A 72,089-nucleotide genomic window follows, 5' to 3' on the forward strand; every position below is an offset into this window, starting at 1 on the left:
GTTCCTCTCACACCAGTTGATGAGTAGCTGTACCTCCTCTCTGTATGCTGAGTCATCGTTGTCTTTGATGAGGCCCACCACTGTAGTGTCATCTGCAAATTTGATGAAGTGATTTGTTTCAAATTTGGCACAGCAGTCGTGGGTCATCAGCGTGAACAGCAGGGGGGATAGCACACATCCTTGCGGCACCCCCGTGTTTATGATGGTGGTCGCTGAGGAGTTGTTTCCGACTCTGACTGTCTGCGGTCTGTTTGTAAGAAAGTCCAGCAGCCAGTTGCACAGTGAAGTGCTGATCCCTATTTTACTCAGCTTGTCCACCAGATGTTGGGGGATGACGGTGTTGAACGCAGAGCTGAAGTCAATGAACAGCATCCGCGCGTGACTGTTTTTGTTCTCCAGATGAGCCAGGCAGAGGTGGAGTGCTGTTGCAATGGCGTCATCAGTGGAGCGCTTGGGGCGGTAGGCAAATTGGTATGGATCCAGAGTAGTGGGGAGGGTGGATGTTAGGTGGGCCTTTACCAGTCTCTCAAAGCACTTCATCATGATGGGAGTGAGTGCTATGGGTCTGTAGTCGTTCAGTGATGATGCCGGTGACTTCTTGGGTAGTGGTACGATGGTGGTAGATTTGAAACTTGCTGGTATGATGGCTTGGTTCAGAGAGGTGTTGTAGATGTCTGTGAGGACGTCGGTGAGTGAGTCTGCACAGTCTCTGAGCACACGCCCGGGTATGTTGTCTGGACCTGCAGCTTTCCTGGGGTTCACCTTGAGTAGGGTCGTCCTCACGTCCGCTGGGTCCAGTTGAAGTGTTGTGCTGTCGGGGTTTACGGGTTTTTTTGTGGGTGTTGTGGTGTTATTTTCTTCAAACCGGCTGAAGAAGGTGTTGAGTGAGTTGAGGAAGTCTGTGTTGTCCTCACACGGTGGGGGGGATGGTTTGTAGTCTGTGACTGACTGGATGCCTTGCCACAGGCATCTTGGGTCCTTTGTGTCAGTGAAGTGTGAGTTTATTTTTTGTCCATATGCACGCTTGGCTGCTCTCACGCCCCGGTGCAAGTTGGCCCTGGCAGACTTGAGGGCCTCCTTGTCCCCAGACTTGAAAGCAACATTTCGTGCCCTCAGGAGCTCACGTACCTCCCTGGTGAACCAGGGTTTTTCGTTTGCTCTCACTGTAATGTCCTTGATGACGGTTACATCCTCCATGCATTTTGTTATGTATCCAGTTACAGAGTCTGTGTATTCGGTGAGGTTGACGTCCTGGTTGGTGGTGGCCGCCTCCCTGAAAACCGACCAGTCTGTGCATTCAAAACAGTCCTGTAGAGCTGATGTGGAGCCCTCTGGCCAGGTCCTGATCTGTTTCACAGCTGGCTTGCTTCTCGTCAACAGAGGTCTGTAGGCTGGGATTAGCATAACAGAGAGATGGTCTGATGAACCCAGGTGGGGGTGGGGAACAGCTTTGAAGGCCTGTCTGATGTTGGTGTAGACCTGGTCAAGTGTGTTCTCTCCCCTTGTTGCAAAGTTCACACACTTGTGATAGTGTGGCATTACTGTTTTCAGTTTGGCCTGATTAAAATCGCCAGCGATTATGCAGACTGAGTCCGGGTGTGTGTTTTGTAGTGTACTCACAGAATTGTACAGAGTGGAGAGTGCCTCCTTTGTGTTGGCGCTGGGGGGAAGGTAAACAGCTGTAATGTTGACGGTATTGAATTCACGTGGCAGGTAGAATGGACGGCAGTTGAGGGTTAAAAACTCAATGTTCTCTGAGCAGTGACTTGTAATGACTGCAGCGTTTGTACACCAGTTGTTATTTATATAAATGCACACACCACCTCCTCGAGATTTACCCGTGCTGGCGTGGTTTCTGTCAGCGCGGAATGTTGTAAACCCATCCAGTTTAATTGCGCTGTCCGGAACGTTGTTGTGAAGCCACGTCTCGGTTAGGATGATAGCGTTGCATTCTCTCACGTTTCTTTGTGTGGTTAAATCCAGCTTGAGATAGTCCATTTTATTTTCTAACGAGCGGACGTTCGATAGGAGAATAGATGGTAGTGCTGTTTTGTGAGGGTTTCTTTTCAAGCGGTGTGTGATGCCGGCTCGGCAACCTCGCCTTATCCTCCACTGCCGCTTCTCGGAGGGTCTGTTGTCTCGGGACATTATTCCTAGACCGAGAAGAGTTTCTCGATCCGTGGCGAAGTTAACTCCGGACATATCCTTAGTGCTGTTGTTGTTTCTAAGTCCCAGTAGTGTACTCCTGTTGTACGCGATGCTTGAAGACGATTTTGACGGTACATTTAACATAAAACACACATTGTTATCGGGAGCCGGCTTGGCCGCAGCCTCACTGGGCGCCGCCATCTTGGATGAAGCAGCTCTCAATCCAGTCTACAACTGTCTACAACTGTACAGTGTTGGACAGTCTTTGTCCACTGCAGCCTCACGTCTGTTCTTGGCTCACAGAGTGGAACCTGATGTATAGACCATCCACCTCAAGGCTGGATGTGTTGTTCATCCTGAAATGCTTCTCTGCTCACCACAGTTGTAAAGAGTAGTTATCTGAGTTACTGCAGCCTTTTTGTCTTCTCCAACCAGTAAGACCATTCTCCTCTGACCTCTCTCTTTAACACTCTGTCTACAGAACAGAAGATCAGCAGTTACAGAAGAAGTCAAACCATGCTGAATACCATACCACAAGTCACTGTAATCACATATTTCATCATTCTGATGTAAAGGTCAAGCTGTATCTGCTTTCCCCAGGCTTTTGGTCTTTGTCCTTACCTGGGCTAAAAAATAGCCCCTAATTTCTTCACTGTACGAGACATGCAGAGATTAATTAATGTGAATTTTTCTTATCTCTGTGTAAGAAAAGATGTATTTCTACAACATCAGTGTGTTCTTTCAGTCATAACATTAACTTGTTTTAAACCTTAAGGAAAATCAAGTCTTGCTGTCACAAAATCATCTGTATGACCTACAGACAGATTATTTTATACTCACATGAAGAATTTGACTACATTCCCTTACAGTGTGCTCAGACAAGGATAGAGATTACTGAATTACAATTTCCCCTCACCATTACTGTCTCTGCCTGCACTTTCACATGTTGCTGGAAAACTGAACAGTGCAGATGATGGATGGATATTGACAATGTATACACCGGCTGTGAAGAACATCACAGCTATAGTTGTATGTTTTAGACAGTGAATGTTATTCTGTGAAGTTGTAGATGTCATTGTGAACTAAGGTTTATTTAGGATGTACAGGATGGTGTATACAAAGTGAAGTGAAGCCAGTGTAGGTGTTTAATGGCAGCTTTGGTGCTGAGTCAATGATGATACTGACCTCCTGTGGATTTTCTCCAGAATTACTATTGTACTTCAGTCAAGGGAACAAGTCCTTCCCTTGAAAATAGAACAACAAAAAGTGCTGCTATTAGATGCACTGTATGTATGAATGTGTGTGTGAATGTGTGAATGGCAACCTGTAGTGTAAAGCGCTTTGGGTGACCAAGTTACCATGACGTAAAAAAATATTTTGTCTTTGGGTTCAGGAGGCAGACACAGTCTCTACATTTATAGAAAGACTGCTTGCTCAGGTGAGCCCTGAACCATCCCCTAGTGATGCTGATATAGGCCTGAAGACTGCTTGGGGAACTCCATCATCATTTATATTCATATTTTCATTATGAGAAGTACAGTGTTTGTATTTTTTATTTCTATGTTTTGAATGAAATACAAAGGATTGCAATCCAATTCAGTATTATTTGTATAGCGCAAAACCATTATTTACATTATTTCAAGGTCAGGACCATACAAAATTATGGAGAAACCCAACAGTTCCCACAATGAGCAAGCACGTTGACAAATGTGGAGTGAAAAACTCCCCTTTAACAGAATGTAACCAATAGCAGAACCAGACTCAATGTGGGCGGCCATCTGCCTCATCCTTTTGGGTTGAGCAGAGAAAAAAATGGGGAAGAGTAAAGAAGTAGGTGGAAAAGAGGTGGGAGAAAAGAGAAAGGGAAGGAAGGGGAAAGAAAGGGGAAGAGAGAGGTGAGCAATACCAGGAATAGCTGTGCAACCATTATATTTAAGCTCTGTCATGGTTGTTATAATGGAAAATAATAAGAGTGATATTTATAGATGTAATTGTGTTATTAATAATAGCAGCACCAGTTTCACCAGTTGGAATTACACCACTCCTGTTAGACACATATTTAGTCACTCCTTATGTCTGGTTCAATCAGAGCAGAGAGACAAACACAGCCAGAGCCTACAGATTGTGTGAGCCAAAATCTGAGGAAATACGTCTCCCAAGGACTTTCCTGTTGTTAACTAACACAAACAACCGACTGACAGGAAACATGGAGTCTCTTTCAAATAATATCAACATCTAACCCAAACCTAATCAGCCCTCACCCTCTCTCCCTTGATGAAGTCCCCAAAGCAAACAGACAGCTACCCATCAAAATTGTATTGTCTTCATATTTTCATTATTATTACCCTGTGTAGAGTTGTTGTTGTTGTTTGTTGTTCAATGTACTGTTCTGCAACTGCTGTACCTTGGCCCAAGACAAATTTCCCTATGGGACAATATAGTATATTTGATTTGAAAATTGACTCTCATTAGACTACGAAATAATTTAGTACGCTCTACAACATCTATGCACACACAAACACACTACACACGACATGTAACCTCTTGGCCTTATTACATAAACTCCATATAAATGGTCTGTATTTATAGAGCTTATAGTCTTGATCACAAATACTTAAAGCAGTTAAGTGTACTGTTTTACATTTACCCATTCATACAATGTATCTATGTGAAGTTTTCTCTTCTTTCTCAATGAGAAGAGGGTTCAGTATTTTGCCCAAGGGAAGACTGGGATCAAACTGCCGACCTTCTGGTTAGAGGACGACTGCTCTAGCCCCTGAGCACAGCCACCCCTTAACTGGACAAAACTGCCTTCCTTGATTTACTACTCCACTAATTGAGAAAATTGTAATTAATAAGTGGTTGTATTTATATAACGCTTTCTAGTCTTGAAAACCACTCAAAGCGCTTTACACTACAGTTTTTGCCATTCACCCATTCACACACACATTCATACAGTGCATCTATTAGCAGTACTTTTTGTTATTCTATGGGGCAATTTGGGGTTCAGCATCTTGCTCAAGGACACTTTGGCATGCAGATTGGGAAGATTGGGGATTGAATTGCTGACCCCCTGGTTGGAGAATGACCACTCTACCCCTCAGCCACAGCCGCCCTAGTATTAGAGACTTTGTAAAATGGCTACAACCTTTCACAGGCTGGGTGAACTAAATACTTGTTAATGATGGGGATTTTTGGTGCGTAGGGAGATTAATACATAAACTATATGACTCAGCCAGGAGCAATCAGGAGACCAACTGCAATTTCAAAATGTCCCAGTTTGTATAATCAGAGAAGAATTTTCCTGACAACTTTTTACTTTTACTTCCTATATTTAAACACAAATATCTGCACTTTATAGTCCTTAAATTCTCAAAACTGGCTTGTTACTTGTTTCAACCTCCACGGATGATGACACGACGTAAAAGACATAACAAGACAGAGAGGACCTCAGACGACCTCACTAAACCATCCAATCTATGGTAGTGACAGGGGGTGTCTACAAAGGGCAGGGACTAAATCAACACAAATACATTCCCCATCCATTTAATCCCTGTACAAAATGATCCAGGTGCTCATGCAGGACCATGGTTCACTCCAGTCTTTATTACTCTGTCTGAAATTTGGCAGCAAAGCTAGATTGTGTCCAGTTCTGTGCAGGTTGTTACCAAAAGAGGAAAACTATCCCATTTTATGTGCCTAGCATTTTTTTTTGGTTTTGCAGGGTTATCAAAATAAAGCATTGTGTATCGTTGAAGTAAAAAATTCATTTTTACTTTTTACTTATGTACTTGAGTACATTTCAGAGCCTGTACTTCCTTACTTTTACTAGAGTAAAGTAGTTGTATCAGTACTTTTACTTTTACCAGAGTCTTTTTTTACTCAAATATCTGTACTTCTACTTAAGTAAAGAATTTGAGTAATTTTGCCACCTCTGCCTAAAACCCCAAAAGATCCTGTTAGTTACTTTACTCCTAGGCTAAAGGCTAAAATTGTCTTTTTTCTCCAATTTAGATTAAAGCTGGAAAAAAAAGTTGGAGACTAAATCTTCATCTTTATAGCCACCCAATAAATATGACATTTCTGGTCTTTCAGGTTTATATATAAAATGTCACATTCTTAGCTGAGCTTGGCCAAAACATTTTCCTCATGAGAGCCACCCTATGGAAATGACCCCCCAGATGAACTTGAGGAGATGAATTTTATGTTTATTCAGTGGAGACCTGTAGCTTGAAATCCTCTTCTCTTTTGTTTATTTCCTGTTAGGGCAGGGTGGGCTGCAAAAAACGAGGTTAAACAAATCCAGCAGGATTTGGACAACTCAACATAATGTCACATCCAGGATCAGACAAAACAGAGATGATTCTGAGATAGCCTTACAAAACACGTCGACATGAGACTAGAGACTGAGATTGGAACGTTGTAAAGCTTGTGTTCAGAGCCCCATCTGGATATTTTCAGTGAGGCACATAGATGTTTGAAATAGAGACATGAGAATGTCCATGATCTAAATGTCTAAACCTTATTTGGATCTGTTTCCACCCAAAACAGTCACAAAAGTATTAAATTGACCACTGAACACCCCAGATAAGGTTTGTTCTGCTCTCAGCCTCTCCTCCGTGTGAACTGTCATCTCACAACTCATTTAGTAATCAAACAGCTGGAACAACAGACCCTGCTATGCTAACTATACAAGATTGCAGGAAATACTTTGTCAAACTCTCTGAGGGAAAGGTTTGGGGTGCTGTGAAGCTCATGGTATCCTGCTGGTATGCTGCTGACACTTACAAATATACACGCAAATATTTGACATAGTTCAATGATTCCAGTCAGGAGCAGCCTGTGGACAAAAGGTCCTGAATGCTAATAAACATGAAGAAGCACTGAGCACTCTGTCTCTCTGCCCCCATATATTAATTAATTATGTTAATATACTATGATATAACAATAACAGGTGACAAGGCCTTACATCTATAAGTATCCGCACATACATATACAGATCAGAAAATACTGTGACTTGCATGCTGTGTCCAAAAACTTCTGAATTTAAGAAGATATCTCTCTATATATACAATAGTGATTTTTATTAATGATTTTTCTGTATATTGTGCTTTATATATACTGTATTTTTTCATTTACCAATACCAGTACACATTTTAGAGACATTACAGTAGTAACAGCTCTACACTGTGTTTGCTTGATAGTAGAGACATCAAGAGGAGTCTGTGCTTCAGAGAGACTCGCTGGGAAACAGTGAACCTCTCAGTTGGATTGATCTCTGCTGTCATCTACAGCCCTGGAGAAGCCAGAGATAACCAACACAGAACCTTATTTAAACTTGGACAGCATTTTTTTGTGTCCCAGATGAGTAGGCTGAGGTAGACATGGAGAGGGAGTTCTTAGTCTGAATGATTGATTTCATTTCAACATTACATTTCTATTGCTGTCTTAATTTCTACTTTGTTTTCATTTTTTGTTGTTTTTATTTTTTCAAATTTGAAATGTTCTATCTGTTACAGCGAAGACACAAATAGGACAGGATAGTAACACTTGTGCTAACTGAGCTGAGACTTGACTGGCTAGTTGCAGTCAACAATTATGTAATACTGAACACCCTATGTTACATTTCCTCAGTGATGGACTCTAATATCGGTGTATGTCTCAAACTGAGATCAGGTTGTTTTCTGGGAAAAACACTAATGGCATCTCTAGTATGTGCGTCTGTGACACTGTACCAAGTGTTTGGAGACTGAATATAATCGTATACAATGAAATAATGACTACTTCAACAAAAATTATTACCACATACTACCACACAAACACCGTTGCTTAAAATGTGAGCTCACAGTTCTCTTGTGTGTCAGAATATTGTTAAAATAATACTTTGTGTGGGGGTCGTGTCTTTTTCAAATGTGCCGGTCTCCATCTCTGAGCGATATTGATTGGAGCACTGGACCTAAAGGGACCAGACTAACGTCACACTGCCAGAATCACAGCCAGATATCTCAAGTTGTCACAATAACACAGACACAAATAACATGCCACTTCCACCATGAACTGTGGTGGCAGTCACACATGAGTGAGTGATGAGATGTCATGCGCCCATGGGATTTTTTTTAATGAGCTCCATGTAGGCCCAGAGTGAACCACAAGCAGGGTCATGTGAACAATCATCCACAGGATTTTGCATCTATATACAACAAGTAGGTTAATGACTGGACCAGTGAGGCTCTTATGGGTACCACACATTTAAGTGAAACATGGACTTATCCTCTGGGTCCATTAAGAATTTCATGTGTTTCATGTGTTTTACGCAGAATTTACAAGAAGTCATACGGCTTCTTGTGAAAAAAAAAGAAGTGATAGGGCTTCTTGTAAATTTTGCAAGGGCTCCATGTCAATGTCTAGGCATTCAAAGAAACCACAACATCCCTTAGTTCCACTTCCCATAAAGATAGATAGATTACTTTATTCATCCCCGGAGGGAAATTAAGTCGTGATAGCAGCTTGTGTATCAGAACACAACAAAACACAATACAATAGAACAAAACAAAACATTGAGGTAAAAAGAACAAAAACAGAAACACAAGATGAATAGGCAGACAAGTAGTGCAGTGGCAATATGATGGTAATAGTAATGATGATATGATGGTAATGTTATTGTTAGATAGTATATAAGAATAGTAGTACAGTATATATATATATATATATATATATATATATATATATATATATATATATATAGTATACAATATAACATAATATATATTTATATAGATAGTAATTATACAACAACAGTATATATAATAATAATAATAGTAATAGCAGTAGTAATAATATAATAATAATAACATGTACACATGTATAAATATGTGTATATAGACTTATATATACGAAGAATATACAGAGAATATACACAGTATGATATAATATGATATGATATATAGTATATAGTAGTGTATAAATATAAGTACTTGACTATACAATATACTATCAGTGTAAGAATATGTAGACTGGGTGTGCGAAAGACAATATTGTTGTATAAAATGGTCTGTAATATCAAAATGGTTTAAATTAACACATATCACAGAAGTAAATGTTCCAGTATATGGGGCGTAGTGTAGTACAGGGTACATGGTGCAAGGGTGATAGGTATATTAGTGCAGTTCTGTGATGGTGGCTCTGACAGAGGTAGATGAGTTATAGAGTCTTATTGCGGTTGGAATGAACGATTTCCTGTATCGCTCCTTAGAGCAGCGGGGTTGGATGAGCCTGTGGCTAAAGCTGCTCTTTAGCTTGTCCAGTGTTTTGTGGAGGGGGTGAGAGGGATTGTCCATGATTGCCAGCAGTTTTGCCAGCATCCTGTTCTCCACCACCTCCTCCAGGGTGACAAGCTTAGAGCCAACCACAGACTCTGCTTTCCTTATGATTTTGTTCAGTCTGTTGGCATCCTTTGTCCTGATGCCCGCACCCCAGGACACCACAGCAAAGAAGATGGTGCTCGCCACAACAGACTGATAGAACATCTGCAGCATCTTGTTGCAGACATTGAAGGACCCGAGCCTCCTCAGGAAGTAAAGCCGGCTCAGGCCCGTCTTGTAGACGGAATGAAGCAAGAGCTGGATTAGTGGAATTACTTTCACAGATACATTGGAATTTACATTACTGGTGGATTGTGCACATGGCACAGATGAAAAAAACACTTAAACGTGGTCAATGAAGATGCAAGTCATGTTTATTTATAGCTTGCTGGCTTCAGAAACTATCCAGTCTCAGCTCCGAAGATGACGAGAAACAGATGAAGTTGATTAAATATTTTGGAACGCTAAACAGTCATGACCATGAAAGACCCATTGGAAAATAAAAGACTTGTGTGGGATATAACAAATCAGCCTTTTCAGATCAGTGGCAGGTTATTTTTGGAGAGACGATGCTTCTGTTAAGTGTTGATTTCCACACACCAACTTCTTACTCACATCCGTTGTGCCATTAGCCCACAGTGGGTCCAAGCAGAAGTGATCTAAGATTCAAGGGTTTATTGTCATATGCACAACAATTACATTCAGCAGTTGCTGGCAATGAAATGCTCCCCTCTAGCCATGCTCAGAAATTACACAAGAAAAAAATACAACTAAAAATAGAATATAAAATATAAAAAATCGTCGGCCAGATGGCAGCAGGCAGGACAGTTAATGGTTTGGGTGCTGGGGTCTTTAACGATCTGGTTGCTCTTCTTCCTACACCGCTAAGTGTAGCGGTCCTCCATGGATGGCAGCTCTGTCCTGGCAATACACTGAGCAGACTTCACCACTCTCTGTAGAGCCTTGCAGTTCAGGGCGATGCAGCTGCCATACCAGGCGATGATGCAGCCAGTCAGAATACTCTCAATGGTGCACCTGTAAAAGTTGCAGAGAATCCTTGGGCCCATGTTGAGCCTCCGCAGCCTGCAGAGGAAGAAGAGCCGCTATCATTATTCAGCTGTTAAAGTGATGCCTTCCTGGCTGGCTGGGTTCTCATGTGTTTACTGCTCCAGCTTCCTGTCTGCACCTGAACACAGCCAGGAAGAACGTTGACAAACTTTGACAGATTCAGAAAAGACATATTGTAGAAAAGAACAGAGAACATCAATGGGGACAGTGTTGCTGATTTTGACCGAATGACAACTTGTTTTCACTGGGTTGTTTCTTCAAACACCTGAACTGACTCAGGTTTCTGTTTGCCTGTACTGATGATTCACTACAGTGTGAATATTTGCTCCTCTTTCAGGAGCAGAGGCAGAGAATTATGTCTGAGTTGAGGGTTGGCCATATCCTGGTCTGTAACCATCATACATGAGCAAATACCTTGATACCTCACAGTATCATAAGGTACTGTGCACTCAAACTGGTCTCAATCTTTTGTACCTTTTTATACCACATCAAGAATTAAATTTTTTTAAACAATGAAATTTAATTCTAAGCAAGTTGTATTAGCTCTCCCATGCATATTTTATAATTTGAGTCAACTTACTAGCTTCATGTGGAGCTAGTTATTGAAGTTCAAAAGCAAAAATGACAGCTAACTGGTTAATACTAGTAAAATGATATTTTTTCGTTATCGATAAGTTTAGCTAACGCTAAGAATGCATTTTTTTTTACAATATCCAATGTGCATGTGATTGTATTTGGTAGAAATATCCACCAAACATGCAGCTATTGTTTGCAAAATATCCACTTTAGACACTGAACAGCACTCCTTCAGCCTTTTCTACTTCCACCCTGTTATTTTCTACTATTTATCATACTTTCTGTGTGCTGTAGGTAGAATGCCAACAATTAAGTAGCACTAATGGGTTTTACACACACACACAGCCTATCCTGTAATATAAACATGTACTTGTACTATCCTGTTCCGGCCAATGCAGTATGAACGACAACAGATCACTGGAAGAGTCATTTCTAGAGTGAGACTACATTGTTCATGTACTGAATGTTCTGTGCTGAGGCCAAACAATTGCACATGATTTGTCCTTATGGTCAGAAATATACCTAAAAAAACAGGTTTGACACATGGTTTACTGCAACATACTGAAGACTGAGGTCGAGAGTGTAGGCAGTGAATTTCCACTTTAATAGACTGGGTTGGGACATGACGCCCTAGCTTGCCCAGGAATGTAGAGGAGGGATGTTTGGTGTGTTGGTGTTCACCTGTTGGAACATGACTGTGTGTGCACATTATTTCCAAAACCAGGTATGAAAGCATGAATTGGTATCAGATAAAGATTCAGGTTGCATGACTGCAACACAGGGGCACCAGCACACTCTGGTTCTTGTTGAGGCATATGGGATGGGCGTCAGGTATGTGTGGGAATTCAGAAGGAGCTTTTCAAAGGAAGTGAGAACACACTGTACCTTTATGATGGGATAAAGGGCTTGCCAGTCTGAGCTGAGATGACCTCAGCTGATAAACCTGATTAATCCTGTTTCAGAAAAAAACTGTAAGAGGATACAGCAAAACAACTGACTCTAAATAAGAGGGTATATTAACATCAAAAGAAGCACTGAGCATTCCTCAGCCAATGACGCAGCAAAAAGAAAAGAAAAAGAAAGAACATAAATAATGGTAATGCCTGTTTGTTGTAACAAGTTTCATTCAGCTTTATTTTCACATTTCCTCATCATTTCTAACATTGTTGTCAACAATTTAAGATTATGGAACTATTGTGACATCTTAAGTGGGGCAGGTAAACATGAACAGTAAAATTAGTTTTATTTTATAATTTTATCATTTATTCCTTAACTCTAAAAATTCTAACCAGATCCTAACCATGGTGCTGGTCCAGAATGCCTCCTTGATTGAGGCCAGCACACTCGTCAAGGTAGGGAGTAACAATGTCATTAACATGTGCCGGAACATGCATCACATACTGATTGGGAACTGGCAGCAACCCACAGAACATGAATCACTGATCATCAATGACGCTATCATCACTTCTCCCAAATCTGTGTCACAGGTATTGTCTGGTGAAGCATCAAACACTAATCCTAACTGTTCATTTTAATTGTTACAGATTAGATTTGAACTTTGACCTGGTTAAATGATTCATAGCTTCTTGGCATGCAGGTAAAGGGTATGCACATGTTCCTTCTTAGTTTATTGAGAGAGTAAACTGTACTGTGTGACTGACTGTGCAGACACACATTCAGACAGAGATGACACCTGTGTTTGCAGTGGGTGCGCCATATTTGTCCTAGCGCCTGTTGGAGTTTGTTATCTTTATTGAACATTGAGGTTGGGAACGCTGTGAGTTGCTGTGAAAGCAAACCACTTCATCACCTACTCCCTCTATGACTCATTGGACCCACTGCAGTTGCCTACAGGCCAAATAGGTCAACTGCAGATGCCATCTCCCTCACCCTTCCTACTGCCCTCACCCACCTGGACCAGAGGTACACATGTGAGAATGCTGTTTATTGACTATAGTTCAGAGTTCAATACCATCGTGCCCCTGAAGCTCGTCACCAAGCATGGAGACCTTGGGCTCAACACCAGTGTGGATAGGCAGCACCACATTCTCCGAATGACTCTCAGCACCAGCGCCCCCCAGGGCTGCCTGCTCAGTCCTCTCCTGTACTCCCTGTTCACTCATGACTGCGTGGCCACCCACAGCTTCAAAACCATCATTAAATTTGCTGATGACACACAGGAAGAGACAGGGAGTTAAACACGCCCCCCTCTCCATCAACAGGATTATGTTGGAGAGAGTCAGCAGTTTCAGGTTCCTCTGGGTTCACATCACCTGACCTGGACGGCCAGGCTCAACATGGGCCCAAGGATTCTCTGCAACTTTTACAGGTGCACCATTGAGAGTATTCTGACTGGCTGCATCACCGCCTGGTATGGCAGCTGCATCGCCCTGAACTGCAAGGCTCTACAGAGAGTGGTGAAGTCTGCTCAGTGTATTACCAAGACAGAGCTGCCATCCATGGAGGACAGCTACACCCAGAGAGCAACCAGATCGTTAAAGACCCCAGCACCCAAACCATTAACTGTCCTGCCTGCTGCCATCTGGCCGACGATTTTTTATATTTTATATTCTATTTTTATTTGTATTTTTTTCTTGTGTAATTTCTGAGCAAGGCTAGAGGGGAGCATTTCATTGCCAGCAACTGCTGAATGTAATTGTTGTGCATATGACAATAAACCCTTGAATCTTGAATCACTTCTGCTTGGACCCACTGTGGGCTAATGGCACAACGGATGTGAGTAAGAAGTTGGTGTGTGGAAATCAACACTTAACAGAAGCATCGTCTCTCCAAAAATAACCTGCCACTGATCTGAAAAGGCTGATTTGTTATATCCCACACAAGTCTTTTATTTTCCAATGGGTCTTTCATGGTCATGACTGTTTAGTGTTCCAAAATATTTAATCAACTTCATCTGTTTCTCGTCATCTTCGGAGCTGAGACTGGATAGTTTCTGAAGCCAGCAAGCTATAAATAAACATGACTTGCATCTTCATTGACCACGTTTAAGTGTTTTTTTCATCTGTGCCATGTGCACAAACCACCAGTACTGTAAATTCCAATGTATCTGTGAAAGTAATTCCACTAATCCAGCTCTTGCTTCATATTGGAAGTGGAACTAAGGGATGTTGTGGTTTCTTTGAATGCCTAGACATTGACATGGAGCCCTTGCAAAATTTACAAGAAGCCCTATCACTTCTTTTTTCTTCACAAGAAGCCGTATGACTTCTTGTAAATTCTGCGTAAAACACATGAAATTCTTAATGCACCCAGAGGATAAGTCCATGTTTCACTTAAATGTGTTGTACCCATAAGAGCCTCACTGGTCCAGTCATTAACCTACTTGTTGTATATAGATGCAAAATCCTGTGGATGATTGTTCACATGACCCTGCTTGTTGTTCACTCTGGGCCTACATGGAGCTCATTAAAAAAAATCCCATGGGTGCATGACATCTCATCACTCACTCATGTGTGACTGCCACCACAGTTCATGGTGGAAGTGGCATGTTATTTGTGTCTATGTTATTGTGACAACTTGAGATATCTGGCTGTGATTCTGGCAGTGTGACCTTAGTCTGGTCCCTTTAGGTCCAGTGCTCCAATCAATATCGCTCAGAGATGGAGACCGGCACATTTGAAAAAGACACGACCCCCACACAAAGTATTATTTTAACAATATTCTGACACACAAGAGAACTGTGAGCTCACATTTTAAGCAACGGTGTTTGTGTGGTAGTATGTGGTAATAATTTTTGTTGAAGTAGTCATTATTTCATTGTATACGATTATATTCAGTCTCCAAACACTTGGTACAGTGTCACAGACGCACATACTAGAGATGCCATTAGTGTTTTTCCCAGAAAACAACCTGATCTCAGTTTGAGACATACACCGATATTAGAGTCCATCACTGAGGAAATGTAACATAGGGTGTTCAGTATTACATAATTGTTGACTGCAACTAGCCAGTCAAGTCTCAGCTCAGTTAGCACAAGTGTTACTATCCTGTCCTATTTGTGTCTTCGCTGTAACAGATAGAACATTTCAAATTTGAAAAAATAAAAACAACAAAAAATGAAAACAAAGTAGAAATTAAGACAGCAATAGAAATGTAATGTTGAAATGAAATCAATCATTCAGACTAAGAACTCCCTCTCCATGTCTACCTCAGCCTACTCATCTGGGACACAAAAAAATGCTGTCCAAGTTTAAATAAGGTTCTGTGTTGGTTATCTCTGGCTTCTCCAGGGCTGTAGATGACAGCAGAGATCAATCCAACTGAGAGGTTCACTGTTTCCCAGCGAGTCTCTCTGAAGCACAGACTCCTCTTGATGTCTCTACTATCAAGCAAACACAGTGTAGAGCTGTTACTACTGTAATGTCTCTAAAATGTGTACTGGTATTGGTAAATGAAAAAATACAGTATATATAAAGCACAATATACAGAAAAATCATTAATAAAAATCACTATTGTATATATAGAGAGATATCTTCTTAAATTCAGAAGTTTTTGGACACAGCATGCAAGTCACAGTATTTTCTGATCTGTATATGTATGTGCGGATACTTATAGATGTAAGGCCTTGTCACCTGTTATTGTTATATCATAGTATATTAACATAATTAATTAATATATGGGGGCAGAGAGACAGAGTGCTCAGTGCTTCTTCATGTTTATTAGCATTCAGGACCTTTTGTCCACAGGCTGCTCCTGACTGGAATCATTGAACTATGTCAAATATTTGCGTGTATATTTGTAAGTGTCAGCAGCATACCAGCAGGATACCATGAGCTTCACAGCACCCCAAACCTTTCCCTCAGAGAGTTTGACAAAGTATTTCCTGCAATCTTGTATAGTTAGCATAGCAGGGTCTGTTGTTCCAGCTGTTTGATTACTAAATGAGTTGTGAGATGACAGTTCACACGGAGGAGAGGCTGAGAGCAGAACAAACCTTATCTGGGGTGTTCAGTGGTCAATTTAATACTTTTGTGACTGTTTTGGGTGGAAACAGATCCAAATAAGGTTTAGACATTTAGATCATGGACATTCTCATGTCTCTATTTCAAACATCTATGTGCCTCACTGAAAATATCCAGATGGGGCTCTGAACACAAGCTTTACAACGTTCCAATCTCAGTCTCTAGTCTCATGTCGACGTGTTTTGTAAGGCTATCTCAGAATCATCTCTGTTTTGTCTGATCCTGGATGTGACATTATGTTGAGTTGTCCAAATCCTGCTGGATTTGTTTAACCTCGTTTTTTGCAGCCCACCCTGCCCTAACAGGAAATAAACAAAAGAGAAGAGGATTTCAAGCTACAGGTCTCCACTGAATAAACATAAAATTCATCTCCTCAAGTTCATCTGGGGGGTCATTTCCATAGGGTGGCTCTCATGAGGAAAATGTTTTGGCCAAGCTCAGCTAAGAATGTGACATTTTATATATAAACCTGAAAGACCAGAAATGTCATATTTATTGGGTGGCTATAAAGATGAAGATTTAGTCTCCAACTTTTTTTTCCAGCTTTAATCTAAATTGGAGAAAAAAGACAATTTTAGCCTTTTAACTAGGAGTAAAGTAACTAACAGGATCTTTTTGGGGTTTTAGGCAGAGGTGGCAAAATTACTCAAATTCTTTACTTAAGTAGAAGTACAGATACTTGAGTAAAAAAAGACTCTGGTAAAAGTAAAAGTACTGATACAACTACTTTACTCTAGTAAAAGTAAGAAAGTACAGGCTCTGAAATGTACTCAAGTACATAAGTACAAAAGTAAAAATGAATTTTTTACTTCAACAATACACAATGCTTTATTTTGATAACTCTGCAAAACTAAAAAAAATGCTAGGCACATATAATGGGATAGTTTTCCTCTTTTGGTAACAACCTGCACAGAACTGGACATAATCTAGCTTTGCTGCCAAATTTCAGACAGAGTAATAAAGACTGAAGTGAACCATGGTCCTGCATGAGCACCTGGATCATTTTGTACAGGGATTAAATGGATGGGGAATGTATTTGTGTTGATTTAGTCCCTGCCCTTTGTACACACCCCCTGTCACTACCATAGATTGGATGGTTTAGTGAGGTCGTCTGAGGTCCTCTCTGTCTTGTTATGTCTTTTACGTCGTGTCATCATCCGTGGAGGTTGAAACAAGTAACGAGCCAGTTTTGAGAATTTAAGGACTATAAAGTGCAGATATTTGTGTTTAAATATAGGAAGTAAAAGTAAAAAGTTGTCAGGAAAATTCTTCTCTGATTATACAAACTGGGACATTTTGAAATTGCAGTTGGTCTCCTGATTGCTCCTGGCTGAGTCATATAGTTTATGTATTAATCTCCTACGCACCAAAAATCCCCATCATTAACAAGTATTTAGTTCACCCAGCCTGTGAAAGGTTGTAGCCATTTCACAAAGTCTCTAATACTAGGGCGGCTGTGGCTGAGGGGTAGAGTGGTCATTCTCCAACCAGGGGGTCAGCAATTCAATCCCCAATCTTCCCAATCTGCATGCCAAAGTGTCCTTGAGCAAGATGCTGAACCCCAAATTTCCCCATAGAACAACAAAAAGTACTGCTAATAGATGCACTGTATGAATGTGTGTGTGAATGGGTGAATGGCAAAAACTGTAGTGTAAAGCGCTTTGAGTGGTTTTCAAGACTAGAAAGCGTTATATAAGTACAACCACTTATTAATTACAATTTTCTCAATTAGTGGAGTAGTAAATCAAGGAAGGCAGTTTTGTCCAGTTAAGGGGTGGCTGTGCTCAGGGGCTAGAGCAGTCGTCCTCTAACCAGAAGGTCGGCAGTTTGATCCCAGTCTTCCCTTGGGCAAAATACTGAACCCTCTTCTCATTGAGAAAGAAGAGAAAACTGCACATAGATACACTGTATGAATGGGTAAATGTAAAACAGTACGCTTAACTGCTTTAAGTATTTGTGATCAAGACTATAAGCTCTATAAATACAGACCATTTATATGGAGTTTATGTAATAAGGCCAAGAGGTTACATGTCATGTGTAGTGTGTTTGTGTGTGCATAGATGTTGTAGAGCGTACTATTTCGTAGTCTAATGAGAGTCAATTTTCAAATCAAATATACTATATTGTCCTATAGGGAAATTTGTCTTGGGCCAAAGTACAGCAGTTGCAGAACAGTACATTGAACAACAAACAACAACAACAACTCTACACAGGGTAATAATAATGAAAATATGAAGACAATACAATTTTGATGGGTAGCTGTCTGTTTGCTTTGGGGACTTCGTCAAGGGAGAGAGGGTGAGGGCTGATTAGGTTTGGGTTAGATGTTGATATTATTTGAAAGAGACTCCATGTTTCCTGTCAGTCGGTTGTTTGTGTTAGTTAACAACAGGAAAGTCCTTGGGAGACGTATTTCCTCAGATTTTGGCTCACACAATCTGTAGGCTCTGGCTGTGTTTGTCTCTCTGCTCTGATTGAACCAGACATAAGGAGTGACTAAATATGTGTCTAACAGGAGTGGTGTAATTCCAACTGGTGAAACTGGTGCTGCTATTATTAATAACACAATTACATCTATAAATATCACTCTTATTATTTTCCATTATAACAACCATGACAGAGCTTAAATATAATGGTTGAACAGCTATTCCTGGTATTGCTCACCTCTCTCTTCCCCTTTCTTTCCCCTTCCTTCCCTTTCTCTTTTCTCCCACCTCTTTTCCACCTACTTCTTTACTCTTCCCCATTTTTTTCTCTGCTCAACCCAAAAGGATGAGGCAGATGGCCGCCCACATTGAGTCTGGTTCTGCTATTGGTTACATTCTGTTAAAGGGGAGTTTTTCACTCCACATTTGTCAACGTGCCTGCTCATTGTGGGAACTGTTGGGTTTCTCCATAATTTTGTATGGTCCTGACCTTGAAATAATGTAAATAATGGTTTTGCGCTATACAAATAATACTGAATTGGATTGCAATCCTTTGTATTTCATTCAAAACGTAGAAATAAAAAATACAAACACTGTACTTCTCATAATGAAAATATGAATATAAATGATGATGGAGTTCCCCAAGCAGTCTTCAGGCCTATATCAGCATCACTAGGGGATGGTTCAGGGCCCACCTGAGCAAGCAGTCTTTCCATAAATGTAGAGACTGTGTCTGCCTCCTGAACCCAATGACAAAATATTTTTTTACGTCATGGTAACTTGGTCACCCAAAGCGCTTTACACTACAGGTTGCCATTCACACATTCACACACACATTCATACATACAGTGCATCTAATAGCAGCACTTTTTGTTGTTCTATTTTCAAGGGAAGGACTTGTTCCCTTGACTGAAGTACAATAGTAATTCTGGAGAAAATCCACAGGAGGTCAGTATCATCATTGACTCAGCACCAAAGCTGCCATTAAACTCCTACACTGGCTTCACTTCACTTTATATACACCATCCTGTACATCCTAAATATACCTTAGTTCACAATGACATCTACAACTTCACAGAATAACATTCACTGTCTACAACATACAACTATAGCTGTGATGTTCTTCACAGCCGGTGTTCTTTGTCAATATCCATCCATCATCTGCACTGTTCAGTTTTCCAGCAACATGTGAAAGTGCAGGCAGAGACAGTAATGGTGAGGGGAAATTGTAATTCAGTTATCTCTATCCTTGTCTGAGCACACTGTAAGGGAATGTAGTCAAATTCTTCATGTGAGTATAAAATAATCTGTCTGTAGGTCATACAGATGATTTTGTGACAGCAAGACTTGATTTTCCTTAAGGTTTAAAACAAGTTAATGTTATGACTGAAAGAACACACTGATGTTGTAGAAATACATCTTTTCTTACACAGAGATAAGAAAAATTCACATTAATTAATCTCTGCATGTCTCGTACAGTGAAGAAATTAGGGGCTATTTTTTAGCCCAGGTAAGGACAAAGACCAAAAGCCTGGGGAAAGCAGATACAGCTTGACCTTTACATCAGAATGATGAAATATGTGATTACAGTGACTTGTGGTATGGTATTCAGCATGGTTTGACTTCTTCTGTAACTGCTGATCTTCTGTTCTGTAGACAGAGTGTTAAAGAGAGAGGTCAGAGGAGAATGGTCTTACTGGTTGGAGAAGACAAAAAGGCTGCAGTAACTCAGATAACTACTCTTTACAACTGTGGTGAGCAGAGAAGCATTTCAGGATGAACAACACATCCAGCCTTGAGGTGGATGGTCTATACATCAGGTTCCACTCTGTGAGCCAAGAACAGACGTAAGGCTGCAGTGGACAAAGACTGTCCAACACTGTACAGTTGTAGACTGGATTGAGAGCTGCTGAGGCTGTAGATGTTCTGAATCTGGAGTTTACTGTAAAAATCCATAGAGCCATCCTGCCTTCTTTCAACAGTCCAGGGATGTCCCAGTCTATCTGTCTATTATTTATTGTTATTGTTATTATTATTATTATTATTATGTATCTATTATTTCTTTATACATCATGATATAGCTATAGTTAGAGCTGGTCCAGGCTTGTCTTAAATCTGCTCTTAGTTGTGCTGCTAATTTTTGTCATGTGTCCCTCGAGGTTTACAATGTCGAGGGACACATGACACATGGAGCTTCTATTTCCTCTTCTCCCTCCTCATCACATCAAATAACTTAATGTCTCATGTTACTGACTTGACTTCTTTCCCTGAGTCCCTGTGCCTTATCGTTCGCAGATCCAGGGCTGCGACTGCGGCCTCGTCGTGGATTATGATGGTGGATCGCGAATCAGAGATCGTGATCATAATGGTGGATCCTGCATCGTGCTGGCATCTGATCGTAGTGGTGGACCATGATTAAGGTGGCTGCTGATGGTGGTGGATCATGATGATGGATTATAATGGTGTATCCTAATCGTGGTGGCAGCTGATCGTGGACTATGATTACAAAAAGACTGCTTGATATACAATATGTCTACTCAGATACGTTACCATTACTGACAATAATTCCTCAATTCATTTACCTTCCATCATGCTACAAACTGTTTATTCTAACCAATGCTGTAAATACTCTTATTTTTCTGATGTTCTCCATTACACGTGGCATCTATTGCACTTCTGTCCATCTTGGGAGAGGGATTCATCACATGTGGCTCTTTCTGAGTTCTATTTCCTCTGTTAAAAAGGTTTTTTTGGTAGTTTCCCCTTACTCTTGTTGAGGGTTAAGGACAGAGGATGTCACACCTTGTTAAAGCCCTATGAGACAAGTTGAATTTGTGATTCGTGAATATAGGCTATACAAATACAATTTGATTGATTTATTGATATATATGTTATCTTCAACCTTAGATTTAAGTTTATTGCTCATTTCCATTGTCCTGGTTCTGAAGTTAGAAAATCCTACTTTTGGCAATTATCTGGGTGCAGCTCTATAGTGGGACGACCCATTTGCAGCCACTTGCTAGTTGAGTGTATTCAATTCAATTCAATTCAATTTTATTTGTATAGCACCAAATCATACATTATTTCAAGGCACTTTATATAAAAGGTCAGGACCTTAAAATTGTATTAAATATAGAGAAACCCAACAGTTCCCTCAATAAGCAGCACTTTGGAGACTGTGGAGAGGAAAAACTCCCTCATTAACAGGGAGAAACCTCTAGAAGAACCAGGCTCAATGTGGGCGGTCATCTGCCTCGACAAGTTGGGGTGAGCAGAGAAAAATGGGGAGGAGAGGGTAGATGGGTGGAAAAGAGGGGAGAGAAGAGAGAGAGATAGTGAGGAGGGGGAGAGAGAGGCGAGAGAGACCAGGAACATTCGAGCAACATCAGGTATCAGATCTGACTACTTATAATGAAAACAATAACAGTGTAAAGAAGTTATTGATTAATAATGATAGCAGCAACAATTCATATAATAATTAATTACCGAAGTATTATTGTTAATAAAATAATAATAATAGTTTTTCTCCTGCAGTTCTGGAGTCAGAGATATCTGCAAAAAGAGAGAGAGGGACTATGGAAGAAAAATGAAACATAGTAATTGATATGTATTAAAATAAATAAATGAATGTGGGGGGGCAGAGAGACAGAGAGAAGGGGAGAAGTGCTCAGTGCATGATGGGAGTTCCCCCAGCAGTCTACCCTATAGGAGCATAACTAAGGGATGGTTCAGGACTCACCTGATCCAGCCCTTACTATAGGCTTTATCAAAAAGGAATGTTTTTAAACCTTAAATGCAGATGTATATCTGCAAGTAGCTGAAAAGAAAAGGATTTAAAAAGCATGTTACAATTTTACAGTGCCTCCAATAATGGTCAACAAAAATAATTAGTAGTTATAGAGCTAGAAGTTAGTTATGCTCCTTCATGAACGATTTGGGTTTTGACTTCACTCAACAACCGGGAACCGGGAACCGGGAAACATGAGCACATGACAATTCCATTCATTTGAATCTTCTTAAAGGTTTCCTGTGCAGATTAATTTTCTGATAAATTTTCTGTTGACATTGATTAATTTACGATTTGTTTAAACAAACTCTTGAGAGCACAAAAATATGCAACAAGGAAGCACGATATAACAGCAGTGTTCAAACCTGAACCTCTCACAGAAATGGTAAGAGAGTTATGTGTGTGTACATGTGTGTGAGGCCCGTTGTTCTCTGAGCAACAAACTTTAAATACCATCGGAGCATTCAGCTGGAAATGAACTCTGGCTACTCACACGAGCCACTCACACGAACTACTGCACTCACATCTTTGTGAATAGCTACAGCTTCTGTCCACATTTGAAAAGCTGATACATATAGATACATAGATACACCCTGTAGTAATTTTACATTTGCTAAAAGAAATATAAACAAGGCATTTTCTTAAATAAATTATCACATTATATTAATTGGGTGATGACAAACCCATCACTGCATTTTCCCCAATTTTGGCTTACTTTTATGACTATATGGTTTTCTGTGATAGTAAAATAATAGATGTGTTAAATAACCAAAAAGAAGTAGAACACAAGATCTTTGGTAGATCCTCATATCCAATCATATTCTACTTTAGTGCAGTATATTTCTAACAAATGTTTGATTAATCAAATTATGTAGAGAGAAATGATGCAGATTGAACCTGAGGCTTCTGGGGCTTATGTCTTATATATAGAGAGAGAAATATAACAGCCCAGATGCAGTTTGTACAGTGTCAGAACAGGGGTTCCACATGAATCCCCATTAAAAGTCCATAACAATAGCTCTAGATAATTCCTCTGATGTAGATTTTATTTTTCATTTGCCCTCCCCATACCTCAATTAATTGCTTTGCATTATACAGTATATGTCCTGTTGCCTTTGAAAAGCCATCAAGTAAACAGCATCCAGCAGACTACACAGCCTCATTAGATTTTGTCCAGACACAGAGCGCCCATAAAAACAGATCTCTTCAGTATATAAATATAACATATTTAGCATATCAACTTAAAGGTACAGTTTGTAGAATTTTGTGATATCTAGTGTTTAAATTTCATGTTGCAGCTCACCTCACCCTCTCCTTCCAAACATGAAAAAGAATCCGTTGTAGCCTTTGTTGTCATAAAAACTCAAAAGGTGTTTAGTTTGTCCAGTCTGGACTAATGTAAAAAACATGGTGGCCTCCTTAGAGAGGACCCACCTACATGTAAATATAAAGTATTTAAATATAAAGGGCCTTTTCTGGGGTAAAGAAAACTAGTGAAAACATCATGAGGATTGTACTTCCTTAAATTTCTGCCAGTAGTTCCCTTTAACCTAAATCTTACACACTGCACTTTTAAATAATGATAATAAAGTATCAAAACTCAATTTTAAGAGACCCTTCTACAAGAATGAATATTGTAATAGAACGATTAATAGAAAGATAAAAAAACAAACATTAAAAGATCCAAAAAGCGTGGCTCCACTGTCATAAACTAGTTTATATAGGCAACCTTTAGAGGCAGGCGGTAAAAGGAGATGAGTGTGGGAGACAAAGTAAGTAAGAATGGTAAGAATGGAGAAGCTGACTTTCTCAGCTAGACTAAAATCAGAAACTTTTAAAAACTACTGGGAAAACTGGATTGATTTTGTGTCTCCATTGAGAGCAGACTTTGTGCAATAAGGACAGTGTGTATTGCAGAGTGTTGACCCCCTTGGTTCAGGCTACAAACTTGTTTATTGTTCATTTATTTATTTGATATGTTTACCCCAATCAGGAGACAAGGAACAATGCAGGAGAGGTGTGAAAATAAGGACAAGAGTGAAAAAGCAGTTCATTTTACTTCACATTTACTCTACTGTAACTTTACTTGAGAATTAATGTCCAATTATGTCTCTGCTCTGCGGTGGAAGTATAGGAATGTTTTATACAGTTGTAAAATTATACACATTATGTAAAATATTGATGGAATATTGATATGTGGAATCAATAAAAAAGATAATTGAAAAAAAAAAAAAAGCTCTGGGTGTTGCAGGTCAAAAGATCAAATTTGGGGCCTTTTGGGTTCAAATGTCTGGTTAGGGTTACTACACATGCTCTTACTGCTGCTGGTGATAGAATAACTTTTTGAACATAAAAACACAAGAATAAACAAAAATACTGTTCTCTAAGTGCTGCAACTGACAGTAAACATTACAACATGAATATGCTCTAGTATTAGAATATGAGAAATTTAATGTTACTCTGCTACTTCAGCCAACTTGCGGGAGGATGAGGTCGTATTAAAGAGACCACTTTGGTGAGAGAATGGGCTGTGATTGGTGGGTGACTGACGAGCACCCATAAACCTATCGGTAGCCGAGCACATGACTCTGTGTCCTGCATGAACTAACACAATGCTTCATTAGTCACAATTCAAGTTCAGGATTTCTACGATGACATTCTCACTTTAAACTTAATTTTAAGTATCTTGAATTGAGGCAAATTAAAGCTGACCTTGAATTATGATCAGTCAGAATCAAATTGTCATATATCACAAATCATAAACTGGATTTATTTTCATAATTAATTATGGATAAAATTACAAAGTATGTTGCAGAAATCTGAAATGGATATCTATATAATTGAGTATTGTACAAGTTACATTGTACAAGTACATGTTCTACTGAATAAGGGATCAGCCACTTGCTATCTGTAAACCCCCAACCCCCAAGTGAATCTCCTTATATTATGCTAGGTGTTGTTTGGGCAAAGAAAAAATTAAAAGAAAAAAACTCTAATTTTTGCATTTTAGCAGGTGCTCTTAATAAAAATGTTCCCTTTTTAGCACCATGCATCTTATCCACTGAAATATCCACACTTACATCACTGATATAAACATATCAGTCAGGTTTGCCTATCTCAGCTGTGGAGAAGGGAGGGAGACTGTCACCTGTGCATGTACACCACTGTATCTCTCATGGAAGTTACCATTTTAATTATGTTAGAGGCAAAAAAATTGTGAGCATTGACAGCCATTTTTAGATATGATAGGTAAAGTGAGCAGTATCGGCTACAGAGTTTACCCATAGTCTGCTGCTGCCATCTTCCTCATCCTGCTACTGATTGGCATAATCATTGCCATTGCAGTGGTCTGTTGCAAGTGGAGGAAGAAAGCTCTGAGAAAGGACAAAGAAGGAGTGCCACTCCGGGATGTTTAGTGTGTGTGTGTTTCAGCACATGCACACACATGCACACATATTATTGTGGGAACAAGCGGTACAGCTGAACTGGACTGAGGCCTGCAACGAAAGTAATAGTTCAAAGTTCCACTGTCAAACACTGGAATCCACCCTTCCTTTAGTTTCTGTGAAACTGAATATGTTGAACATATTTTATTCTTACTTCATCTACTACTATCATTTCATGCTGCAAAAAATAAAAGATAGAAACACTGATAGTCATCTTACTGAAGCGGTTATATTTCATTCATTTTCTTTTGTATTTGCTTAGTGGTATTTGATAATTGTAGATAAAGACTACCATTTCATTTTATTTATTTCATTTTATAGAGACCTTTCTAACTTCACATTTATTTTTTTAGTCTGGTGAAAGCAACACTTTATGGAAAATCAAGACTTTGTGTATATTATTTTGTATCTGATGCTTAACTTATTGTGTTTAATTGAAATTAACACATTTGTATATGATGCTTTTGTTATACGTCTGTTTTTTGCAGATAATTTTGTATTTGGTGAAAATATTTAACATTTGATAAATATTGTTATAAACAGAACCATTTATTATTTCAGTTCTGTTAAATGGAAAATAGCAAATATTACAATTTGTGTCTGTGCCTTATTAGAGATGGAATTGGAGATGTCAGGATTGCAAAAATGCTTGGACTGAATGTGCAGAACCCAGAACCCCAACACACTGAATAAACAATAGTACTTGTTAATTAACCCTAAGTGATGTCCAGGGGGCTTACATCCATCTATAGTTTTATGAACTTCACTGTAAAAGGAGTTCTGTGCATCTTCATCAAAGGGTGACAAAAAAATCTAAAAAGTGAAACCTGATCCATTTTATGTCTATTAAATCTTGACAAAAGGCATTCATATTTTTACACTCTTACCTTAATAATTATAGATTCTATAATTCTGTATGGGTTTGAAAAAAATCCACTCTAGCAGATACTTATATGTTATGTAATCTACTTTAGTAGCCTCCCTCATAAATTTAGTTTTTTTTTTGTCTTCTGGCATTGAGAGACGAGTAATCTCACCAGTTACAGTTAAAGCTGTAAAATTACCCAGATTAACTTCATTATTTTCATTTAGTCAATCCAAAGAGTAAAGTGGACAGAATGCATTTTGTTGATTCTACAAATTTTAGCAGGGAGATAATACAATTTCTATGCCAAGATAGAAACAACAATAAGGTTTCACAACTAATATTCAGCAATGAGATGGTCATGATCACCCATGGGCATCATGTAAGAAAACCAAAATACAAATACAAAGTAGAAAAGATAAACCATAGTCTTTTACAAATTTGGGTAAATAACCAAGAATTAAGAATAGCCTTGTCCATGCCTATAATATGAAGAGCCACAGTGAAGGTAGAGGTAATGAGGTAGGATAGTAATCAAAGGAAATATCGTGTTTCAGGGCCATTCTGCACCCATCAATTAAACCTCAAATGAAACCATTTGTTACATTCACAGACTGACATTTCTACAGATAATTACATCTTGATGCCATACAATATAATATGGTTTACGGCAAACAAAAGAGAAGTACTTAAATGTCTCAGAGAAACATTGTCTGAACCATAGACTGTATATAAAGAGGTCTGAACCCAGTTATCTTGCATGGCTTAAGCCTGGCCCCCAGCTTTACTTTGGGGAACCTTGGAGTTACATGAAAACAAGCCTCTGGGACAGCCTTCTTCCACCTACAAAATATGAAAATGAGAAAGATCTCATCTCAAAGAATGCTGAAAAAGTAGTCCATGCATTTGTTACCTGTCGACCGCTTGGGGAATTCTGTGAAAGAATAAAAATGTTGTGGCTTGTTCAGATGTGTTTGACTCACTGCAGAATGGGGAGAGACATCACACAAGGCGGTACAATTCTTTCTAATGGTCAACATTCAGAGTTTAGGTTTTGAATCATCACTTAAATGGATAGTTCAACGCAAAAAGAAAATTCACTCATTATCTACTCATCTCTTTGCCGATGGAGGGGTCTCTGTGAAAACAAATGTGAATACAACTCCAGGAAGTCCTGGACAGGCTAATTTATTATACAATTATGCTCCAATCATTCACTAAGTCATGTGATAAACACCTTCAGCACCCCTGCTGATGTGGCATATCTGTATGCATTGGGGGTTCAAGTAAATTGAATTCACACTGTGATGTGAGAGCTTGTGAATGGTTTGTATTTATATAGCACCTTTCTAGTCTTGATGATCACTCAAAGCACTTTACAATACAGTTTGCAATTCACCCATTCACACACATATTCATACAGTTTTTTTTTCAATGAAGGGCAATTTGGGGTTCAGCATCTTGCCTAGGTATACTTGCTTGTGTGTCTTGTGTTGCAAGATCCTGCTTTGGCTGGAGCTGGGGGCCATCAGTGAAGTAGAGGTAGCTGGCCACTGCCTCATATAATAATAGCCATGCTCATCCTGCCATTCAGATGAGTTTTGATTTCTGTAGCATTAATTTGATCTTGTTTTGGTCTGGAATTCAGTTCCTGTCAGCCTTATCAGTTGAATTTCTTTTTTGTTTTAGTTCTTTGAAAATTACTTTTTGTTAGAAAAATCTGAGCCATCATGTGTCTTCCCTTATTTAGTGCCAGATGACTCTGATGCGCCAAACCAAGTTATAAATTGCCTGTGAAAGTAAAACTGAAAATTTTGTAATGTTCAAGGACAAAAGATTATCGGCAAAGTTGGAGCAGCAAAACAAATCAAAAATAAAGAACCTGGGTGTTATTCAGGACTAGATTTTAATCCACACATAAACAATGTCACAAAGATTGCCTTTTATCATTTAAGAAACATTGCAAGAGTAAGACTGTTCCTCACTTTGGAAACTGCCAAAAGTTGATTCATGCTTTTATACTTTCTCGCCTGGACTACTGTAATGCACTATATTCAGGATTACCGAAAAAATCCATCGATCGCCTACAGCTTTTGCAAAATCCAGCAGCCATGGTTTTAATGAGAAATAGGAAAAGATTCCATATTACTTTTATTTTAGTGTCTTTACACTGGCTTCTAGCATCACTGAGGATTGATTTTAAAATTATTTTACTTGTTTTTAATTCTCTTAATGGTACAGCACCGTCATACATCTCTGACTGTTTATCGGAATATGTTACGAATCATTCCCTCAGGTCGTCTACAGCGGGCTTGCTCAATGTCCCCAAAACAAACAATAAAAGGTTTGGGGAAGCAGCTTTCTCTTGCTATGCTTTCCTATGCTATGCTATCCAAAGGTTTGGAACAAACTCCCACCACACATCAGACATGCTTCTTCTGTTGATAGTTTTAAGAAACAACTCAAGACCTGTTGCTATGATAATACATTTTAGCTGCATTTTATGTATAAATACATTTATTATTATTATTGTTATGGTCTCAGCCAGCCAGGCCATAACAACATGTAATCAGGAAAGCTGTCTCAAAAGCCATCCTCCTGGGAAAGTAGATACAGTAAACACAAAGATCGATGTCATGAAGAAAAGCAGGAACTTGAAAGGTGCATAAAAATATCAAAAGAAATAGAGAAAACAACAACAATTTTCTTCTACAACTCCCAACATGCACTGAACTGTGCCTGTGGCCCCATATTTTTTATCATATTACTTCATGTAACTAAAGTCCATTGTTTGTGCTTCCATCTCTCTATCTCTCTCCCTCTCTCTCCAAATTTCACTACTAATACTACCACCATATTATGATTATGATGATGATGATAAACTGTTATAATTAATAATATAATTGCATCTCAATGTATCACTATTCATTATATTTATATTTTTATGACAACAACAGTCTCTCTCTGTCTCTCTCTCTCTCTTCTCTCCCCTCTTATCCACTCATCTCTCCTCTCCTCCATTATTCTCCTCTAGTCAAGGCAGATGGGCGCCCACACTGATTCCAGAAACTTGTTGTAGTCACTCACTTATAGTAAACTCACTTGAATACTATAATAATAATAATAATATTGATACTATTACTACTACTACTACTAGTAATACACTTTATTCATATAGCACTTTAAAAAACGGAAGTGCTTTGACTGAAAAGCAAGCAAAGTAAATACAAACTTGAACAAATAAAAGCAGTAATATGACAATCAAATATTAATTTGGTCCAATTTTTAGTGAAAATGGCAGAGCAGATGTTTTGGTTGCAAACCTAACAATGCTCTACTTGGCTCTACTATTGCTCTACTACTTACTTGTATGCAAGTAGAGCTATAATTCATCCTGCACATTGAGGCCTCCATCATGAAATACAATGCACAACAAAAGACATAAAACAGTTTATATTTTGTTACATTACATACAGTACAAAATACTATGAATATACACATTTCACTTAATAGTAACATGCCATCGCCCAAAGATATCAGTAATCATATCTTCAGTTTTAGAGCATTCCATTACTTCTGACTATACGTGTTGGCAGCTCTGTGCGGTAAACACATTTCCCGTTAGTCTGCATGAAGGTGACTGTCATCTTATGCTCAGTGACCTGGAAGTAAGCCACGCCTCCTATTGTGTGATTGACAGGACTGGAGTAGAGCTGCCAGGACTGAGGAACACTGTCCTTGTGAGTGGTGTCAGGATCGCTGACCACCCCACTCCCACTGACTACATATGAGCTCCCATCATCCTCTCTGATGAACTGTTAAAAATACAGAGACAGACAGCATTAAAGGCATCAATGTTGTGCTCAATTAGACCAAGATACAGCGACAAAATTCATTAAAGGTTCAGTGTGTAAGATTTAGGTGAAAGGGAGCAGAAACTGAATACAAAGTAATCCTAGTGATGTTTTCACTAGTGTGTTTTATCTAAATTGTACGATTGTTGTTTTCTTAGAATGAGCCATCTATATTTAAATACTTTATATTTACATGTGGAGCAGGTCCTCTCTACAGAGGCCGCCATGTTTTTACAGTAGTAAAAACTGGACAAACTAAACGCCTCTTGAGTTTTTATGACAAGTGAAGGCTGCCACAGGTTTTCTTTCATGTTTGGAAGAGGAGGGTAAGATGAGGGGTATTCAGCTGCAACATGAAGCTGCTCAGTATAAGTAGGAAGTATAATTCAGGAAGACTTTCTCATAAACCGTTCCTGGCAGAGGCCGTCCACACAGAGCCCAGTTCTGCCGGAGGTTTCTTACACCTGGGAGTTTTTCCTCCCCGCTGTTGCTCATGCTTGCTCGGTGTGGAACAAGTTGGATTTTGTGTTTCTTCTTGGACTTGGACTTTTGTGCAGCACCCTTAGACAACTGCTTGTTGTGATACCGTGCTATATAAATTTGAAATTTGAAATATTCAATTACTCACAAATCTATCTCTCTATATATATTTCTTCTTATTAATCAGCTGATTGTGGGCATTTTGAATGGCCATTCAGATATTGCCACAATCTCATCCAGCCAGTCGTGCGGTTGTGATCAAATTTGAAATCCTTTCTCCTCTCTCCGGCAGTCAGCTGTCATTAGTGATCCGCTGTAACTCCCCTTCAACCCAATCTCCTCCGGTTTAATCCGAAGCCATGGTCCAGTCCAGCAGAGTCATTCATAATTATTTCTCCATCAACCCCTCTGATGCCGATGACATCACATAGGGGTCAAAATGCCAAAAGACTTAATTGCATAGAAATAAAAAAAATATTCAACTGTCAAGTTAAAGTCTCTCCTGATTGAACTGTTCTCATATCAACCACTTGTTTCCAATCTTATTTCATTGTAGGGCTTTATGCAGCACATTGATTCCCTCTTACACTGACACACACATATTGACAATAACACATCTGAATGCTTAGACTGCAACACTCACGTTGCACAGTAAATTCCTCTTGCTCCAACGTGTTTTACAGACACACAGATCACTTCATAATGTTGAGGTAATTATAAAATTAAATATAAAACCATATCATACAAGTGGTAGATGAAGTTACCAGATATTCCATCACATTGTATCATTCTATGTTATTGTTTCCATCTTTTCAATCCCCCCTCCCTTTCTGCTTCTGTTGTGCAGTGACTTTAGTTTTTTTACGGTCATTTTGTGCCATACAGACTTGCATAGTGAAGATAAGGCTTACAGTGTACCATTCTTAATGTTGTCTTTACTCAGTAGCCATCACATTGTGCAATCATTTACTTCATTGAGATAAGTTGAAGCCAATTGTTGGACTGTAAGTTATACTACTGCAGGAAAAACAAATGCTCATCTTCCTGGAACAATATGTCAACACTGTGCTCATATAAAATAAATAAGATTTCATCTTTATGACTAATTATATTGACCAGTAATATCCGTTGAAACAAAGTATCATTTAACCCAATAACTATCTGGATGGTTTCTAATTTTTGGAAATGTATAAAACCTGTGATTGTGTAATGTGGGCACATGCCAGTCTTGGTGCCAGAAAATGATGCAAACTAGCTTTGAACTATCAACAAGTACAGTCTTTGTAGCACCCACTAGTGAATGCCACCTCCTGTACAGAGAGGGGCAATCTTGCACATGCTCTTCTCAAACACAGTGTGATAAGTGGGATATGAAAAAGAATAAATAACTGTCAAAGAGACAGACAGACAAATAACAACACACTGAGATACACTTCCTTGATGTGTATCATTTACACATGATATTTTTTATGATTGAGCGTGCACTCACTTACATACCTGCAGATTTGTGGTCATGGCCAGACAAGTACACAGTGACTCTGTATTTCTTCAGCAGGGGCCTCAGTCTGTTGACCAGACAGGATGTTGGTCCGTGATGGCCGATGGACCAGACAGTATAATGACCAGCCACCACAACATAGGCTGATATGACACATGTCATACATACTGGCACTTCAGTTAAAAGGCAACAACAGAACAAAATGTAACTGTATCACATCTTAGAGAACAACCACAGTTCTGTCTCATTTGCTTCTGTTTCTGTATGTTAATTGAGAGTGGCATGATGATGCAGAAATCGTTTGTATTTAGTGCCGTGCAAAAATATTATAATTAATAACATGCATAATACAATCATGCACATAGCAATGACTCCAAACATATAGCCTTATAAAGATTTATCAAGAACTATCTTCACAGATAAGAGAAACAAATAGCTCTTCACATCATCAAGTTATTTTTTGACAGCATGACGTAACAGAGGAATGTTTTTTGAGCAATGTTGCAGATCATCAAACACATTTTAATATAAGGTAAAGACAATGTGAGTACATCATTGGATTTATTGAAAGGAAAGAGTTAATCTAAATCCCCCATTGAAAGGTAATCCACCCCAAAACCTAAATACTGTTCTATTTGCAATAACTTTAAGTCTTTTACATCCCTGTGGAGGAATTTTTGAACCATTGCCATTGCAGGACTTTTTAAAATCCAGCACATAGGTTTTTGAGCATGAACTGTACATTCATGCTGTACTCTAAAGTCTTGCCACAGCATCATAACCGGGTTCAAGTTGAGAGCTAACATTTGGTGTTTGTCCTGATGCCTACGTGCTCAGGACATTATGTGTTGCTCTACAAATTGTTTGGAGTGTCCAGGCAGTTGTATTGGCAGTTTGCTACTGCATGGCGTGAGTTTGGTTGCTTTGCAGCTTGTTTTTTCGAATTTAACTGTTGCTTGTGGGTATCGTTGTGTTATTGTGAAGTTGTGGTCTCCCTGTTGTTAAAAAAAATCCACTGTGTGTGTGTATGTGTGTGCAGAGGTGATAAAAGCACACACATTCTTTACTCAAGTAGAGGTACAGATACTTGTATTAAAAATAAAGAAGTTTAACCACTGTTTCGGCTTCTTTAACCAAGTAAAAGTATAAAAGTACAGGTTCTGAAATGTACTTTGACTTCTTTAACTGAACTACTCTTACTTCAAATAAAGTAAAGAACAATTCACTTAAACGGAGGGTTAAAGCAAAGATTTCTGAGCATGAAAAACTGTCCACAAGAAAATGAGTACAATGTATTGAATGAAGTATTTTCTTGAAAGGTCCAGTGTATAAGACTTAGGAGAAAGTGATCTATTGGCAAGAATTGAATATAAAATAATCCACCAGTGGGCAATCGTCAAAATTGTACAGATTGAACAGAATGGGCCCTGCTAGATTTAAATACTTTATATTTACATCAGGAGCTCATCCAAACTGGGCAAACTAAAGCTTTTGAGTTTTTATGTCAGCTGAAGTTCACAGCAGGTTCTGCTACCCACCTCTGAGAGTGTTTATGTACATATGATATTCATTAGCGATATTCACTGCCACTAGATGTCGCACTAGCAGCAGTATCTCAAACCATAGCAAATGTGGAGGTAATCCTGTAATTCTCCATTTACTTTATTTAAATCTCAATAGGTATATGTTTATATCAGTGATGTAAGTGTGGATATTTCAGTGGATAAGATGCATGGTGCTAAAAAGGGAACATTTTTATTAAGAGCACCTGCTGAAATGCAGAAATTAGACTTTTTTTCTTTTAATTTTTTCTTTGCCCAAACAACACCTAGCATAATATTAGGAGATTCACTTGGGGGTTGGGGGTTGATCCCTTATTCAGTAGAACATGTACTTGTACAATGTAACTTGAACAATGCTCAATGATATAGATATCCATTTCAGATTTCTGCAACATACTTTGTAATTTTATCCATAATTAATTATGAAAATAAATCCAGTTTATGATTTGTGATATATGACAATTTGATTCTGACTGATCATAATTCAAGGTCAGCTTTAATTTGCCTCAATTCAAGATACTTTAAATGAGGTTTAAAGTGAGAATGTCATTGTAGAAATCCTGAACTTGAATTGTGACTAATGAAGCATTGTGTTAGTTCATGCAGGACACAGAGTCATGTGCTCAGCTACCGATAGGTTTATGGGTGCTCGTCAGTCACCCACCAATCACAGCCCATTCTCTCACCAAAGTGGTCTCTTTAAATACGACCTCAACATTAAATTTCTCATATTCTAATACTAGAGCATATTCATGTTATGGTTGTAATGTTTACGGTCAGTTGCAGCACTTAGAGAACAGTATTTTTGTTTATTCTTGTGTTTTTATGTTCAAAAAGTTATTCTAACACCAGCAGCAGTAAGAGCATGTGTAGTTACCCTAACCAGACATTTGAACCCAAAAGGCTCCAAATTTGATCTTTTGACCTGCAACACCCAGAGCTTTTTTTTTTTTTCAATTATCTTTTTTATTGATTCCACATATCAATATTCCATCAATATTTTACATAATGTGTATAATTTTACAACAGTATAAAACATTCCTATACTTCCACCGCAGAGCAGAGACATAATTGGACATGAATTCTCAAGTAAAGTTACAGTAGAGTAAATGTGAAGTAAAATGAACCGCTTTTTCACTCTTGTCCTTATTTTCACACCTCTCCTGCATTGTTCCTTGTCTCCTGATTGGGGTAAACATATCAAATAAATAAATGAATAATAAACAAGTTTGTAGCCTGAACCAAGGGGGTCAACACTCTGTCCTTATTGCACAAAGTCTGCTCTCAATGGAGACACAAAATCAATCCAGTTTTCCCAGTAGTTTTTAAAAGTTTCTGATTTTAGTCTAGCTGAGAAAGTCAGCTTCTCCATTCTATATATATCGAGCATTACATCTACCCAATCCTCTATTTTTGGTGGATCTTTTTTTAGCCATTTTCTGGTGATGGCCTTTTTAGCCACCACCACCATCATTATTCCAAATATGTATTTAATCTCCTGGTTCTCTTTTCCCAAATATAAAACTTCAAATGAAAGTGGAATTTGCACTTTCAGAATTGTTTCCATACTCTTCTTTAACTCTTGCCAAAAAGGTATAATACAAGGGCATCCCCAAAAGATATGAAAATGGTTGGCCTTATTTTCCCCACACAGTCTCCAACGTCGTGTGTCTGTTGTGTTGGTGTAATAAAGTATCTTACAATGTTCTTCCAACCATATTCTCTCCATGAGAGGGAACATGTTGTTTTCCACTGTCCTTCATTTACCTTGTCCCATTCCTCCTCTGATAACGTGCGAACGAGCTGAACACGTTCTTCAATAGGTTCAACAACAACCCCCCCACCCCCAGCGGACCCTCCACTGCCTCTACGACTGCCTCTACTGCTTCTCAGAGCAACAACCCCCCACCTCCCCCCATCATCCTCTGCCCCACACCACACCCGTCACCATCTCCCCCCACCCCTCCGCTGGCTTTCACCACAGACTTTTTCACACCTCCAGCCCCCAGGACATCCTCACATCACCCACAGTCCCCCACCACCACCACCTCCTGCAACACACACCTCTTTGCACCACCCTCAAACCCACCACTGACATCCCCTACCCTCCAGTCTGGACTACACATCACAGCCAGCCAGGTGAGGAGAGAGCTGGAGAGGCTCAAACAGAGGAAAGCTGCTGGACCGGACCGCATCAGCCCTCGTGTGCTGAAGGCATGTTCCAGCCAGCTCTGTGGAGTTCTCCAGCACCTCTTCAACCTGAGCCTACACCTTCAGAGAGTGCCAGTGCTCTGGAAAACATCCTGCCTGGTCCCAGTGCCCAAAAAAGGACGTCCTGCTGCACTGGAGGACTACAGGCCGGTGGCACTGACCTCTCACATCATGAAGGTCATGGAGAGACTGGTATTGGCACACCTCAGACCACTGGTGTGCCCATCACAAGACCCCCTGCAGTTTGCATATCAGCCCCATGTTGGGGTTGATGATGCAATCATCTCCCTGCTGCAGAAGGCCTACTCCTCCCTGGACAGACCCAACACCTCAGTCCGGATCATGTTTTTTGATTTCTCCAGCGCCTTCAACACCATCCAGCCCAGACTGCTGAAGGCCAAACTGGAGGGCACGCGGGTGAGTGCTCCCCTCATCACTTGGGTCGATGACTATCTGACGGGCAGACCACAGTTTGTGAGATTACAGAATTGTGTGTCTGATCGTCTGATCAGTAACATCGGGGCCCCCCAGGGAACTGTACTGTCCCCCTTCCTCTTCACCACATACACTGCTGATTTTAAGCACTGCACTGAGTCGTGTCATCTGCAGAAGTTCTCTGATGACACGGCCATTGTGGGGTGTATTGAGGGCGGGGGGAGGCTGAGTACAGGGACCTGGTCGACCGCTTTGTGAAGTGGTGTGGGGAGAACCGCCTGCAGCTCAACGTGGAGAAGACGAAGGAGATGGTGGTGGATTTCAGGAGGAACAAACCCCTGCCCTCTCCTGTCTGCATCAGTGGGACGGATGTGGAGGTGGTACCTGCATACAAGTACCTCGGTATCACATTGGACAATAAACTGGACTGGTCCACCCACACAGAGGGCCTGAGCTGGCTTTACTTCCTGAGGAGGCTCGGGTCCTTCAATGTCTGGAACAAAATGCCCGCAGATGTTCTATCAGTCTGTTGTGGCGAGCACCATCTTCTTTGCTGTGGTGTCCTGGGGTGCGGGCATCAAGACAAAGGACGCCAACAGACTGAACAAAATCATAAGGAAAGCAGAGTCTGTGGTTGGCTCTAAGCTTGTCACCATGGAGGAGGTGGTGGAGAACAGGATGCTGGCAAAACTGCTGGCAATCATGGACAATCCCTCTCACCCCCTCCACAAAACACTGGACAAGCTAAAGAGCAGCTTCAGCCACAGGCTCATCCAACCCCGCTGCTCTAAGGAGCGATACAGGAAATCGTTCATTCCAACCGCAATAAGACTCTATAACTCATCCACCTCTGTCAGAGCCACCATCACAGAACTGAACTAACATACCTGTCACCCTTGCACCATGTACCCTGTACTACACTACGCCCCATATACTGGAACATTTACTTCTGTGATATGTGTTAATTAAACCATTTTGATATTACAGACCATTTTATACAATAATATTGTCTTTTGCACACCCAGTCTACATATTCTTACACTGATAGTATATTGTATAGTCAAGTACTTATATTTATACCCTACTATATACTATATATCATATCATATTATATCATACTCTGTATATTCTCTGTATATTCTTCGTATATATAAGTCTATATACACATATTTATACATGTGTACATGTTATTATTATTATATTATTACTACTACTATTACTATTATTATTATATATACTGTTGCTGCCATTATTACTATATACTGCTATTATATTGGTATAAGTACTATCTATATAAATAAATATTATGTTATATTGTATACTATATATATATATATATATATATATATATATATATATACTGTACTACTATTCTTATATACTGTCTAACAATAACATTACCATCATATTGCCACTGCACTACTTGTCTGCCTATTCATCTTGTGTTTCTGTTTTTGTTCATTTTTACCTCAATGTTTTGTTTTGTTCTATTGTATTGTGTTTTGTTGTGTTCTGATATACGAGCTGCTATGACAACTTAATTTCCCTCCGGGGATGATTAAGTAATCTATCTATCTATCTATCTAACTGCCACCCAGCCTCTTTTCCCCCCTTTTCTTTTATAAATGTCATATTGTTACCCTTTAATCTTTCCACTTCTTTATATAGTTTTGTGATTAGTTTGAATCATATGCTGAGATAAAGAACTTAATGATTCCTGACTCAGGCTCATCTGAATTAAACTTTTTTATAGTTTTCTCCATATAATGCCGCATCTGTAGATATCTGTATAAATCTTGATTGTTTAATCCATACTGATTTTTTAGATCCTGAAAACTTTTGATGGTCTTCTTTTTAAAAAGTTCCCAAAATATTTTTGGTCCCGCGTCCCATCTACTGAATCTACTATCTGCTGTGTTTGGTGTGAAGTCTGAATCATATGCGATTCATCTCAATACCTTACTCTCTTCAATCACTTTATTCTTTGATATAATCTCAAGAAATTCCCTGTCTGCCCCTGCTGCCTTCTAGCCGTATAACGTTATTAAAAACAAGCAAGATCTTACCTTTGCACTTTTCCTGCCACACAGGGAAAGACAACGCCTCCACGACACACACAAATGAAACTTATCTCTCTCTCACGTGTCTGTGTGTGTGTGTGTGTGTGTGCGTCGGGTCAGATCAAGGTGGTCAGCGGGACCTTTCACGTGACTCCTGCTTTTAGAGACGCGGTCTTTCCCTGCGTGGAGTTGGAGAGAGCCAGCGACCTTCGGTGACCACGTACAATGATATTCCGGCTGAAATCTTGATACGGACACACAGGGGATGCAGAGGAAGGCAAAAATCTACGGAGGAAAAGGGAGGCTGTGAAACAACAAAGACTTATCAAGAAGAGCTATAAGCCGAGTCTTCCCTCCATTGTCATGGGAAACGTGAGATCGCTGGGGAATAAGATGGACGAGCTGACTGCACTGGTCCAAAGTCAGAAGGAGTATCGTGAGTGTAGTTTAATATGCTTTACGGAGACATGGCTGCACCAGGATGTTCCCGACGAAAACACCACCATCAAGGGCTTCCATACTGTGCGCGTGGACAGAGACAGCGTTCAGAGCGGTAAGCGCAAAGGAGGGGGTCTTTGCAGGCGACTGAAAGACCGCGTCTCTAAATGCAGGTGTCACATGAAAGGTCCCGCTGATCACCTTGATCTGACCCGACACACACAGACACGTGAGAGAGAGAGAGAGAGATAAGTTTCATTTCTGATGAAAGTGTGTGTCGTGGAGGCGTGGTCTTCCCCTGTGTAGGAGAGGTGTATAGGCTGGTAAGATCTTTTTTGTTTTTTAATTTTTAATAACGTTATATGGATTACATCATAGCGTAACGAGTTGATATGATGCGGAGCTCCCTGTGTTGTTTTCCAATTGCTGGTGGAAGTGAAGGGGGTTAACCCCGCAGTAAGCAACATCACCTTCGGCCCTGGATGGAACACACCTCTGGCTACGACCGGTGAGCTGAAGCAGGAACGATTGACAAGAGGAAAGTGACTGAAGGAAAGTGTGAAAGACATTCACAGATTCAGACTTTTCGGATCAATAGCAGACTCGCAAGGGGATTCGTATCAAGTTACATTGTGAAACCTTTCAGGTAATGCAATAACTTTATTACAGTTTCCCTTTTTCCAAATGAACAACTGAGACGATCCCTCATGTGATTAGTTTATCATTAATACCACGGTCATTTTATACTCCACTTCAACTCTTCTTTACCCATCTTTCACACTTTACTGCAGTAATTTCCTCCTGTCCTCAACCAGAAATATGTCACGCTATAATGTGATCCGTATAATGTTATTAAAAATGTATAAAACACCCCACACTTGAGAACAAACACAGTTAAGATCTGTTGTTATATAGATAGTATGCTTGAATGTTGTTATATAGTATTGTTTGCAGATGCTATGAATGTGTTGTTAATTTTATGACACTCAGCCCACAGTGTGGACGATCATCTGCCTGGATCATCTGGTATCAGCTCTTACTAGTTAAAATGTAAACAATAACAGTGTAAAGAAGTTATTGATTATCAATGATAGCAGCAACAATTAATATAATAAGCATTGTTGTTAATAATAATAATAATAATAGTTCTCCTTCAGTTCTTGAGTCAGAGGTATCTGCAATGAGAGAGAGAAAGAGAGAGAGGGACTATGGGAGAAAAGAGACACGTCAATAACATAGTTTTTGACATTTATTAAAAAAAATAAATGAGTGTGGGGTGGGGGGGGGGGGGGCAGAGAGACAGAGAGAAGTGGAGAAGTGCTCTGTGGATGATGGGAGTTTCCCCTGCAGTCTAGACCTATAGCAGCTTAAGGGATGGTTCAGGACTCACCTGATCCAGCAAGGCTTTATCAAAAAGGAATGTTTTAAGTTTAACCGTAAATGCACAGAAGTTGTCTGCCTGGTAGCTGAATGCTCTACCTCCTGTTCTACTCTTACAGACTCTTGGAACCACAAGAGAGCCTGTGTTTTGGGAATGAAAACACCTACTGTAGATGCTTGAGAGAGAGTCTGAGCCAGGGACAGTAAATATGGTTGAGGTTCCATCAATAAGGTGAGTAATAAAAAATGTGATACCTTACAATATACTGTGATGTTAACTTTGTTCTGAGAATGTTTTTGAAATCTGTGGGGATTTATGTAGATAACATTTATTTGACAACTTGTACCATTTCTATTTGGGGGGGCAATTTCACGGCTATGCTCAGTATCAAATTCTAAATCCACATTAAAAAATTGAGGAGAAAAAAATATGAAAAGATGAGGAGGGAGGTTGATTTTCATGTGATTTTTATTGTGTTGTAGACTGGTTTGTTTTAAATGTCCCCCAGGCAAAATGGAACGTGCGTAACTTGTAGTGACTACAGTATCAGTATAGTGCCTGGAAAAGATAATTTTGGATACATGCCTCGAGCTGCAACTGGCAACTGACACAGAAAGTAATGCATGTAAGACACATTGTCATCATCCACAGGGTCTCCTCCTGTGTCCTTTCACCTCCCCTTTATAATGTGTATACTGATGACTGCCGCAGCTGGCATGACAACAGATTACTTTTCAAATTTGCTGATGACTCTGTGACAGTCAGTTTCCTCCATGCAGATGAGAACAACCATGGTCCCATTGTGGATTGTGGGGGGGGGAGAGGAATGTTTTAAGTTTAACTGTAAATGCACAGAAGTTGTCTGCCTGGTAGCTGAATGCTCTACCTCCTGTTCTACTCTTACAGACTCTTGGAACCACAAGAGAGCCTGTGTTTTGGGAATGAAAACACCTACTGTAGATGCTTGAGAGAGAGTCTGAGCCAGGGACAGTAAATATGGTTGAGGTTCCAACAATAAGGTGAGTAATAAAAAATGTAATACTGTGGTGGCAATTTCTGTGAAACAAGCACAAAGTCAAACACTTCTTTCTGAAAGTTTAATTCAGCATCTGCAGATGGACTCATCAGTACACATCACCTGAATGACATGCACAAATGAGCAAAGAACATAGGAGAATCTGTGTTCTTATAACTCTCAGCCCCCTCCCACTAAGCATTCAAAGGTATTTATTACCCTCCTGTAGTTTCACTCAGTGGAGGAGACATCCTGGCCATTTGTTTACATGTTCTGTGGATGACCCCCCCTGTGAGATCCCAGTTGTTTGATCTCAATCAGAGATACCATGAGAAGCCATAAAGATTTGGTTTCTCGAGGCCATACAACTCAAGTCTCTTAAGCCACCATCGTAAACCTTAAGGTTGCCCTTTCAGATAAACAATTTGGTGAACCATTTGGTCAGTCATCCACATACATGTCTGCTAATGCAATTAAACATTCACAAATGTAAAAATTTCCATTACATTTCCCCCCTTTGAGCATTTCATGCTCACTAAACAACTATCATTTTTAGACAAACGCATCATCTTGAAATTGAGAATTTCATTCTAGATGAGGGCCCGGAAATTTAACATATCCAATTGCATTCTTGATTAAAGTACACAAATAGTACACAATCAATACACCAGACCAACAACACTTAAATACAAACAAAAATCTGAATCGATGTCAAATATTCCAATGACACATTTTTCACATTTAAAATATACTATGACCACCAATTCCATGCTTCAGGAATCTGTGTGTCCTTGTTCTTTTCCTCAAACAATAGGCAATTTAAATGAAAAACAATATGCATCAAATTGTCAGATGTATGTATGTATATGTGTATGTGCAGCAATCAGATCAGATTATGTGACCAACACCTCCTTGGCTGGTGAGCATAATGTCCAAAGCCATCCTATTTCGCAGAGCCACATTTCTGAGGCCCTGAATATTGGGAGAAAAAAAAATGAAAACCCAACCCCCACTAAGTACAATCCCATCTATTCTGTGTGTGTTGTTCGCACATTTCCCCACCATGGGAAGAGTCCCCCAAATCCTTTGGAGACACTTTCAATGTGGAACACTCATATCTTCATAATAGTGAGTGCAATCTGTATGGAAGTAAGTGAGGTTAGGTCTCTCATTGATGATCTTTCCTCGCAGTTGTCTTCATGGCTGCATACCATGAATTGACTTCAGGCTTTGTCAGTTCAAACAAGAGTTTCCATTTTTTTTTTTGCCTATGATGCTCAGTTTAGTTTGGTGTTGTTCTTCCTGCCAAGGTTTCACCTGCCATAGCAATGTTGGCAGGACGATGATGACTGTGAGCAAGGACAGGGAACACATCTTTTCCCTCGAACTGCATCCCAGTCGTCCCATCAGGTGTCACTTTTTGTCTGACGGCGTCATCGTTTATCAGCAGCGTCACCCTAGCCAACCCCCTAATCAATGTGCCGCCTCTTCGTGAGATTGGAGACGTGTGGTCCTAGAGATTTCCACCCCCTCCTTGCTCGCGGACACAAAGCAGTTGAAGGCTGAGGTGCACTCACTGACATCAATGCACGCTGTGTTCTGAAGAATCCACTCCTTGCTCAGGAACCTCCCTGCAATGGCTTGCATACATCCAAGTTGATCTTTCAGCAGCCTTCACTGCCATCTATGGATTTTGGTAGGGCTTCCTTCACCTATCTGTGGATCTCAAAAAGCATAGGGGACAGGTTGCACAATAAAACATTTCCCTGAGCAGTGCCTTCGCAACTGCTGAAGAGTCCTGTTTAAATGTGGAGAAACACACATGTCAATAAAATCAAGACAGTATTGCTTTCCCTCACTTTGTTCTTCCATAAAATCCCTCAAACAGTTCACTTTATATAATCTGGATTCCTCTTTGTATATTATTATAGTACCAATTATATAACTCTAATGAAAATTTAAAAATAATTTGTGAGTCATTTGTGAGTTTGACAATTCTTTTGTAAACCAATATATCTGTATCTCTTCCTACATTTGGCATCCCCCCTTTGACACTTGGTTCTGACCATGTGTCAACTATGAGGAAACAGATATCTTTCTAAACAGGATTTCCTATTTGTTCCAGACCAAAATGTATAGCCACCAAACAATCCACTTTCCTTCAAACAGTTTTTTTGTTTGTTTTTAACTGAGCTGCCCTTATCTGCAGCTCCTTTAAATCTGTATTTAAATGTTAATGACCCATCAAATACATTAGGTGTTAATGACCTATCAGATTTAGAAACGCCTCGGACAAGCAGACTGTGCTTTGCTGCAGCTTTTGCAGCAGCTTCTGCTCTCACATTCCCCTGTGAAACTGAAAAGTCTTTAAAAAATGCTTCACATTTGCAGAACGCAATTAGTTTGAATAACAACACAGCATCAATCAGAACAGCAACCAATGTATGGTAGGTAATGGGTTTGAGAATTTCCCTTTAGCCAAAAATCTGCCAAATCATATACCACTCCCAATGCATACCTGCTACCAGTGTATATGTTGACACCTGTCACTTACATATTTGCATTTCTCAATCAATGCAACCAATTCTGCAGCTTCTGCAGAATAATGTAATGAGTGATTCAGCCAAATTTGTCATACAAAGTTGTAACGTCAAAACCCACTTGGCTTCTACCAGTTGCTGGATCTTTTAATGCTGAGTCGTCCACAAACAGCTTCATATCTGCATTTATCAGCTGTACTGTATCTGAGTCACTTAGCTTTTGAAAAGTGTTCAGTCTGACAATAATAAATTCCACAGTCCTAATTGCATTTATCACTGCAGAAATCTTTTGTGATTTACCTCTAAACCTCTGATTAAATTATTTTTATTATTGGGATCAGATGTTTTTTCCCTTCCCATAACCCCTTTTGGTCCAAAGTTCCAAAACTTTCAATACCAATTGTTTTTGTTCTCCTTTGCTTAATAGAACATGGAGATCAGAATTTGATACCTTAAACAATTTGTCCAGTGAGTCAATCTAAGCTAATGAGACAACACAGTGATTACTGTTCTAGTATAACCAACCTAACCTATCGTTAATCTTTAATCTAACTTTCTCTATCACATTCTTTAACTACTTACTCTAACCTTCTCTACCATCCTTTGTGTTAGGATAACATCTGTAATTACATCTGGGTGAGTACCTCAGCATCTCACAAGAAAGTGTTACTTACAGAGGTGAGGGAAGCGTTCAGAATCTTCCATTGATATGCATATATCAAATCCTCTAGTTACATCTACGCCTTGTGATGTTAAAATTAGCATATTACTCAATGAACACATGAAATCTCTACCAATAATATCTATCAGCCAGCGTGGTGACAACAAAAATTAATGTTTAAAATTTCCTTAACCTCATTTTTTTTTTTAAACAATGGTACAGTGTATCTCTCTAGCACTGTCGTACCTGTTGCTTCAATTGTTTTAAAACATCTCTAACATTCATTTTTGGAGACTGATTCTGTTTTCACCTGAATCTACCAAAAATGTGATGTCTTTACCATTTACTTTAATTGTGTGTTTTTGCATATATGCATCAGTTCTAACAGTAATTCATATGGTGTGCGTGTTACAGTGCTCTTACGAATTTGGTGAGTAGGTTGAAACTTTCTCTCTGTCTCCGCGTCTGCACCAGATGAATCCTTCACTGTCCCCATCTCCACCGCTACTCAATCGCACTATGTGTATTGGTTCTCAGGGCAATCCCTGATCCAATGTCCAATTTTGCCACATTTGAAACAAGCGTCAGTTCTTCCACATCCCCTTCCTCTCCCTCCATGACCTTTCTTGTGCCCGCAGACTTGGTTTTGATATGCTGCCAGCTGTGCCATTCGCAGTCCCTCTGTCAACTGCGTTGCCTTTTTCTTTTTCTTGCTGTTCAAGAGTTTTTCTGCATAATCAGCATTACCCCATGCTGGATTCACCATTCTCCGCTCCTGTGCAGAGACGGATCTTGCCACTTTCGAATACTGAGTCCCCATCTCAGTCATCAGCAGTCTTTGCTGTTCAGTGCTGGTTCCAGTTGCACTGCATACCGCTCCCCCACTTAACACTTGTGGGAGAGATGAAGTGGTAGGTTCTTTCATATTGGTGAATGTCCATGGTCTGTAGATCAGCTGAGTGTTTCCATCTCCTGCAGCCACCTCCACCATCGGTGCTTGCGGGGTTGCATTCAAATCATAAATTGCCTCCTTCCCGGTGCGCCATGGAGTATGTGCTGCCACATATGGAGTGGTGCATGATGGAGGCCTGTCCACCTCCTCTGCTGCAACAAGCTCGAGGTCTGGATGGAGGTTAGGGACGGCTGGAGCTGCCGCCTGCGCCCTCTGCACCGGTAGCAGCTGAGTGTCCTGCTGGTCATCACACTGCACCGCTGCTGGCTGTGGTTGTCCTCTCGGTGGAGCTGAGTCCAGATCAGGGTCTAGTCGGACACACTGAGACTTGGAGATTAGTTCAATCCCTACCTTTTGTAAACTGTCCCTGATATTCACTTCAGTTAACCAAAATTCACACGCTCCAGTACAAATATCCCTACATTTCTTTTTTCCTTCTAATTTGTCCTCACTAACTCGTTCCTCTCTAACTCTTTCCTCTCTAACTCTACGCTTACCATCACTTATTAACATATACTGAACATTAAGAAAAGAAAGCTGAAGTGGATTAGCATTATCCTTATCTTTCTTTCCTTTACCGATGTTTAAACCCATTTCTCTAGTAGGTTGTCTCAGCAGTTTTAACACAACTCTTATTTATCAATTTAAACTCCCAATTTGTTCAACAAAATACAAAATTTGGAAGACCAAAGTTATGCTGATATGGGAAAAGACATTTAGAAATTCCCTAATTTATTTTAATCCGTTCTTTCTTTTTAATTTCCTTTTGTTAAAAATTTGTTTTTAGGATTTAGTCTTTCTTAATACCCTCAAAAAGCCAATTATACCCCTAATATACTTAAGTTTACTTAAATTTACTTACCTTTACTTACCTTTGGCGGTTGAGAACTTCTCTCACTCTCTCTTTTTTTTCTCTCTTATTAAAGCAGATTCATTGCAGTGTCGAGATTATCCTGGCTCAGGTCTCAGTCCTTCAGTCCCAGTCACATCTCCAGTGCAAAACTCTATTTACTATATTATTTCATAGTTTGTTAAATCATGAGCTCGACGTCAGAACCCAATATAACAAGTGTATTAAAATCATCAAACACTCCGTATATTTCTATTATTATATCACGTACATATCAATACTCCTTAACTCTGTGACCTCCTCTCAGATCACCAACCTGTTTATTCTAATAACTACGTGATCTCCAAGATCATCAACAGGCTTATTCTATATTAACTCTGTGGTCTCCAAGACCACCCGTGACCTCCAAGATCACCCGAAGCTTCCTTGATTCTACATCGGTTCCAAACCTTGCCATGCAGACACGTCTGTCACTCACCCTGTGAGAGAATCGTTTCCCTTCTGAATTTGTCTTCCCAGAAAGACAGTGTCTCTGTGCTACTTGGTCCGCCGGATCACAGCAGTGAGAGCACTCTTTGGTTCTCAGGCATCAGGCCCTCACGTCTCTACCCTCTTTTGTCAGGGAGGTTGAGGTCAGAGTCCCAGACTCCCTGCGCAGTTTTACCTTTCAGCCTTGAGATCCAGAGTGTCCTCTCACACGAGTGATCCTGCCAACAACGCCAAATGTGGTGGCAATTTCTGTGAAACAAGCACAAAGTCAAACACTTCTTTCTGAAAGTTTAATTCAGCATCTGCAGATGGACTCATCAGTACACATCACCTGAATGACATGCACAAATGAGCAAAGAACATAGGAGAATCTGTGTTCTTATAACTCTCAGCCCCCTCCCACTAAGCATTCAAAGGTATTTATTACCCTCCTGTAGTTTCACTCAGTGGAGGAGACATCCTGGCCATTTGTTTACATGTTCTGTGGATGACCCCCCTGTGAGATCCCAGTTGTTTGATCCCAATCAGAGATACCATGAGAAGCCATAAAGATTTGGTTTCTCGAGGCCATACAACTCAAGTCTCTTAAGCCACCATCGTAAACCTTAAGGTTGCCCTTTCAGATAAACAATTTGGTGAACCATTTGGTCAGTCATCCACATACATGTCTGCTAATGCAATTAAACATTCACAAATGTAAAAATTTCCATTACATTTCCCCCCTTTGAGCATTTCATGCTCACTAAACAACTATCATTTTTAGACAAACGCATCATCTTGAAATTGAGAATTTCATTCTAGATGAGGGCCCGGAAATTTAACATATCCAATTGCATTCTTGATTAAAGTACACAAATAGTACACAATCAATACACCAGACCAACAACACTTAAATACAAACAAAAATCTGAATCGATGTCAAATATTCCAATGACACATTTTTCACATTTAAAATATACTATGACCACCAATTCCATGCTTCAGGAATCTGTGTGTCCTTGTTCTTTTCCTCAAACAATAGGCAATTTAAATGAAAAACAATATGCATCAAATTGTCAGATGTATGTATGTATATGTGTATGTGCAGCAATCAGATCAGATTATGTGACCAACACCTCCTTGGCTGGTGAGCATAATGTCCAAAGCCATCCTATTTCGCAGAGCCACATTTCTGAGGCCCTGAATATTGGGAGAAAAAAAAATGAAAACCCAACCCCCACTAAGTACAATCCCATCTATTCTGTGTGTGTTGTTCGCACATTTCCCCACCATGGGAAGAGTCCCCCAAATCCTTTGGAGACACTTTCAATGTGGAACACTCATATCTTCATAATAGTGAGTGCAATCTGTATGGAAGTAAGTGAGGTTAGGTCTCTCATTGATGATCTTTCCTCGCAGTTGTCTTCATGGCTGCATACCATGAATTGACTTCAGGCTTTGTCAGTTCAAACAAGAGTTTCCTTTTTTTTTTTTGCCTATGATGCTCAGTTTAGTTTGGTGTTGTTCTTCCTGCCAAGGTTTCACCTGCCATAGCAATGTTGGCAGGACGATGATGACTGTGAGCAAGGACAGGGAACACATCTTTTCCCTCGAACTGCATCCCAGTCGTCCCATCAGGTGTCACTTTTTGTCTGACGGCGTCATCGTTTATCAGCAGCGTCACCCTAGCCAACCCCCTAATCAATGTGCCGCCTCTTCGTGAGATTGGAGACGTGTGGTCCTAGAGATTTCCACCCCCTCCTTGCTCGCGGACACAAAGCAGTTGAAGGCTGAGGTGCACTCACTGACATCAATGCACGCTGTGTTCTGAAGAATCCACTCCTTGCTCAGGAACCTCCCTGCAATGGCTTGCATACATCCAAGTTGATCTTTCAGCAGCCTTCACTGCCATCTATGGATTTTGGTAGGGCTTCCTTCACCTATCTGTGGATCTCAAAAAGCATAGGGGACAGGTTGCACAATAAAACATTTCCCTGAGCAGTGCCTTCGCAACTGCTGAAGAGTCCTGTTTAAATGTGGAGAAACACACATGTCAATAAAATCAAGACAGTATTGCTTTCCCTCACTTTGTTCTTCCATAAAATCCCTCAAACAGTTCACTTTATATAATCTGGATTCCTCTTTGTATATTATTATAGTACCAATTATATAACTCTAATGAAAATTTAAAAATAATTTGTGAGTCATTTGTGAGTTTGACAATTCTTTTGTAAACCAATATATCTGTATCTCTTCCTACATTTGGCATCCCCCCTTTGACACTTGGTTCTGACCATGTGTCAACTATGAGGAAACAGATATCTTTCTAAACAGGATTTCCTATTTGTTCCAGACCAAAATGTATAGCCACCAAACAATCCACTTTCCTTCAAACAGTTTTTTTGTTTGTTTTTAACTGAGCTGCCCTTATCTGCAGCTCCTTTAAATCTGTATTTAAATGTTAATGACCCATCAAATACATTAGGTGTTAATGACCTATCAGATTTAGAAACGCCTCGGACAAGCAGACTGTGCTTTGCTGCAGCTTTTGCAGCAGCTTCTGCTCTCACATTCCCCTGTGAAACTGAAAAGTCTTTAAAAAATGCTTCACATTTGCAGAACGCAATTAGTTTGAATAACAACACAGCATCAATCAGAACAGCAACCAATGTATGGTAGGTAATGGGTTTGAGAATTTCCCTTTAGCCAAAAATCTGCCAAATCATATACCACTCCCAATGCATACCTGCTACCAGTGTATATGTTGACACCTGTCACTTACATATTTGCATTTCTCAATCAATGCAACCAATTCTGCAGCTTCTGCAGAATAATGTAATGAGTGATTCAGCCAAATTTGTCATACAAAGTTGTAACGTCAAAACCCACTTGGCTTCTACCAGTTGCTGGATCTTTTAATGCTGAGTCGTCCACAAACAGCTTCATATCTGCATTTATCAGCTGTACTGTATCTGAGTCACTTAGCTTTTGAAAAGTGTTCAGTCTGACAATAATAAATTCCACAGTCCTAATTGCATTTATCACTGCAGAAATCTTTTGTGATTTACCTCTAAACCTCTGATTAAATTATTTTTATTATTGGGATCAGATGTTTTTTCCCTTCCCATAACCCCTTTTGGTCCAAAGTTCCAAAACTTTCAATACCAATTGTTTTTGTTCTCCTTTGCTTAATAGAACATGGAGATCAGAATTTGATACCTTAAACAATTTGTCCAGTGAGTCAATCTAAGCTAATGAGACAACACAGTGATTACTGTTCTAGTATAACCAACCTAACCTATCGTTAATCTTTAATCTAACTTTCTCTATCACATTCTTTAACTACTTACTCTAACCTTCTCTACCATCCTTTGTGTTAGGATAACATCTGTAATTACATCTGGGTGAGTACCTCAGCATCTCACAAGAAAGTGTTACTTACAGAGGTGAGGGAAGCGTTCAGAATCTTCCATTGATATGCATATATCAAATCCTCTAGTTACATCTACGCCTTGTGATGTTAAAATTAGCATATTACTCAATGAACACATGAAATCTCTACCAATAATATCTATCAGCCAGCGTGGTGACAACAAAAATTAATGTTTAAAATTTCCTTAACCTCATTTTTTTTTTTAAACAATGGTACAGTGTATCTCTCTAGCACTGTCGTACCTGTTGCTTCAATTGTTTTAAAACATCTCTAACATTCATTTTTGGAGACTGATTCTGTTTTCACCTGAATCTACCAAAAATGTGATGTCTTTACCATTTACTTTAATTGTGTGTTTTTGCATATATGCATCAGTTCTAACAGTAATTCATATGGTGTGCGTGTTACAGTGCTCTTACGAATTTGGTGAGTAGGTTGAAACTTTCTCTCTGTCTCCGCGTCTGCACCAGATGAATCCTTCACTGTCCCCAGCTCCACCGCTACTCAATCGCACTATGTGTATTGGTTCTCAGGGCAATCCCTGATCCAATGTCCAATTTTGCCACATTTGAAACAAGCGTCAGTTCTTCCACATCCCCTTCCTCTCCCTCCATGACCTTTCTTGTGCCCGCAGACTTGGTTTTGATATGCTGCCAGCTGTGCCATTCGCAGTCCCTCTGTCAACTGCGTTGCCTTTTTCTTTTTCTTGCTGTTCAAGAGTTTTTCTGCATAATCAGCATTACCCCATGCTGGATTCACCATTCTCCGCTCCTGTGCAGAGACGGATCTTGCCACTTTCGAATACTGAGTCCCCATCTCAGTCATCAGCAGTCTTTGCTGTTCAGTGCTGGTTCCAGTTGCACTGCATACCGCTCCCCCACTTAACACTTGTGGGAGAGATGAAGTGGTAGGTTCTTTCATATTGGTGAATGTCCATGGTCTGTAGATCAGCTGAGTGTTTCCATCTCCTGCAGCCACCTCCACCATCGGTGCTTGCGGGGTTGCATTCAAATCATAAATTGCCTCCTTCCCGGTGCGCCATGGAGTATGTGCTGCCACATATGGAGTGGTGCATGATGGAGGCCTGTCCACCTCCTCTGCTGCAACAAGCTCGAGGTCTGGATGGAGGTTAGGGACGGCTGGAGCTGCCGCCTGCGCCCTCTGCACCGGTAGCAGCTGAGTGTCCTGCTGGTCATCACACTGCACCGCTGCTGGCTGTGGTTGTCCTCTCGGTGGAGCTGAGTCCAGATCAGGGTCTAGTCGGACACACTGAGACTTGGAGATTAGTTCAATCCCTACCTTTTGTAAACTGTCCCTGATATTCACTTCAGTTAACCAAAATTCACACGCTCCAGTACAAATATCCCTACATTTCTTTTTTCCTTCTAATTTGTCCTCACTAACTCGTTCCTCTCTAACTCTTTCCTCTCTAACTCTACGCTTACCATCACTTATTAACATATACTGAACATTAAGAAAAGAAAGCTGAAGTGGATTAGCATTATCCTTATCTTTCTTTCCTTTACCGATGTTTAAACCCATTTCTCTAGTAGGTTGTCTCAGCAGTTTTAACACAACTCTTATTTATCAATTTAAACTCCCAATTTGTTCAACAAAATACAAAATTTGGAAGACCAAAGTTATGCTGATATGGGAAAAGACATTTAGAAATTCCCTAATTTATTTTAATCCGTTCTTTCTTTTTAATTTCCTTTTGTTAAAAATTTGTTTTTAGGATTTAGTCTTTCTTAATACCCTCAAAAAGCCAATTATACCCCTAATATACTTAAGTTTACTTAAATTTACTTACCTTTACTTACCTTTGGCGGTTGAGAACTTCTCTCACTCTCTCTTTTTTTTCTCTCTTATTAAAGCAGATTCATTGCAGTGTCGAGATTATCCTGGCTCAGGTCTCAGTCCTTCAGTCCCAGTCACATCTCCAGTGCAAAACTCTATTTACTATATTATTTCATAGTTTGTTAAATCATGAGCTCGACGTCAGAACCCAATATAACAAGTGTATTAAAATCATCAAACACTCCGTATATTTCTATTATTATATCACGTACATATCAATACTCCTTAACTCTGTGACCTCCTCTCAGATCACCAACCTGTTTATTCTAATAACTACGTGATCTCCAAGATCATCAACAGGCTTATTCTATATTAACTCTGTGGTCTCCAAGACCACCCGTGACCTCCAAGATCACCCGAAGCTTCCTTGATTCTACATCGGTTCCAAACCTTGCCATGCAGACACGTCTGTCACTCACCCTGTGAGAGAATCGTTTCCCTTCTGAATTTGTCTTCCCAGAAAGACAGTGTCTCTGTGCTACTTGGTCCGCCGGATCACAGCAGTGAGAGCACTCTTTGGTTCTCAGGCATCAGGCCCTCACGTCTCTACCCTCTTTTGTCAGGGAGGTTGAGGTCAGAGTCCCAGACTCCCTGCGCAGTTTTACCTTTCAGCCTTGAGATCCAGAGTGTCCTCTCACACGAGTGATCCTGCCAACAACGCCAAATGTGGTGGCAATTTCTGTGAAACAAGCACAAAGTCAAACACTTCTTTCTGAAAGTTTAATTCAGCATCTGCAGATGGACTCATCAGTACACATCACCTGAATGACATGCACAAATGAGCAAAGAACATAGGAGAATCTGTGTTCTTATAACTCTCAGCCCCCTCCCACTAAGCATTCAAAGGTATTTATTACCCTCCTGTAGTTTCACTCAGTGGAGGAGACATCCTGGCCATTTGTTTACATGTTCTGTGGATGACCCCCCTGTGAGATCCCAGTTGTTTGATCCCAATCAGAGATACCATGAGAAGCCATAAAGATTTGGTTTCTCGAGGCCATACAACTCAAGTCTCTTAAGCCACCATCGTAAACCTTAAGGTTGCCCTTTCAGATAAACAATTTGGTGAACCATTTGGTCAGTCATCCACATACATGTCTGCTAATGCAATTAAACATTCACAAATGTAAAAATTTCCATTACAATACCTTACAATATACTGTGATGTTAACCGTGTTCTGAGAAGGTTTTTGAAATATGTGGGGATTTATGTAGATAACATTTATTTGACAACTTGTACCATTTCTATTTGGGGGGGAAATTTCACGGCTATGCTCAGTATCAAATTCTAAATCCACATTAAAAAATTGAGGAGTAAAAAAATATGAAAAGATGGGGAGGGAGGTTGATTTTCATGTGATTTTTATTGTGTTGTAGACTGGTTTGTTTAAAATGTCCCCCAGGCAAAATGGAACATGCGTAACTTGTAGTGACTACAGTATCAGTATAGTGCCTGGAAAAGATAATTTTGGATACATGCCTCGAGCTGCAACTGGCAACTGACACAGAAAGTAATGCATGTAAGACACATTGTCATCATCCACAGGGTCTCCTCCTGTGTCCTTTCACCTCCCCTCTATAATGTGTATACTGATGACTGCCACAGCTGGCATGACAACAGATTACTTTTCAAATTTGCTGATGACTCTGTGACAGTCAGTTTCCTCCATGCAGATGAGAACAACCATGGTCCCATTGTGGATTGTGGGGGGGGGGGGGGGGGGGGGGGGGGGGGGGGGGGGAATGTTTTAAGTTTAACCGTAAATGCACAGAAGTTGTCTGCCTGGTAGCTGTATGCTCTACCTCCTGTTCTACTCTTACAGACTCTTGGAACCACAAGAGAGCCTGTGTTTTGGGAATGAAAACACCTACTGTAGATGCTTGAGAGAGAGTCTGAGCCAGGGACAGTAAATATGGTTGAGGTTCCAACAATAAGGTGAGTAATAAAAAATGTGATACTGTGGTGGCAATTTCTGTGAAACAAGCACAAAGTCAAACACTTCTTTCTGAAAGTTTAATTCAGCATCTGCAGATGGACTCATCAGTACACATCACCTGAATGACATGCACAAATGAGCAAAGAACATAGGAGAATCTGTGTTCTTATAACTCTCAGCCCCCTCCCACTAAGCATTCAAAGGTATTTATTACCCTCCTGTAGTTTCACTCAGTGGAGGAGACATCCTGGCCATTTGTTTACATGTTCTGTGGATGACCCCCCCTGTGAGATCCCAGTTGTTTGAGCCCAATCAGAGATACCATGAGAAGCCATAAAGATTTGGTTTCTCGAGGCCATACAACTCAAGTCTCTTAAGCCACCATCGTAAACCTTAAGGTTGCCCTTTCAGATAAACAATTTGGTGAACCATTTGGTCAGTCATCCACATACATGTCTGCTAATGCAATTAAACATTCACAAATGTAAAAATTTCCATTACATTTCCCCCCTTTGAGCATTTCATGCTCACTAAACAACTATCATTTTTAGACAAACGCATCATCTTGAAATTGAGAATTTCATTCTAGATGAGGGCCCGGAAATTTAACATATCCAATTGCATTCTTGATTAAAGTACACAAATAGTACACAATCAATACACCAGACCAACAACACTTAAATACAAACAAAAATCTGAATCGATGTCAAATATTCCAATGACACATTTTTCACATTTAAAATACACTATGACCACCAATTCCATGCTTCAGGAATCTGTGTGTCCTTGTTCTTTTCCTCAAACAATAGGCAATTTAAATGAAAAACAATATGCATCAAATTGTCAGATGTATGTACTGTATGTATGTATGTGCAGCAATCAGATCAGATTATGTGACCAACACCTCCTTGGCTGGTGAGCATAATGTCCAAAGCCATCCTATTTCGCAGAGCCACATTTCTGAGGCCCTGAATATTGGGAGAAACAAAAATGAAAACCCAACCCCCACTAAGTACAATCCCATCTATTCTGTGTGTTGTTCGCACATTTCCCCACCATGGGAAGAGTCCCTCAAATCCTTTGAAGACACTTTCAATGTGGAACACTCATATCTTCATAATAGTGAGTGCAATCTGTATGGAAGTAAGTGAGGTTAGGTCTCTCATTGATGATCTTTCCTCGCAGTTGTCTTCATGGCTGCATACCATGAATTGACTTCAGGCTTTGTCAGTTCAAACAAGAGTTTCCTTTTTTTTTTTGCCTATGATGCTCAGTTTAGTTTGGTGTTGTTCTTCCTGCCAAGGTTTCACCTGCCATAGCAATGTTGGCAGGACGATGATGACTGTGAGCAAGGACAGGGAACACATCTTTTCCCTTGAACTGCATCCCAGTCGTCCCATCAGGTGTCACTTTTTGTCTGTCGGCGTCATTGTTTATCAGCAGCGTCACCCTAGCCAACCCCCTAATCAATGTGCCGCCTCTTCGTGAGATTGGAGACGTGTGGTCCTAGAGATTTCCACCCCCTCCTTGCTCGCGGACACAAAGCAGTTGAAGGCTGAGGTGCACTCACTGACATCAATGCACGCTGTGTTCTGAAGAATCCACTCCTTGCTCAGGAACCTCCCTGCAATGGCTTGCATACATCCAAGTTGATCTTTCAGCAGCCTTCACTGCCATCTATGGATTTTGGTAGGGCTTCCTTCACCTATCTGTGGATCTCAAAAAGCATAGGGGACAGGTTGCACAATAAAACATTTCCCTGAGCAGTGCCTTCGCAACTGCTGAAGAGTCCTGTTTAAATGTGGAGAAACACACATGTCAATAAAATCAAGACAGTATTGCTTTCCCTCACTTTGTTCTTCCATAAAATCCCTCAAACAGTTCACTTTATATAATCTGGATTCCTCTTTGTATATTATTATAGTACCAATTATATAACTCTAATGAAAATTTAAAAATAATTTGTGAGTCATTTGTGAGTTTGACAATTCTTTTGTAAACCAATATATCTGTATCTCTTCCTACATTTGGCATCCCCCCTTTGACACTTGGTTCTGACCATGTGTCAACTATGAGGAAACAGATATCTTTCTAAACAGGATTTCCTATTTGTTCCAGACCAAAATGTATAGCCACCAAACAATCCACTTTCCTTCAAACAGTTTTTTTGTTTGTTTTTAACTGAGCTGCCCTTATCTGCCGCTCCTTTAAATCTGTATTTAAATGTTAATGACCCATCAAATACATTAGGTGTTAATGACCTATCAGATTCAGAAACGCCTCGGACAAGCAGACTGTGCTTTGCTGCAGCTTTTGCAGCAGCTTCTGCTCTCACATTCCCCTGTGAAACTGAAAAGTCTTTAAAAAATGCTTCACATTTGCAGAACGCAATTAGTTTGAATAACAACACAGCATCAATCAGAACAGCAACCAATGTATGGTAGGTAATGGGTTTGAGAATTTCCCTTTAGCCAAAAATCTGCCAAATCATATACCACTCCCAATGCATACCTGCTACCAGTGTATATGTTGACACCTGTCACTTACATATTTGCATTTCTCAATCAATGCAACCAATTCTGCAGCTTCTGCAGAATAATGTAATGAGTGATTCAGCCAAATTTGTCATACAAAGTTGTAACGTCAAAACCCACTTGGCTTCTACCAGTTGCTGGATCTTTTAATGCTGAGTCGTCCACAAACAGCTTCATATCTGCATTTATCAGCTGTACTGTATCTGAGTCACTTAGCTTTTGAAAAGTGTTCAGTCTGACAATAATAAATTCCACAGTCCTAATTGCATTTATCACTGCAGAAATCTTTTGTGATTTACCTCTAAACCTCTGATTAAATTATTTTTATTATTGGGATCAGATGTTTTTTTCCCTTCCCATAACCCCTTTTGGTCCAAAGTTCCAAAACTTTCAATACCAATTGTTTTTGTTCTCCTTTGCTTTATAGAACATGGAGATCAGAATTTGATACCTTAAACAATTTGTCCAGTGAGTCAATCTAAGCTACTGAGACAACACAGTGATTACTGTTCTAGTATAACCAACCTAACCTATCGTTAATCTTTAATCTAACTTTCTCTATCACATTCTTTAACTACTTACTCTAACCTTCTCTACCATCCTTTGTGTTAGGATAACATCTGTAATTACATCTGGGTGAGTACCTCAGCATCTCACAAGAAAGTGTTACTTACAGAGGTGAGGGAAGCGTTCAGAATCTTCCATTGATATGCATATATCAAATCCTCTAGTTACATCTACGCCTTGTGATGTTAAAATTAGCATATTACTCAATGAACACATGAAATCTCTACCAATAATATCTATCAGCCAGCGTGGTGACAACAAAAATTAATGTTTAAAATTTCCTTAACCTCATTTTTTTTTTTAAAACAATGGTACAGTGTATCTCTCTAGCACTGTCGTACCTGTTGCTTCAATTGTTTTAAAACATCTCTAACATTCATTTTTGGAGACTGATTCTGTTTTCACCTGAATCTACCAAAAATGTGATGTCTTTACCATTTACTTTGATTGTGTGTTTTTGCATATATGCATCAGTTCTAACAGTAATTCATATGGTGTGCGTGTTACAGTGCTCTTACGAATTTGGTGAGTAGGTTGAAACTTTCTCTCTGTCTCCGCGTCTGCACCAGATGAATCCTTCACTGTCCCCAGCTCCACCGCTACTCAATCGCACTATGTGTATTGGTTCTCAGGGCAATCCCTGATCCAATGTCCAATTTTGCCACATTTGAAACAAGCGTCAGTTCTTCCACGTCCCCTTCCTCTCCCTCCATGACCTTTCTTGTGCCCGCAGAATTGGTTTTGATATGCTGCCAGCTGTGCCATTTGCAGTCCCTCTGTCAACTGCGTTGCCTTTTTCTTTTTCTTGCTGTTCAAGAGTTTTTCTGCATAATCAGCATTACCCCATGCTGGATTCACCATTCTCCGCTCCTGTGCAGAGACGGATCTTGCCACTTTCGAATACTGAGTCCCCATCTCAGTCATCAGCAGTCTTTGCTGTTCAGTGCTGGTTCCAGTTGCACTGCATACCGCTCCCCCACTTAACACTTGTGGGAGAGATGAAGTGGTAGGTTCTTTCATATTGGTGAATGTCCATGGTCTGTAGATCAGCTGAGTGTTTCCATCTCCTGCAGCCACCTCCACCATCGGTGCTTGCGGGGTTGCATTCAAATCATAAATTGCCTCCTTCCCGGTGCGCCGTGGAGTATGTGCTGCCACATATGGAGTGGTGCATGATGGAGGCCTGTCCACCTCCTCTGCTGCAACAAGCTCGAGGTCTGGATGGAGGTTAGGGACGGCTGGAGCTGCCGCCTGCGCCCTCTGCACCGGTAGCAGCTGAGTGTCCTGCTGGTCATCACACTGCACCGCTGCTGGCTGTGGTTGTCCTCTCGGTGGAGCTGAGTCCAGATCAGGGTCTAGTCGGACACACTGAGACTTGGAGATTAGTTCAATCCCTACCTTTTGTAAACTGTCCCTGATATTCACTTCAGTTAACCAAAATTCACACGCTCCAGTACAAATATCCCTACATTTCTTTTTTCCTTCAAATTTGTCCTCACTAACTCGTTCCTCTCTAACTCTTTCCTCTCTAACTCTACGCTTACCATCACTTATTAACATATACTGAACATTAAGAAAAGAAAGCTGAAGTGGATTAGCATTATCCTTATCTTTCTTTCTTTTACCGATGTTTAAACCCATTTCTCTAGTAGGTTGTCTCAGCAGTTTTAACACAACTCTTATTTATCAATTTAAACTCCCAATTTGTTCAACAAAATACAAAATTTGGAAGACCAAAGTTATGCTGATATGGGAAAAGACATTTAGAAATTCCCTAATTTATTTTAATCCGTTCTTTCTTTTTAATTTCCTTTTGTTAAAAATTTGTTTTTAGGATTTAGTCTTTCTTAATACCCTCAAAAAGCCAATTATACCCCTAATATACTTAAGTTTACTTAAATTTACTTACCTTTACTTACCTTTGGCGGTTGAGAACTTCTCTCACTCTCTCTTTTTTTTCTCTCTTATTAAAGCAGATTCATTGCAGTGTCGAGATTATCCTGGCTCAGGTCTCAGTCCTTCAGTCCCAGTCACATCTCCAGTGCAAAACTCTATTTACTATATTATATCATAGTTTGTTAAATCATGAGCTCGACGTCAGAACCCAATATAACAAGTGTATTAAAATCATCAAACACTCCGTATATTTCTATTATTATATCACGTACATATCAATACTCCTTAACTCTGTGACCTCCTCTCAGATCACCAACCTGTTTATTCTAATAACTACGTGATCTCCAAGATCATCAACAGGCTTATTCTATATTAACTCTGTGGTCTCCAAGACCAGCCGTGACCTCCAAGATCACCCGAAGCTTCCTTGATTCTACATCGGTTCCAAACCTTGCCATGCAGACACGTCTGTCACTCACCCTGTGAGAGAATCGTTTCCCTTCTGAATTTGTCTTCCCAGAAAGACAGTGTCTCTGTGCTACTTGGTCCGCCGGATCACAGCAGTGAGAGCACTCTTTGGTTCTCAGGCATCAGGCCCTCACGTCTCTACCCTCTTTTGTCAGGGAGGTTGAGGTCAGAGTCCCAGACTCCCTGCGCAGTTTTACCTTTCAGCCTTGAGATCCAGAGTGTCCTCTCACACGAGTGATCCTGCCAACAACGCCAAATGTGGTGGCAATTTCTGTGAAACAAGCACAAAGTCAAACACTTCTTTCTGAAAGTTTAATTCAGCATCTGCAGATGGACTCATCAGTACACATCACCTGAATGACATGCACAAATGAGCAAAGAACATAGGAGAATCTGTGTTCTTATAACTCTCAGCCCCCTCCCACTAAGCATTCAAAGGTATTTATTACCCTCCTGTAGTTTCACTCAGTGGAGGAGACATCCTGGCCATTTGTTTACATGTTCTGTGGATGACCCCCCCTGTGAGATCCCAGTTGTTTGATCCCAATCAGAGATACCATGAGAAGCCATAAAGATTTGGTTTCTCGAGGCCATACAACTCAAGTCTCTTAAGCCACCATCGTAAACCTTAAGGTTGCCCTTTCAGATAAACAATTTGGTGAACCATTTGGTCAGTCATCCACATACATGTCTGCTAATGCAATTAAACATTCACAAATGTAAAAATTTCCATTACAATACCTTACAATATACTGTGATGTTAACTGTGTTCTGAGAAGGTTTTTGAAATATGTGGGGATTTATGTAGATAACATTTATTTGACAACTTGTACCATTTCTATTTGGGGGGGAAATTTCACGGCTATGCTCAGTATCAAATTCTAAATCCACATTAAAAAATTGAGGAGTAAAAAAATATGAAAAGATGGGGAGGGAGGTTGATTTTCATGTGATTTTTATTGTGTTGTAGACTGGTTTGTTTAAAATGTCCCCCAGGCAAAATGGAACATGCGTAACTTGTAGTGACTACAGTATCAGTATAGTGCCTGGAAAAGATAATTTTGGATACATGCCTCGAGCTGCAACTGACACAGAAAGTAATGCATGTAAGACACATTGTCATCATCCACAGGGTCTCCTCCTGTGTCCTTTCACCTCCCCTCTATAATGTGTATACTGATGACTGCCGCAGCTGGCATGACAACAGATTACTTTTCAAATTTGCTGATGACTCTGTGACAGTCAGTTTCCTCCATGCAGATGAGAAAAACCATGGTCCCATTGTGGATTGTGAATCTGTATTGGTGTGACTGTGCATTTTTACTACTAAATGTGACAAAAACCAAGGACATGAGTTTTAGGCATCAGTCCTCAAACTCTTAGAATACTATCATCAAGGGACATGTGGTAGACATTTTAGAGAACTACAAGTACCTTGGGATGATTATTAACTATGATATCTCTGATGTTCCTGATGATGACTGTTTGTATTACAGATAGCAAGTGGCTGATCCCTTATTCAGTAGAACATGTACTTGTACAATGTAACTTGTACAATGCTCAATGATATAGATATCCATTCCAGATTTCTGCAACATACCTTGTAATTTTATCCATAATTAATTATGAAAATAAATCCAGTTTATGATTTTTGATATATGACAATTTGATTCTGACTGATCATAATTCAAGGTCAGCTTTAATTTGTGATACTTTAAATTAAGTTTAAAGTGAGAATGTCATCGTAGAAATTCTGAACTTGAATTGTGACTAATGAAGCATTGTGTTAGTTCATGCAGGATAGGTCATGTACTCAGCTACCGATAGGTTTATGGGTGCTCGTCAGTCACCCACCAATTACAGCCCATTCTCTCTCTTTAAATATGACCTCATCCTCACTGATCCCTGCTCAGCTCTAACACTTTTAGCACTGTAATGGAAATGTTACATTTTTGTATGTATAATTGCATGAGCAAAGATGTATGTGGAGGACTGAACAAATGGTTGACCAAATTGTTAATCGAAAAGGGCAATAAATCACAAAATATTTATGATAAATGCAATTAGGAGTGTTGAGCTCCTTCCTGATTAAACTTTATCATTGTCAGACATACACCAAAAGTAGGGACATCTTTTGGATGTGATTGATGAAGGATCAAAGATCAAATGGCAAGGTCACTAGCACCTCACAAAGCACACTTCTTGCCTTGTATATGCAATATATATCCAAAATGCCTTCAGGGAATTCTTTCATATTTGGCACAAACATTCACATGAATTTGGATTTCATTTTGGTAGCCAAATGTCACAGTGTTCTCACAAAGTATGTAAATATTTTTCCTTAAATTGATATCTAAAGATCAGCTCATGGGAATGTCGTCAAACTTGGTAAAAACATTAACTTAAACTCAAAGATGAAGGATTTTATTCCCTTCGAAGTTAAAGGTCAGAGTTACCTCACGTCACTGTGAATGTGATATATTAGGACTGTCAGTAGGGAATTTCATTATATCTGGTAACTTGGACTCACTGCTTGAGGGAATTCCTTCTCAATGGAGTCACTTGGACTCAAACAAATTAAAGTGGTCAAGGGTCAAGGTTCACAGTGACCTTATATGAATTTAGTCTTAATAATGTTTAAAATTACTGGAAACTTGTAATATAGATAGAGGGTTAGGGTTACCTTTTAAGGACTTTTTTGGGTTAATATTTTTGCCATAATGAAAATTGAGCTGCCTTTCACTTTCTCAAAAAAAATTTCGTAAAAAAAATTGAAATATTATAAACAAATAGTGGGCATCATCCTGAACGAGGATGAGGTGAAGATTCTAAGTCAGCTCTTAAGGATTTTTTTTTAGGTAAAATAAAGACCTATCCTAACACATAATAGGAGAAGGTTATGGATGCCATAATTAAAATTTAACAGACTTTCCATAAAGTTGTGGTTTCTCAAGGCCATAAAACTCAAGTCTCTTAAGCCACCATCGTAAACCTTAAAGTTGCCCTTTTAGATTAACAATTTGGTCAACCATTTGGTCAGTCCTCAACATACAGTACATGTCTGCTCATGCAATTATACATACACAAATGTAACATTTCCACTACAGTGCTAAAAGTGTTATAGCTGAGCAGGGATCAGTGAGGATGAGGTTGTATTTAAAGGGACCGCTTTGGTGAGAGAATGGGCTGTGATTGGTGAGTGAGCACATGACTCTGTGTCCTGCATGATATAACATGTCCATGTTCCATGCTGTTTATTTAAAAATAATTTACTTGTCTTCTTGTACAATACTCAATGATATAGATATCCATTCCAGATTTCTGCAACATACTTTGTAATTTTATCCATAATTAATTATGTAAATAAATCCAGTTTATGATTTGTGATATATGACAATTTGATTGTGACTGATCATAATTCAAGGTCAGCTTTAATTTGCCTCAATTTGAGATACCTTAAATTAAGTTTAAAGTGAGAATGTCACTGTGGGAATCCTGAACTTGAATAGTGACTAATGAAGCATTGTGTTAGTTCATGCAGGACACAGAGTCATGTGCTCAGCTACCGATAGGTTCATGGGTGCTCATCAGTCACTCACCAATCACAGCCCATTCTCTCACCAAAGCGGTCCCTTTAAATACGACCTCATCCTCACTGATCCCTGCTCAGCTATAACACTTTTAGCACTGTAATGGAAATGTTACATTTGTGTATGTATAATTGCATGAGCAAAGATATATGTGGAGGACTGACCAAATGGTTGACCAAATTGTTCATCTAAAAGGGCAACTTTAAGGTTTACGATGGTGGCTTACTGACTGACTCCCAGCAGACCTCAGTTTACACACTGTCTCCTTCCATTAGACAGACAATCCCCATTCCCGCAGCTTGTCAATATTATTCAAAGGTTTATTGTAAAGTTGTTTAATGTTGTAAATAGATATTTAAGGACCCGTGACTTGCCAATTCATTTACATGAAATACTAAGATGACCACATCCTCTCTTAGAGGATGCAGGCTTATGCTCCTGGTAAATATGCCAGAAGTAACAAGTTTGCAAAACAGGAAGTGCTGGATGACGCCCAGCCTCACAGGCCTTTGTCTTTGACATTTCCTCAATAGAATAACAGAAGAAATTTGAATATCCTTTTATCTTTCAACAACATAAAAAGAGAGGATGGCACAGTGTTAAATAAACATCTGCCCCCAGCTGGTAAATTTAAAGAGAACAATTAATCCTGATGACTTTGTGAGAATTATGGTGTTAGGTATCGATCTTCACATTTTATCGGAGGTGATCATTTTTGTCAGTGAATAATTACTTAAGAAAGAGTAATTGTTTTCTTATTGTCTTGAACTCTCCCTCAGCTCTCTCTCTTTCCAATTCATGTCCATCACTGTGGTGTAAAGGCAATTTCATTATTAACTGAACATAATAACAAATCCATGTTGCTGTTTAAACTCTGCAATAAATCTGCAGAAAGAGCATGGCCAGTGTAGTTCACCTAGTTCATTGCCATTGCAGGACTTTTTAAAATCCAGCACATAGGTTTTTGAGCATGAACTGTACATTCATGCTGTACTCTAAAGTCTTGCCACAGCATCATAACCGGGTTCAAGTTGAGAGCTAACATTTGGTGTTTGTCCTGATGCCTATGTAAATACGTGCTCAGGACATTATGTGTTGCTCTACAAATTGTTTGGAGTGTCCAGTCAGTTGTATTGGCAGTTTGCTACTGCATGGCGTGAGTTTTATTTGCTTTGCAGCTTGTTTTTTCGAATTTAACTGTTGCTTGTGGGTATCGTTGTGTTATTGCGAAGTTGTGCTCTCCCTGTTGTTAAAAAAAATCCACTGTGTGTGTGTATGTGTGTGCAGAGGTGATAAAAGCACACACATACTTTACTCAAGTAGAGGTACAGGTACTTGTATTAAAAATAACTTGAGCTGAAGTTTAACCACTGTTTCGGCTTCTTTAACCAAGTAAAAGTATAAAAGTACAGGTTCTGAAATGTACTTTGACTTCTTTAACTGAACTACTCTTACTTCAAATAAAGTAAAAAACAATTCACTTAAACGGAGGGTTAAAGCAAAGATTTTTGAGCATGAAAAACTGTCCACAAGAAAATGAGTACAATGTATTGAATGAAGTATTTTCTTAAAAGGTCCAGTGTATAAGACTTAGGAGAAAGTGATCTATTGGCAAGAATTGAATATAAAATAATCCACCAGTGGGCAATCGTCAAAATTGTACAGATTGAACAGAATGGGCCCTGCTAGATTTAAATACTTTATATTTACATCAGGAGTGCGTCCAAACTGGACAAACTAAAGCTTTTGAGTTTTTATGTCAGCTGAAGTTCACCACAGGTTCTACTTCCCACCTCTGAGAGTGTTTATGTACATATGATATTCATTAGCGATATTCACTGCCACTAGATGTCGCACTAGCAGCAGTATCTCAAACCATAGCAAATGTGGAGGTAATCCTGTAATTCTCCATTTACTTTAATTAAATCTCAATAGGTATATGTTTATATCAGTGATGTAAGTGTGGATATTTCAGTGGATACGATGCATGGTGCTAAAAAGGGAACCTTTTTATTAAGAGCACCTGCTAAAATGCAAAAATTAGACTTTTTTTCTTTTAATTTTTTCTTTGCCCAAACAACACCTAGCATAATATAAGGAGATTCACTTGGGGGTTGGGGGTTTACAGATAGCAAGTGGCTGATCCCTTATTCAGTAGAACATGTAACTTGTACAATGCTCAATTATATAGATATCCATTTCAGATTTCTGCAACATACTTTGTAATTTTATCCATAATTAATTATGAAAATAAATCCAGTTTATGATTTGTGATATATGACAATTTGATTCTGTGTGCTCAGCTACCGATAGGTTTATGGGTGCTCGTCAGTCACCCACCAATCACAGCCCATTCTCTCACCAAAGTGGTCTCTTTAAATACGACCTCAACATTAAATTTCTCATATTCTAATACTAGAGCATATTCATGTTATGGTTGTAATGTTTACTGTCAGTTGCAGCACTTAGAGAACAGTATTTTTGTTTATTCTTGTGTTTTTATGTTCAAAAAGTTATTCTAACACCAGCAGCAGTAAGAGCATGTGTAGTTACCCTAACCAGACATTTGAACCCAAAAGGCTCCAAATTTGATCTTTTGACCTGCAACACCCAGAGCTTTTTTTTTTTTTCAATTATCTTTTTTATTGATTCCACATATCAATATTCCATCAATATTTTACATAATGTGTATAATTTTACAACAGTATAAAACATTCCTATACTTCCACCGCAGAGCAGAGACATAATTGGACATGAATTCTCAAGTAAAGTTACAGTAGAGTAAATGTGAAGTAAAATGAACCGCTTTTTCACTCTTGTCCTTATTTTCACACCTCTCCTGCATTGTTCCTTGTCTCCTGATTGGGGTAAACATATCAAATAAATAAATGAACAATAAACAAGTTTGTAGCCTGAACCAAGGGGGTCAACACTCTGCAATACACACTGTCCTTATTGCACAAAGTCTACTCTCAATGGAGACACAAAATCAATCCAGTTTTCCCAGTAGTTTTTAAAAGTTTCTGATTTTAGTCTAGCTGAGAAAGTCAGCTTCTCCATTCTATATATATCGAGCATTACATCTACCCAATCCTCTATTTTTGGTGGATCTTTTTTTAGCCATTTTCTGGTGATGGCCTTTTTAGCCACCACCACCATTATTCGAAATATGTATTTAATCTCCTGGTTCTCTTTTCCCAAATATAAAACTTCAAATGAAAGTGGAATTTGCACTTTCAGAATTGTTTCCATACTCTTCTTTAACTCTTGCCAAAAAGGTATAATACAAGGGCATCCCCAAAAGATATGAAAATGGTCTGCCTTATTTTCCCCACACAGTCTCCAACGTCGTGTGTCTTGAGATTTCTGTTGTGTTGGTGTAATAAAGTATCTTACAATGTTCCTCCAACCATATTCTCTCCATGAGAGGGAGCATGTTGTTTTCCACTGTCCTTCATTTACCTTGTCCCATTCCTCCTCTGATAACTGCCACCCAGCCTCTTTTCCCCCCTTTTCTTTTATATATGTCATATTGTTACCCTTTAATCTTTCCACTTCTTTATATAGTTTTGTGATTAGTTTCTTTCCCTGGTCTGAATCATATGCTGAGATGAATAACTTAATGATTCCTGACTCAGGCTCATCTGAATTAAACTTTTTTATAGTTTACTCCATATAATGCTGCATCTGTAGATATCTGTATAAATCTTGATTGTTTAATCCATACTGATTTTTTAGATCCTGAAAACTTTTGATGGTCTTCTTTTTAAAAAGTTCCCAAAATATTTTTGGTCCCGCGTCCCATCTACTGAATCTACTATCTGCTGTGTTTGGTGTGAAGTCTGAATCATATGCGATTCATCTCAATACCTTACTCTGTTCAATCACTTTATTCTTTGATATAATCTCAAGAAATTCCCTCAAGCAGTCCAAGTTACCAGATATAATGAAATTCCCTACTGACAGTCCTAACATATCACATTCACAGTGACGTTACTCTGACCTTTAACTTCGAAGGGAATCCTTCATCTTTGAATTGAAGTTAATATTTTTACCAAGTTTGACGACATTCCCATGAGCTGATCTTTAGATATCAATTTAAGGAAAAATATTTACATACTTTGTGAGAACACTGTGACATTTGGCTACCAAAATGAAACCCAAATTCATGTGAATGTGAAAAAATTCCCTGAAGGCATTTCGGATATATCACATTTACAAGGCAAGAAGTGAACTTTGTGAGGTCCTAGTGACCTTGCCGTTTGATCTTTGACAACTGAATTCTATTCAAGTCATCATTGAGTCCAAATGAATGTTTGTGCCACATGTAATGATATTTCCTTTGGACAATCCTGATAAATTGTATTCAAAACAATGCAAAGTCATGTGAGCTTGACCTTTTGACCTTTGACTAACATAACGTAGTTGTTCATGAGATATCGCATTCACATGAATGGGCAAGACAGATGGATGGACAACCTGAAAACATAATGCCTCTGGCCATACTGAATGTGACAATGGTAAAGAAAGAAATAGAGCAATACATGATAAATAATTTGTTCCATGTTCTTTTATTTTACATGGATGATTTCTTGACAAAACAAGCCAACTCTATAAATGTGAACTGAGTGTCAGAAATTAACATGACATTCATAGCATCTGCAAACAATTTTTCCCCACAAATTTCTGTAACTTTCTGAGAATCTACATCACAGTATATTGTAAAATATCATGTGTTTCAATACTCACCTTATTGATGGAACCTCAGTGATGTCTACTGTCCCTGGCTCAGACACTCTCTCAAGCATCTACAGTACATGTCAAGACAGGTAATGGTAGCATTAAAATAACATTAGATTTCTACAATTCAGTTGAACTATTATAGTTTCAGATATTAACCATTTAATTCCGAGTTCAGTCAAGAACCCTTTGTTATGATTTACCCATTTGTTGCAAATGGGGACACAGTTATGATTGGCGCTGAAGGCTCCATTCTTTGGATGTTCCCTGGTTAGCCGAGCAGCGTGCTAAGATGAAACAGGGAACATATGCAGAACCCCCCAGTGGGCGTAGCAGGCAAGGTACTTTGGTTAAGATGATTTACCACAACCGTGTTTGTACTCTGTGCTGTGGTGGCAATTTCTGTGAAACAAGCAAAATGTCAAACACTTCTTTATGTAAGTTTAATTCAGCATTTGCAGATGGACTCATTAGTACACATCACCTGATTGATATGCACAAATGAGCAAAGAACATAGGAGAATCTGTGTTCTTATAACTCACAGCCCCCTCCCACTAAGCATGCAAAGGTATATTCAAGTTCAGGATTTCCACAATGACATTCTCACTTTAAACTTAATTTAAGGTATCTCAAATTGAGGCAAATTAAAGCTGACCTTGAAATATGATCAGTCACAATCAAATTGTCATATATCACAAATCATAAACTGGATTTATTTACATAATTAATTATGGATAAAATTACAAAGTATGTTGCACAAATCTGGAATAGATATCTATATCATTGAGCATTGTACAAGATGACAAGTAAATTATTTTTAAATAAACAGCATGGAAATGGACATGTTACTACATGTTCTACTGAATAAGGGATCAGCCACTTGCTATCCGTAATGCAAACAGTCATCATCAGGGACATAGTCATCAGAGAGATCATAGTTAATAATCATCCCAAGGTACTTGTTCCGTAGTTCTTTACAAAGTCTACCACCTGTACCTTGATGATAGTACTCTGAGAGTTTGAGGGCTGATGCCTAAAACTCATGTCCTTGGTTTTGTCACATTTAGTACTAAAAATGCACAGTCACACCAATACAGATTCACAATCCACAATGGGACCATGGCTGTTCTCATCCGCATGGAGGAGAGAGAGATATACTTAACACCTTTCGTCAAAAAGTGACAGTTTTACGACTTTGAACTTTTACCTAGTGAGGTCACGAGAAGAGAGGGGGGGGGGGGGGAGAAGAGGGGGGTGATAAGAGGGGGAGGAGGGGGGTTTAGGAAGTGGGGGGTCATAAAAAAAAAAAAAAAAATAGATAAAGTGAGGGGGAATAAAAACCAGATACGGGGTGAGATCAGAGAGCGCGCTTTGCTGCACGAGAACTCAGTATGTAAACATCCAAAGAATAACAACAGGCGTGATTGTATGGCTCCTCTCTCTCACAGACAGAGGCCCAAATGATGCAGAAAAATAAAAAACTAAATGGGTAAAACAGGAACAAGGATCCAAGTTGACTTTCTATGGCTTTGACTGTCTCAGATTTGGTCAAGCTTGTCAGGGTGTGTTATCACAGATCAAAAATTTTATGACTTTTTATTTTAAGGCTGGAGGTTCCCTATCTATCTATCTATCTATCTATCACAAACTGAACTAAATTCTCAAACACTTCCTGTGTGCTCAAAAGTCCTGTTCGTTTAATAGAGTCTAGAGCTCTAACTACTACCACAAACTAAATCCTCCAGGCTGCTCGTTTACCAGCCAGCTCACAGTATGTAATGTGTAAATCAGACAGTGTTAGAGTTTAAAAAAAAAAAAAATATTTACACTATGTAGCTAGGCTTGCAGTTCCAGTCTTTATGGTATCAAAGCTTATCATATCCTAGACCTGACACTGTTTGATGCACAGAGCTACAGTATCTTCTCATGTGAGTGACGTTGCTGCAAACTAGTACTTTTCCAAAGCTGTCCGTGATAATGTGGGGTGCAGTGTCATACTGTGCACTTCGAGTATTCTCAAAATAAATCCACTCAATTTACCAAAAAAATCTGATGAGCCATCAAATGCACTCATCAAACAGAATCAGAAACAGAGATTGATGTATACACAATGTATTTGTATCAGACAAACTGAAAGGACATTTTGTTACTTTCTAAATATTAAACTCTAAAACATTACACAGCCTTTTATCACTATACTTTGCTCTTAATTTCATATTGTTTCAAATAATTGTATATTTTATTTTCAGATATGTTGAACTGTTTTCTATTATTATTATTAACAACATTTTTTTTTGTGCTAATTAAACTCATGGATCTTGTGAAAGATCATGCTGATTACAGATAACCCCCTTCTGATGTATGTAGCAAAGGGCCAGGAGTGATTAGGCAGCCAACTAGTGTGGGAAAAGCGGTGACTCACAGGTTATGCAACTGAAAATCACCTGAAGTAGTGGTTTGAATATGATTATATATGTTATCTAAATGAATGGGACCTTTAGTCTGAGTTATTCTTTGACCCTAAATAATAATAAACCAAGGGCATGGGAGTGCCTAATCAATGATTAACTTATTTTAATTTTACTTTTACTTTAAAATTGATCCTTGAATACAACTTTTGTTCCAGGTGAAGACTCAGGTACGGTTTAAGCTAATTAATTGATTTTTATAAGGACATAGATTTTTGTCTGTGAGCACTGGATGTGTGCTAATTGTTATCTCGGGTTTTCAATGAAACCTTATTAAACAATTGGACAAATGAAGTCTTATATTTATGTAACCCAGATCTCCTGGGCCTGAGTTCGTAAACACAAAAAAAAATGAATATGATCTCAGAAGAATATTTGAAACGAATCTTATCTTTTGTTTAAATTCCTCTAATTAATATTAAAGACCACCACAACTGTATTTTAAAAGTCAAAACCTTCACAGGTGTTTATTTACAATAGGAAATAAATGAAAAGGCTGTGAATTCCTCTCAGGAAGTAAAATATTTACAAAACAAAATAAATGCACAAAATAAAATATAGGGTCTCTTTAAATTGTTTAAACTGTTCCTTTGACTTCTCAATTTACCCTTTAATTCACTGGTTAAATAAAATCTTTACCTTTCACAGGTCTCTGAATAAAAACAAACACAATTCCTATCAACTGTAAATTAACTCACAAACATCACATGTGGGCCCACTTCAGAAATGATCAACTTGAAACTTAGTTGCAGGCCTGTAGTGATGCTCGGGTGCGGTGAGGCCTGAAAACTGAGTGGCCACTTCACTCAATCAAGAGCATAAAATAAAAGCACGTGCATTGTCATATCAGTTCGATACTCACAGGTCCAAAACGAGGAGCAATGGGGCAACGACAGTCACAGAAAGGGGTGATGGCAGTCACAATCCGAACACAGGCAGCACACACAGTGGCGAAAATCCAGGGAAGAATAAAACAGCAGGGTCCATCCACCAGCAACCATCTCAGTTTCTCTCTCTCTTCACAGACGTCCGTCTCCTTTAATTACATGAACTCTTTTGAGCCATAATATCATCACGCTAAATCGTACTGACTTAACGTTAGCCCGTTTTAGCATTGAAAACAACAGTGCTAAAGCTAAGATATACAGACACATTTCAAACTTTAGAATTGGCTCTCCTACAACTGAAGTACTGTGGTTTCATTTCTGTCCGGGTGTATTTGTCAACCTAAATGAGCTGAAACCAACACCAAGGTTACTGGCAGCATGGCTTGCACACAGCAACACAGCCATTCACCCAATCAAGTTTACCTGGGTTTTAGTCAAGGTATATATGCTTCAGTGGGATACAGCTGACAGGCCTAATGGTCAATTCCTTTTGAATTGACCAATTGACCTTAGGAACAAATCATTTAACCAGTACTTCACATACTGCGAAGTAACACTATGAACTGAAAAACATTAGATGCACAAGTTACCATGTAAAATAAACACTATATAACAAGAAAACAATGGTAGCCTTGTCATAGCACCAC

The sequence above is a fragment of the Paralichthys olivaceus genome, chromosome 3, assembly GCF_024713975.1.
Source record: "Paralichthys olivaceus isolate ysfri-2021 chromosome 3, ASM2471397v2, whole genome shotgun sequence".
In the NCBI taxonomy this organism is placed as follows: Eukaryota; Metazoa; Chordata; class Actinopteri; order Pleuronectiformes; family Paralichthyidae; genus Paralichthys; species Paralichthys olivaceus.